Source organism: Stegostoma tigrinum, chromosome 25, assembly GCF_030684315.1.
Source record: "Stegostoma tigrinum isolate sSteTig4 chromosome 25, sSteTig4.hap1, whole genome shotgun sequence".
In the NCBI taxonomy this organism is placed as follows: domain Eukaryota; kingdom Metazoa; phylum Chordata; class Chondrichthyes; order Orectolobiformes; family Stegostomatidae; genus Stegostoma; species Stegostoma tigrinum.
Genome location: NC_081378.1, coordinates 9,416,949 through 9,489,037, shown reverse-complemented (window position 1 = coordinate 9,489,037; position 72,089 = coordinate 9,416,949).

Genomic DNA, 72,089 nt, shown 5'->3' with positions numbered 1-72,089 from the left:
CTTCAACAATCCTTCAGGGCAAATGGGGTTTGAATCCAGATGGCCTAGCTCAGAGGCAGGTACATGGCCACCTCACCACAAGAGCTCACAGTATATATTAGCTAAGGTAACCTGTTACTTAATTACTACCATGTAATAAATTACATCTTGTTAAGGTTAGGCAATCTTCTTATTGAGAATCATTAGTGGTTGTTTTTCTACTATTGGAAAGTAATTTAGCCTTTGATGCAGTCAAGCACAGAAAAATGGTGACAGAATCTACCTGCAAGTATCACAAGTTACATTTTTTTCTCCTGGTGATATTTATACAGATGACTTTACTTACTTGGTCTTTACAGGGGACAGTTCAAAGTCAACTTTCTTTCTGTAGGTCTGGAGTCACATGAGGCCAGACAAAGTAAAGATGACACATTTTCTTACCCCACCTGACTTTAGTCAGCCAGATGACGACAATCTGGTTGATTCATGCCAGTTTTTAAATTTCAGCTTTATTTAATTAAATTGAAACAAGTCTCACAATCGTTGTTGTGAGATTTGAACTTATAAGTCATTATTTATTAGTCCAGGCTTTCTGGATAACTAACATAAGCACAGTGCTATTATATACAACATTTAGGGCTCCTAAATGCTCAGCAAATTAGAACTTTAAGGTAAATCATTCACAACCAATGATAAACACGATAAGGACAACAGTGCAGCTATGAAAATGTTGTCTATGAAAGCTATCTTTTCAATATAGGGTGTTGGTCCTCTGGTGGAAATTGGATGAATGGAAATCACAGCATCTTCTTTCATTACCTGAATGTCTATTAAGATTTATTGCTCGCACCAAAGTACGCAACACATTCACGTAAATGCATAATTTTATGCAAATGATTTAGCAATGGGACTATGCATGAGATCTCCATTTTAATCAGACACAGAGCAGATACAGTTCCAATTAACTTAATTATTCATAATTGTTAGGACTTGGTGAGGAGGGGTGAATGACTCATCTTTGTTCATATCCTTCGTTTAGCCAAACAAAAATTACTGTTTCTTTTCAGTCTGTAGCTATGTCACACTTTTATTAAAACATAGACTCACTAGCTCAAAATCTACTTGGGAATAAATGCATTAGGAGCAAGAGTAAGCCATTCAGCTCTCCAGCCCAAGACAACAAAATGCGGGGCTGGATGAACACAGCAGGCCAAGCAGCATCCCAGGAGCACAAAAGCTGATGTTTCGGGCCTAGACCCTTCATCAGAGAGCTCCTGGGATGCTGCTTGGCCTGCTGTGTTCATCCAGCCCCGCATTTTGTTGTCTTGGAGTCTCCAGCATCTGCAGTTCCCATTATCTCAGCTCTCCAGCCCACTGTGTCATTCAAAAAGTTCTAATTACCTTCTCTCTTACCTCTGGGAACCTCTTTACTTAACAAGAACTGATCTACTTCTGCCTTAAACTTATTCAAGGGCTTTTTTTCCATCATTTTTATTACTCATCATTGTCTTTGGGGTGCTTGGAAGAAAACAAGGAAACAGAGAGAGAGAGAGAGAGAGAGAGAGAGAGAAAGAGAAGGAAAAAGAGAGAGGTTCTTCCAATTCTTCAGTACATATTCATTTTTTTCTCTTTCTGATGCTATGTTAAAGCCACTGCTCAAAATGCTGTTCACTTTATGACCTTATGTCTAGCTTCAATGTTTTTCTAAGCTAGATAATATTTTAGGCAACTTTTTAATCTCCCAATATGTGAAATTTACCAATAAATATGTAAAAAGACAAGGGACACAGATTTGAGTTTAAACAACTTTTCATCAAAATGTTGTAGTGTTGACTCAGACTGATTCTTGTATATTGATATTTTCTCAAAACTATCTCAACTTGTGATCAACTGATTGTTGTACTGTAATAAGTCAGTGCTCTTTTGTTTTCTAAACCTAGTGCAATCCATGGAGTTTCCAAATATTGAAGCCAGCTATTGGAAGTCAAAAATCGATTGTCTCTTTTTTTATTACAAGTGTAGCTCCTCTCTACCTAGAGAAAGGAATGTAAAATATGTTTTTCTTTTCATAATAGAATGCTCATCATAAACATGATTATTATGAAATAACAGTACAAAAAGTGAGAAGAAAATTGGCATATTCTATGTTCGCTCTCTTCGTCCTAACCTGGGCTGATAATCTGCTCCGGAAGCATCACTTGAACTTACTCCCTGAACTGTGCTACCTTCCCAGGTTTTAAACATTCAATGCCCAGCTCTATAATCCATGTTCCAGATTCAGGCACCTTTTTTTGCTATCGTTTTATACAAGGACATTGAGTGGTGATCCGACAGTCGCTTCCTGTGAGGAGTCTGGACATACATTCAGCACCTCGGTTGCATTAAGCAATTGGATTGTATGGGTTTGAAAGTTGCTTCTGATCACATGATCTTCCAGTGGGTAGCTCTGCTCTAACTTACTGGTAGGCACTTGGCAGTCTAATGAAGGGTTAGTTCCCCTCCATTTTCCATTCATTCTGAGAATAGGTTTTCCCTTACCTGCTCGACCTTCCCTGGAATATCATTGGCCTTCGGTTGATATTACACTTCTGCCTTATTCTCCAGTGGAACTTTTCCACCAATGGAGATTTGAGCTTCACTCTCTCCTTGCCTATCTGAATACTCTTCTGGTCCTGCTTTAAATTTATCACATATACATCTATTAACCGGGTCTCTGCTTCTGCCCTGTCATTTTTGCCATCATTCTTGGCCATCTTTTATGGCTATTGGTTAACTCTGGCCTCTTAGCTCCTTTGGGTCTGTTTTGACCCCTTCTGATGCTGCTGGCTAGACTTCAGCCCAGTTTCATTCAAGTGACCTTTCTTCAGCGACTCTAAAGCTTACAACTTCTAATAGCCACTGAAAAGATTCCAAGCCCTTTTTCAGTTACTGGCCTTCACCAGCTTGTTGATCATTTACAATGTAGAGGTAACACCCACTGGGTCAGTTCGGTTTCCACACTAGCTGAGGTGCCCATAAGTGACTGATCTTCCCAATCTTCCTCCTGACCTGAGTGTGGTAACCCTCAGGTTAAACTGTTGTCTCTCTCTAATGAGAGGGTGGGACTATGTTGACTTTACCTGATTCTGCCATCCATTCCTTGGCCTTTTCAGTCACCTTGGAGTTTCCTTTTCCACCAAATCATCTCCCAAGGCCATGTCTAGAGGCTTCGATCTATCTCACCACCCCTCCAACCCCATTATCAGGCCAGTAATATTCATTCTTTAAGTCTACTTTAACCAGCAGCACCTCTATACTAAAAAAAACTGAACTTTGGATGCTGGGAATCAGAAAGAAAAACAGAAATTGCTGGGAAAACTCAGCAGGTCTGGCAGCAACTGTGGAGAGAGAGTAGAATTAATGTTTTGGGTTCAGTGACCCTTGTTAGCGCCTCTGTACTGTTTCCCATGGGCCATTTTATCAGCACATTGCAACTTGACTTGTCTCCAGATGGAAAATCTTCTACTTTTCCTCACAGCAATGCCCGATGTCAAACCGATGTCTCAGAAAATGTTCATTTCTCCCTCTGGCTATTTAGCCAGTCCATGGTAATAAACCCCTAAGAGTGATCCTGGCCAATAGTCAAGTTGGAGCTGAAACTGACCACATTTACTTGGCATACAGCCTGAGCTTCTATGGGACAACAGCACCAACAATTTTCCTTTACAAGTGCTGGTTTGCTTCAATGGAAACACTTGGGGCAGTTTCTCACCATTTCCCATCTGAATGCTTTCTTTAATGTTTGTCCTATTTTTCTCTTTTGAAATAACATTGTTCATAACTTTACATAAAATGACATAAACTCTGCAACCCAGAAGTAGGCTGATCAAGTTATTTTAATCCTTACGCTCCCCCTTGATCCTTGTTGTGCCTTGCTCCTCAAACTCAAGCAGCAGAATGCTTCAATAAAGGTAAAATATTATGGTTGCTGGAGAAAGTCAGTAAGTCTCTGAGCACAAAACAGACATAACATATCAAGATAGTAGGAACTGCCGATGCTGGAGAATCTGAGATAACAAGGTGTTGAGCTGGATGAACACAGCAGGCCAGGCAGCATCAGAGGTGGAGGAAGGCTGATGTTTCAGGTTTGGATAGATATCTGCAGAAGGGTCCAGACCCGAAATATCAGCTTTCCTGCTCCTCTAATGCTGCCTGGCCTGCTGTGTTCATCCAGCTCTACACCTTGTTATCTCATTTAACATAGCTAGTCTGGTTGACTCTTCTTCAAATTCAGACTCTCCGGTTGTGAAAAGTCATATCAGACTTGAATCGTTAACTCTATTTCTTTCTCCATAAGAGTGGCTGAGTTTCTCCAGTTTTCTTTGCATTCTCTTTATTGCCACTGAATCCTTTATTCTCTTTCTCCCTCGTACACCCGTTAAAATGCATCTATACAACTCACTTCACCCAGGCCCTGTGCTAACAAGCTCCACTTTCTCAACCCTCCCTGGGTGGTTGGGGCGATGGGGGAGAAACTGGTTTTCCAGCAAGCTAATTCACAATGCTTTCAGCAGCACTGTCTTATAAACAGGCACGTGTGAACGGTAGCAGCGCAGCAGAGGCAGGAAGTCTGGGTTTAAGAATGGAGCAGCTGGAAGAAGAGGTTTGACTCTTGCAGGAATGTTCCTGGAAGCTATCAGCAGTGAGAGGCGTGACAGCATTAGTTATGGAGGATCTCATATCGAGTAACGCTATCAGTGTAATCTCTTTAAACAATGACTGTGGTGTTTGGTTACTTATCAGTGAATGTGCACTCCCTGTGTCTATCTGCCCTTTTACAATGTTTAGGTTAGAGATTAAAGATCTTATCTTAATTAATACATTTCCAAATATGTCATCCCGCATCCCCTTCCACCTACCTACGTTCACAATCAAGAAACACGACCCTGTCTCCTAATCTAACTCACTACTTGCATAATTTCAGAATTCTTTAAAAAATATTTCAGTTGTCCTCCAAGTTCCTGCAATCATTATCCTTGGCCTTTCTCACACTGGAATAATTTGGGGCTAAGTATCCCCATGGCGACCAATTTCTTCTGGAAAATTCCAGGAACCTTGTGGTTTATTTCCTCTTTGGACTTGATTCTTCGGATTTATACAAGAACTAAATTCATCAATGTTTTGTTTGTTCCTCTAATTATTGGCAGAATAAACACAAGATAATATTAAATATTAGGCTCTAGCCCCTGGATGATTGCTTCTCCCAGCTCTTGAGACAGACCCGGATTAGGCAGTCACTCTCATTAGTGAAATAAAATGTCACCACTTAACATTTATTTTAAATCTTTTTTGGACAATTAAACTGACTCAAACTGTCTTATGATGTGATTTATTATCTTACAATGACAAACACTAATTAAATAAAGTGACAATTGGACTGTACACAATTTATACATTGCAATCTATTAATTTAAAGAATTGAAAATATTGTTAACTCTTTCTTCTCTTGTATTCTATGTGGAAGATGCTGACATTGTCTGGAGTTCAGTTTGAGGAGACACACACACAACCCTCCTGGAAAACTGAGATCAGGAGTACAGTAGCTATTTGATTGTGGTGAACCTCACGGTCAAATGAGATGCAATTCTCACTTGGTCTGAATTGAATTAGCTTTATTGTCACATGATAGATACGGCTCACTTTACAACAGACAGTAATCAGGCAGAAAGAAGAAGGAGATGGATTTTTTTCACTGCTGGGATCAGGTCCGAACAGAAAATTGGTATTATTCCATGCGTGATGACTGTCTGTGTTCCCCATCCAGCTCTGATTATTGTGAGGACAGGAGGAGAACAGGGCGACAGTGAAGTTGCTTGTGTTACTAATACACCTTCTCAAAATCGTCTTGGCAATGTGTGGCCATTGGGTGCTGTGTAAACACTGTGTAATAGAAATTGGGGGAGAAACTCAGTGGGCATGACAGAATCTGCGGAGAAATGAAAGCAGAGTTAAGGCTTCAAGTTTTTCTTCAGAACTTAAACTCTCCACAGATGCCGCCAGACCTGCATCTGGCTGAATTTCTCTGGTGATTTCTGTTTTTGTGTGTGTCAGATCTCCAGCCTCCGCAGTTTTTGTTTTACTTCTAATCGCTGTGCAAAACCGGACACCTCCAGCCTCTGAGGAACAGCATCAACATTGAGAAAGTTTTATTTGTTTGAAAGCAGAAGTTTCAAAGAAACTCTGTTCCACAGCAACTAAATTTCAGAAACAGTTCTCTCCTAGTTGACATCTCCCTTCCTTGCCTTGTGCTCCAACTTTCCCTCTGTGATGGTGAACTGAAAGATTCAGATGCTTTCAAATTTTTTTACAATGAGGTACAGAGAGTAGCCACAACAATGGCTGCTGCAATAGTCCAGATGCTTCCTCAGATGCCCTGTCATCATTCCTGCTAATCCTTGCCACTTATTGGCATGGCTCCTGACCCTTTAACAATTAAACTCTTGCTTCTGTGAGGATCTGAAGCTTTGGGTGGTACTTAATTGAGGCAATGAGGTTCTTAGAATCATAGAGTCCCTACAGTGTGGAAGTAGGTCATTTGTCCCATTCTGATCCTCTGAAGAACATCCCACCCAGATCGAACACCGCTCCCCCCACCACCCAAATAACCCTGAATTTCCCACGGCCAATCCACCTTACAGAACATTACAGCACAGTACAGGCCCTTTGGCCCTCGATGTTGTGCTGACCTGTCATACTGATCTGAAGCCCATCTAACCTACACTATTCCATGTATGTCCAAAAATCTGCACATTGTTCGACTGTGGGGGGAAGTGCGCGCAGACACGGAGAGAATGTACAAATTCCATGCAGACAGTTGCCTGAGGGTGGAATTGAACCCGTGTCACTGACACTGACAGGCAGCAGTGCTAACCAGTGAGCCACCTTGCCACCCAGGTTCATGCTTGCCGACTCATTTAGTGCGAATGTAATGAGCCGACGCGGGCAGGATGGGTTGATTGGCATCCCTCCATGATGTAACAGTTCTGTGCTTCCGGCCCACAGACCCACTAGAAGAGTCAGAGGCCACTTCTTTGAGGAAAAGCCTGCCACACTCAGCACCACTCAGACATTTAACTGGGGACGGTTGGGGGTTGGGGGGGAGGGTGGGAGAGGGTGGGGGTGTAGGTTATTCTGACGACTTGCCAAGGGTCCACTGATTGACAGAAGCACTGGGGAGGTGGCAACTGCTGTGATTACCACATTGGCATGAAACTGCTGGATAACAAGCCACAGGATAGTGAGGCCATGTGGGGGTGTGGTGTCCAGCAGCAAGGGCAGGTGGGAGGGACTGGCTGGGAATCCTCACTTCCTTTTAAGCCTGGGTCCCTCGAGCAGGCACCCGGTGACTTTGAATGGCAGAAACCTCCATCAGTCCAAAGGAACCCTCCAAAGGTTTGCTGGTCATTCTTTCTGCTCCGCAAGACCCTTGTCTGTAATGTATTAATATCAGTGACAGTGGGACAATACCCTTAAGTGTTCATTAACTGGTTGATGTCAGATTTTGTTTGATAACATTCTTGTGATATTCATCAGCAAGTTGTACAGTGTCAAACGTGTGTTTTATGTTTTTTATTAGTGTGATGTGGGTTTCATTGGCAAAGCCAGCAATTGTTGCCCATCCCCAATTGCCCAACATTTCTGTAATGGTTTGATCCAACTGAGCAAACCATTTCAAAAGGAGGTTAAGTTTGCAAGGGGGTCTGGAGTCCAGTGTACCATGTTGCTGTACACACCACCATCTCAGGTACAAAGGTACCGAGGAACAAAATAAACAAAGGTAGAAAGTCGTAAAAGAAGAAAAATTAAAAAGTTAAGCATTTCCATCATTTAATAAGCAGAAAAATAAAAGAATAGGGTAATAGTTAATATTAAAGTCCTTCTGAACATAAACTAGAAAAATAAAGGAATAACTTAAAATTTCAGCAGTCTTTGCTTAGCTTGCTTTTCAGGAGTGCTCAGCTGCCTGTGTAGGATCAGTTAGGCTTTTTGGGTTATTGGTAATGGTCTCCTAGTCATCATAACTGAAACTGGGTTTCCAATAGAGATTAATTAATTAATTAATTAATCCAAATTATGAATTAAGTTTAAAGCTACTATAGTGAGAATTGAGTTCCCCAGAATATTATTCTACAGCTCTGTTTACGGATCCAGTGACATTATCAATATGCCAATATTCCGCAACTATAAGCATTAATGGATGGTTTACTCCTCAGTCGGAGACACGAGGCCTCACTGTTATTCTGTTTAATATTTACAAGCTTCTTGTTTTTTTCCTGATATAGAAGATTGCTCCCATAATCAAGACAATATGATATGCATGTATTTGAATCAGCTGTTCCAATAGCTCATCTCTTTTGCTTTTGATCCCAAGGTGTGCACAGAAGGAACTAACTAATCTCTTTATAAAGCATCCCAGATGTCCTGAAGCACTTCTTATTTACTGAACTACTCTGGATGACTGTTGCCATGTGGATAAATACAGCAAGTGTTTTGTACACAGCGAGCTTATACAAAATAAATTGAAGTATTGGAAATCTTGAAATACTGGTGATATATTCTACTTTTTATTTATATTCACGTTATCAGGCTTTCAAACATTGCATCATTCTATATTCTTTACCTCAAATGTCAACAGGCCTCTCTAGGGGAGCCTTTCTATTTTCCCTAATTGCTTGATATTACTTCTCAATCTTTCTATCTCACAATATTACTTTGATTATGGCACTTCACCAATCTGTCTTTATCTCTCATTTTCATTTGTACTTCTTTTCCTATGTTACTGCTCCCAGCGATTAAGTTAATTCTCATTTTAATATGAAATCCTGGGACTTTAGGACACCAGTTCAAGAAATTTCACTGACTGCAGTAAAAAGGCCCAATGTAATGTTCTGGACACAAGTGTTCAATTCCCACTATTTGGGTCTTATTTGTTTTTATTCATTGATGGAATGTGATTGTTGCCGTCAAGAACATCATTTATTGACTATCCCCAGGTGCCAGGAGAGCAATTAAGGGTCAACCACGTTGTTGTGGGTCTGTAATCACATGTTAATTAGACCAGGTAAATATGGTAGATTTCCTTCCCGATAGATCCTGATGGGATTTGTAACAGTTGACAAACACATTATACTCTTTATCCCAGACTTTCATTGAAATGTGCCATGGTAGGCTTTGAATCCAGGGTCTCAGAACATTGGTCTGAGGTTCTGAAGTTTTTAACCCTGTGACATTACCTCTACTGTAGTCTCCATCCTCGAATTGAATGCTAACCTCAATGATAGTGACTGTTACAGTATCATAATAACCCAGCTGGTTTGCTAATATGTTGTAGAGAAGGAAATCAGCTATGATACCCTATCTGGCCTGCACGTGACTCCAGACTCACAGCAATATGGTTGACTCTTAACTATCCAGTGAAATAGTCTAGCAAGCCAATGAGTGGCACAAAACCACTGCTGAAGAGTCTGGCATTTAAGGATGGCAAACAAATGTTGCTTTTGCAATGGTTTGAAGGTGCCGCAAAATAACTTTTTGAAGATCTTTCATGTAAAAATTTTTAAGATGTTTCACAGGAATGTTATCAAATAAAAGAAGATCGTTAAAGCTGGTCATGGTCTAAGGATAAACTGTACTTCAAAACTTACAGTGTTAAGTATACACATGGGCTGGCGATTGTCCAATGTTGCATCCAGATGAAAGTCAACAATGACAACTTGTATTTGTGAGGCTTCTTGAACATCCCAAGGTGCTTCACAAGAGCATTGTCAAACAAACATTAACATTTGCTGCATAAGGGGACTTTTGGAAAGAGGTAGGCTTTAATGAGTGTGTTAAAAGAGTAAAGAGTGGGAGTAAGTTAGAGATGGCTCCAAAGGAAATTCCAGAGCTTAGGGCCTAGATAGCCAACACCATGGCCACCAATGGGGGAGGGATGATAACTAGAGATAAGCAAGTGTCCAGAATTAGAGGGACACAGAGGTATCAAAGTGTTACGAGGCTGTGGGAAGCGAGACACCTTGGAACAAAGCTATGAAGGAATTTGAAAACAATGGCGAAAATTTCAAAATTATAGATCTCACAATTATCCATGCCAAAATTTTTTAAGAGCACTCACATTTACAGATAGTGGAAGTTAGCCACTTCAAGAGAGTATTAACATTTTCTAGTCTGGAGATAACAGGTTTCAGCAGGGGAGGCGTTAGCCTAGTGGTATTATCAGTGGACTGTTAATCTAGAGACCCAAATAGTGTTCTGGGGACTTGGATTCAAATCCTGCCATGGCACATGGTGGAAATTGAATTGGCAGCACGGTGGCTCAGTGGTTAGCACTGCAGCCTCACAGCACCAGGGACCTGGGTTCAATTCCCGCCTCGGGCGACTGTCTGTGTGGAGTTTGCACATTCTCCCCGTGTCTGTGTGGGTTTCCTTCGGGTGCTCTGGTTTCCTCCCACAGTCCAAAGATGTGCAGGTTAGGTGAATTGGCCATGCTAAATTGCCCATAGTGTTCAGGGGTGTGTGGGTTATAGGGGGATGGGTCTGGGTGGGATGCTTCAAGGGGCAGTGTGGACTTGTTGGGCCGAAGGGCCTGTTTCCACACTGTAGGGAATCTAATCTAATCTGCAATTAAGAATTTAGTGATGACCATGAATTCATTGTCGATTGTCAGGGGAAAAGCCCACCTAGTTCAACAATGCCCTTTGAGGAAGAAAAGTGCCATCCTACCTGATCTGGCTGACATGTGACTTCAGGCGCACAGCAATGGAATTGACTGTTAATTGTCCTCTGGGCAATAAATACTGGCCTAGCCAGAGATGCTCTCATCTTGTGAATGAATAAAGAATTAAAGCAACAACAGATGTGCAGAGGCATTGTTACTGGAAGATAAGAGGAGGTGGTATCATTGAGGGAATAAATGCAAGGTTGAAAGCACAGCTTAACTTCAAATAAGATGCTCAGTTGTGAACGGTCTGTTTCACCTTAAGCCAGTGACCAGTGAGAGGGATGAAATTAACAAGTGGAGAAAAGATTTTTTATCCTGTTATATGTCAATATCTGATAGCTGTTCAGCTATTAGTGAGTTGAAGGGAGGCCATGAGGGACAAAGTAGGGAGGATGGACTTGAGGAAGAGAATCTCTGTTCAGTCTAATTATCACCTTGCTCTCTGTCCATTTTGCAGGCCCCATCTCCAGTGGAGGTATTTGAGTAGTAGTGAGGAGAGGGAACCGTGAGTGATTATATTCCACCTTCAACCTCCAGGGGCTTCGGCTTATCCATAAAAACATAGGAAATAGGAATGGGATTGGACCATTCAGCCCTTTGAGCCTGATCTGCCATTCATTATGATCATGGTCTGATCATCCAACTTATTAGCCTGTTCCTGTTTTTCTGCCATATCCTTTGTTCCCTTTAGCCCCAAGTGCTGTATCCAACTCTTTATTGAAATTATTCAATGTTTGGCCTTGACTGCTTTCTGTGGTAATGAATTCCAAAGGCTCACCACTCTTTGGCTTATCTCAGTGTGAAATAGTTTAGCCCATATCCGCAGACTGTGACACTGATTCTGGGCTGTTTGCCGTTGGGAATATCCTTCCAAATTTACCCTGTCTACTGATATTGGAATTTTAGATGTTCCAATGAAATCCTCCCCCATTCTTCTGAATTCCAGCAAACATAAATTTAACCAATTCAATGTGTCCTCATCGGTCAGTCCTGTTGTCTCAGGGATCAGCCTGTAAACCTTCACTGTACTCCCTCTACAGCAAGAACATCATCCCTCAGGTAAGGAGACCAAAATGTGCACAATATTCAAAACGTGGTCTGACTAAGGCCTGGCAAAATTGTAGCAAGACTTCCTGCTCCTGTACTCAAATCCTCTCACTATGAAGACCAACATATCTTTTGTCCTCTTGACTGACTATTGCTTATTTTCAGGGACTGGTATACAAGAAAACAGCCCTCATTGCACATTCCCCTGTCCCAATCTATCACCACATTCAGGTAAAAATCTGCCTTCCTGATTCTCTGCCAAGGTGGACAATCTCACATTTATTGATTTTATACTTCACCTGCCATGCATTTGTCAACACACTCAACTTGCTCAAATCACACTGACGCACCTCTGTATTATCCTCACATTTACCCTCCCAATCGGATTTGTGTCATCTGTAGATTTTCAAATATTACATTTAGTTCCCTCATCTAAATCATTGATATATATTGTTAAGAGCTAGGGTCCTAGCACTGATACACATGTTACCCCCATTTGTCATTGCCTGCCATTCGGAAAAAGACCCCTTTATTCCTACACTTTGTTTCCTATCAACTAGTTTTCCATCTGTTTCATAAACTACCCTCAATCCCATGTGCTTTAATCTTGTACCCTAATATCTTAGTATCTTCAAATATCTTTGAAAGCTTTCTAAAAGTCTAAATAAACCTCCCCTTTGTCAACTGTTTAAGTTACAGCCTGAAAGACATGAAAAGCATAACTTCTCTTCTTTTAAAACAACGCTAGCTCTGTCCAATCCTGCCACTGCTTTCCAATTTTTCATGACAGACTATAAAAATTTTCTTTACCATCAATGTCAGGCTAACTAGCCCATAATAGCCAACTTTATCTTTGCTTTTTTTTAAAATAGAAGAGCTGCATTAGCTACCCTCCATTCTGTAGAGTCTATTTCAGAGTCCATAAAATCTTTGAAGATAGCTGTTAATTAATTACTATCATAGGGTAACTTCCTTAATTGGGATTTGACATACACTGGGATGTAGACTGTCAGACCCTGGTGGTTATCTGCCTTGAATTCTGTTATTTCTCCGAACACCATTTCCCTACTTATACTGATTTCCTGTAGTTCATTCATCTCCTTAAACCCTGTGTTCCCCACATTTCAGGTATGTTATTTGTAAACACAGAACCAAAGTATGCATTTGCTCCCCATTACAAGTTGCCCCGTTTCGAACTGTATTTTTGTCTTCACCAATCTTTTTTACCCTTCACACATTCACAGAAACTTTTAGAGTAAGTTTTTATGATTCTTGTAAGCTTACCCTTGCACTCCATTTTCTTTTCCTTAATCAATATTTTTGTTCTTATTTGCTGAATTCTAATTTGCTTCCACACCTCAGGTTTTTTATATCTGAACAATTTGTACGTCTCTTTCGAGATCTAACAATGTCTCTAATTTTCCTGGTCAGCCTTAATTTGGCCACCTTTCCCATTTTACTTCACCACCAGACAGTTTGAATGTTTGCCACTGCTTTTACATGATCATCGTTTTAATAACATTCCCCAGTCTTTCGTGGCCAACTCACACCTCGTACCATCGTAGTCTCCTCTATGTAGATTCCAGACCCTAGCTGCAGCTCCACCTTGATGAGGAATTCTATCACATTATCGTCACTCCTTCTCAAGAGCCAGCAAATGATTAGATTGACAATTATTCCTTTCTGATTACACAATATTCAGTCCAGGATAGCCTGCTTTCAAGTTCGTTCTTCAAAGTATTGACCCAGAAAACCATCTTGTGTACATGCCAGGAATTCCTCCTCTATTGCATTGTTACTACTTTGATTTGGCTAAGCTATAGGCAGATCAAAGCCATAATTACAGATGTTTCTTTTTTAGCACGCATCTCTAATTTCTGATTTAATGTCATTCCCAACACCACCTCCCATACAACCTCCTGTCATATTTTTGTTCGATCCATACAGATTCCACACCATTGAAGCTAATACCCTTTGATTATGCTAATTGCCCCTGTAACCATGAATGCTACTCCACCACCTTTTCCTTTTTGCCTGTCCTTCCTAAATACTGAATACCCTTAGACCTGTTCTGAGGAAGGGTCACCCGACCTGAAATGTTAACTCTGATTTCTCCCCATAGATGCTTCCAGGCCTGCCCAGCTTTTCCAGCAACTTCTATTTTTGTTACACCTGGATCCATCCCTGGTCATCCTGCAGCCACGTCTCTGTAATTCCAGCTGTATCATTGAAACCCTGTTTTCATCCATTTGCATGATAAATAAATCCACTTGATTTGAATGCTCTATGTATTAAGGTGGAAAGCCTTAAGGCTTTACTTTTTAGCATTACTTGCCCTGGTTTCCTTCATTTTTCCTTGTTTGATCCTGGCCCTTGATATCTCTGCCCATCACTTTTCTTATTCCCCTTCCTATCTTTTGTTCTTATCCTTGATTCCCTTTAGTCTGACTCCTTGCATGGGTTCCATCCCGGTGCCAATTTATTTTAAACCTCTCCATCTACTCTGGAAAATCCTACCCCTTCAGACTTCAACCTGGTCCTGCTTAGGTGTAACACATCCAATTTGGACTATTCTAACCTCCCTGAGAGTGGCTGCCAATTATCCAGGAATCAGAAACTCTTCCCTTGCACCACTTCATCAGCCAAATATTTACCTGATACATCCTGCTACTTCATCTGTGACAGGCACATGGCACTACCTTTGAGGTCCTAATTTTTAACTTACTTCCTAGGTCCCTACATTCTTCTTTTTAGAACCTCAACCCTTTCTTTCATATTTGTGTCATCTGTACCAATGTGCATCGCGACAACTAGCTGTTCACCCTCCCACTCCAGAACAGCCTGTAGCTGTTCTGACGCATCCTTGATCCTAGCCCCAAGGAGGCAATATGCGATCCTGGAGTCTTGTTTGTGGCCACAGAAATGCCTGTCTATTCTGCTTTCAGTTAACTCCCTGTAACCATTGCATTTCCACCCTTTGTACCTCTTCCCCTATGCAGTAGAACCAATCATAGAGCAACAAATTTGGATGTTGCTGCTTTCCCCTGCGTTGCCATTCCCATCAATAGTATCTAAAGTAGTACATTTGTTTTGCAAGAGAATTGCCACAGGGAGTTCCTGAACTTCCTAACTGGTCCTCCTGTTTTACCTGGTAGTCACACGTTGCTTTCACGCTTGTGGAGTCCCAGTGCCTCTCTATCTGTAATACTCTGTGGCCCACACTTGCTGCATAGTAATCCCAGCCACTATTCCAGCTTGGAAACTGGTCTTCCAGATGCTGCCGCTAGAGTAAATAGCTTTACACATGCTGAACCAGACACTGGGAATGTACCCAGCTTCCCACATAGAGCAGTAAGAGCACACTACAGCATTAAGCTCTGCTGCATGACTTGCCACTATAAATTAATCTTTTGGAAGATGCTTAACATTAAATAAAAGAAATTACTCAAGGGCCCTTATTCTCTGGTCCTCATTACTTTAGAATATAGTCCTTATAAACTATTAGCAACAAATAAAGCAAAAAGCAACAAATAAACCCCTTGTTCCCTTTGTACCAAATTCCCATTGTGCTCAAAATTCCCTTAAATACAAACTCACTCTGGCTGTGTCTTACTCAGGCTGTGTCTTGTTCCCAACTGCTCATGCAGAGTTTATTGAACCGATGTCACTGTTCGATGCAGTGTGGAGCTGGAGGAACACGGCAGATCACGCATAATCAGAGGAGTAGGGAGTTGACGATACACACTGTATCATCCCAACTCCAGCATCTGCAGTTCTTGCTATTTCCCAATGTCAATATTTATATTCTTGCCTTCTTAAAGACCTGTATATTTACTGTTCCAGGAACACAATCCTTTATTCGCACTCCCTGTCCCTCTGAATAAATTACATACTTTTTAGCCTCACCTTCAGATGATTACACAGTTTTAATGGGCTGAATGGCCTGCCAATTCATATGCACATCCATCTGCTTTATTGTCCGTTTTTTAAGATTGTACAGGGCGTTGATAAGGCTTCTTTTGGAGTATTGTGACCATTTCTGGTCCCACTAAAATGGGAAGGATATTATTAAACTGGAGACGGTTCAGAAGAGATTTACCACAATGTCTACGGGAATAAAAGGTTTGCATCATGAAAACAGGCTGGATAGGTTGGCACTTCTTTCATTGGAGCATAGGAAGTTGAGAAGTGACCTTATTGAGGTTTCTAAAATAATAAGGAGTATAGATAAGGTGAATGGCAGATCACTTTTGCCCTAGGGTGGGGGATTTCAAGAACAGGGGGCGTTTTAAGGTGAGAGGAGAAAGATTTTTAAAAAGACATGAGGGCTTTTTTTATAAAGAGAATGTTTCATGTGTGGAATGAACTTCTAGGGGAAGTGATGGATGTGGATGCAGTTACAACATTTTAAAAAAGTTAGATAAGTAAATGAACAAGAAATGTTCGGAACGATATGGGCCAGGCATAGGCAGGTGGGGCTAGTTTTGTTTGGGCTTATGGTCGACGTGGCCAAAGGGTCTGTTTCCATGCTGTATGACTCTATGACTCTGTGACATCTCCTAGCTTTATGACCCTGTTTTCACACCCCGTTCCCTTAGAAATTAAACCTAACTGAAGTGCCAGAAGGGAAACTGATTGACTTGTGGATATGAGTTTACACAAGACAAAAGGGTTTTGAATATTACACTGGAGACCTCAAAATGAATGATCACATATCTTTGCCACCTCGCTGCCATCCTCTGGAATTTTCTTTGCCTTTTCTTTCCTTCCACCATGCTTTGAAAAACCACAAAATGACTTTTCTTTCTGATTGCTTTCTCATCTCTGTCTCTGAAATTTACTCTTACTGCTGTTCCCACTCATTGCCAATTCTCATTTGTCAAACACAACAATGATAACAACAACCTGCATTTAGTCTTGAGCTTTGAGTAGCAGGAACAAGCACATCAACACTAAATAGAAAACTAATTAGAAATGATTTGTTCATGCTGCTTCAGCAAATAATACACTCCAAAAAACTAATATTTCAACCTGCATTTCCCATCATTACATTTTGAAAGGAGATACTTTGGCCTGTCTCGTATTTACATGTACAATGATTGGATCTGAATGTACAGATGTTAATAACATAGAACGCACAGGCTGAATTATTATATGCAGTTACAGCTTTTCTGTGGTTTCTGTCACCAATGGTCCCAGGAACTGTCACATCCTATTGTCCCATCTTCATCGCATCAGATTGGTATTCATCATCTATTGTAGATGATTAAATTAGACCACAGGGGATTTATTCCCCACTTGCAAATCATGCAAACAGTCAATTTCTAACAAGCCTCTCCCTTTTCCTGGGGCAACAAAGAAAAGCACCTGCAAGCACATTAGACTCCACAAATGATGTTGTTTGTCAATCAAGGCACTGGGAAGTTTGTCATATTTTTCTTGCCATTTTCTTCAGAAGAGTGGACCTGACTGACACCCTCTCAAGCTAACATTATTTGGGGTCTATAAATAAAAATTACTATCCTTCTGTAATTGGCCAAATAATTAAATGCCCACAGCAAACTTTAGCTGAACAAACATTGATACAGATATTTAGTTGACAACTGAATACACTGTATGCATTTTCGGGCAATTAAATTGATTGTTAAGGATATGCCTTTTCTTTTGCAATGTCACGATTTCTTCTTAAAGTAGAGGCATACAATTATACATTCCCTAGAGCTATCCAATGGGGACGTAGACCTTTTTTGCAGATTGAAACCACATCTGTAAAACTGACCAGGTTGCAAAGGAAATAATGGAACAACTATGATCATAGTAAATAAAAACTGCATGCAAATATATGTTTCCATGTAGACTTCGATATATTGTTGGATCAACTTATCAAACAACATTTCCCATTAACCTCTTTTGGAAAGAAGGTTTGCATTCGTATAGCACGTTTCATAACTATTAGGTGCCACAAAACAGTTTACAGTCAGTGAAAAGCTCTTACGAAATGTGGTCAAAGTTGTAACGGTGACACAGTCACCAATTAACTGGGTGTTAATCTGCTACTGTCTGTCCTTGGCTTAGCTTAGTTGAATTGCAAAGCAGTATGATACTAACTTCGTGGGTTCAATCCCTATCACTGGCTGAGGATCCCATGCAGGACTCTCCTTCTCAGCCTCACCTGAGGAATGCTGGCTTTCAGGATAAATCATCACCAGATGTCTTGCTCTAATGAGAGAGCAGCTGTATGGTCTGGTAAGACTACGATGAGTCGAACTGTTTGTGAGCGTTTTCTAAGTGTAAATTGTCTATAGGTCCCATGGCTGCTCTTGGGAACAGAAACATACAAATGTATCAGCCAAATAGGATTTTGTGACACACCAAGTACAAAAATGAGGAATATCTCAACTCACCTGTCAAGTGGAAGTTCTCCTGAAATGTGAACAATCATAAAATATAAATATAATCTTTTTGAGATGAGAAAACTCAATTACCTTCGAATAAATTTTGGGATGTTGGAGGCCAATTAAATGTACCCATAATAATTGGCTAACTCAGCAAATTTTGAAATCGGAATGCCATTTGTTTCTGAAAGAAAGAGAGACGTACTGTTTGTGGCTTTCATACTCTAAGATTTTACAACAGCTTTAAAAGCAATTCAGAGGCCTTGAAGAGTAGTTATTCTCATAATCTGGGGACAAAGCAACTAATGCTGCATTCAGCTAGTCCCACAAACTGGTAGTAAGGAGATGATCTGTATTTTCTGGGTCAGAACAAAAACATTGCTGGAAAATCTCAGTTGGGCGGGCCACATGTGTGGGGAGAAATAGATATAACACTTCTGGCTGATGACATTTCATGGTTACAGCACTTTGTGTAGGACATTGCTATTTTTGATGCCATTGGGTTTGGGATGGATGGCTTAGTTCAGTTGGTTGTACCGTTGATTTGCGAATCAGTGTGATACCAACAGGGTGAGTTCGCTCCCTCTACCAGCTGAGGTTACCATGAAGGACTCTCCTTCTCAACCTCTCTCCTCACCTGAGTTATGGTGGCCCTCAGGTTAAATCATCTTTCTCTAATGAAGGAGCAGCCTGGTTGTCTGGTGAGACTATGGCAACTTGCCTCAAGTGGGTTTGAGCTCCAATTTCAGAGATCTTTCATCAGAATTGAAATGTTAACTCAACTTCTATCCACAGATCCTGGGCTTTTCCATCACTTTCTTTCTTAGATCACATTTCCAGCAATCTCAGAGTTTTACTCTTGTCTTTAAAGGTGCTGGCTGAACCATAAATAATGTTGCAAAAACCTGCAAGGAGATTCCCCATGTTTTTCCTTGATTAGTAGCATGTGATTTTCTAAATCCACCCAGGATGACAGCCAGGGGACACATCTGACTTACCTCTCCAACAACAAAGTGCAGGTTATATAAGCAGGTGACAACTTTACTAAACTTCTCCATTCTGGCCCAAAGAATAGCACAGACTTTCTTGCCACTTGCAAAAACACCATTTTGCTCTCATGCAAACATTTCTGTCCCATGTTTGCTTTGCAGTTTTCCTGCAAGCCTCAATGCAAGCTGGACGAAAAGCATCTCATTTTCTGTTTAGGCAGTTGACAGCCCTTTACAGACTCAACGGTGGATGCAACAACTTCAGGTCATGGGTCAGCCCTCTACCTTGACTCCTGCCCTCTCCTCTCCTCCTCTAGTGCCTTGGCTGCATGGGGTCACTCTAAGCAGAGCTGGCCTATTTTCTGCTATTCACACCTACCATTAACACCTTGCTGCATCCAAATCACTTCTCTACTATTGTTAGCAGTCCATTTGCATTTTGCTCTGGGGCACTTACACTGCTTGTTCCTCATTTGACAATTTTCCGGCCCCAAAAAAAGAGTCAAATTGGACTCAAACAGTTAAATCTACACTAATCCATTGGGTGGCATAATGACCTAATGGTTAGCACTGCCGCCTCATGTCACCAGGGATCCAAGTTCAATTCCAGCTAAAGGTGACTGTCTGCGTGGAGTTTGTACCTTCTCCCCGTCTTGTGTGGGTCTCCCCTGGGTGTTCCAATTTCCTCCAACAGTCTGAAAATATGCAGATCAGGTGGATTGGCCCTGCCAAGTTGCCCATAGTGTGGAATGAGCCATGGGAAATGTAGGGTTCCAGGGATGGGGTGGATCTGGATGGGATGCTCTTCAGGAAGTCAGTGTGGACTTGATGGGCTGAATGGCCTGCTTTCACACTATCAGTATTCCATGACCTGCTTTATCTCCACATGCTGCCAAACCTGCTGCATTTCTCTAGCAATTTCTGTTTTGATGGTATTCTCACTGCAAAGGGACTTAAACCTTCTACCTGAGGCCTCAAATAAGTCACAGCTATAGTACCTGACAGTACTTTCAAAATGATCCATCAACTAGCCAACAGATCATATAAATACTGGCAACCCCTCAACTTCAAACAAATGAGTAGAACTCAACAAGAAGCAAACAATGTCAGTCGGCAAAGTGTAGGAACTTTGAAGGAACTACTCAGTAAAGTACATCAGGAAGCACCTGCATTGGCAAGTCAGGTAATTCCATTCTGAAGAAGGTGTACGCCTGATACATCCATCATTTCATGGTCGCAAAATTGAAAAGTATAAGGTGGGGTCTCATTGAAACATTTACATTTTTAACAGGGCTGGACAGGGTAAACACAAGAAGCGTGTTCCTGATGATTGGGGAGTCCCAAACTGGGGATCACAATCTAAGAATATAGGATAGGCCATTCAGAGCTGAGATGAGAAGGAATTCTTTTACCCAGTGAGTAGTGAACCTACAGAATTCACTGCCATAGAAAGCAGTTGAGGGCAAAACAGAAAGTTTTCAAGAAGGGCCTGAGGAAGGGTCACTGGACCCGAAACGTTAACTCTGTTTTTTCCTTCACAGATTCTGCCAGACCTGCTGAGCTTTTCCAGCAACTTTGTTTTTGTTTTCAAGAAGGGGCTGGATATAGTTCATAAGGCTGAAAGGGATCAAAGGATATTAACCAAAAGCAGGAACAGGATCCTGGGTGGGAAGATAAGACACGATGAGCTCAAAGGGCCAAATGGTCAACTGAGAGGAAGAGAATGTTTTCTTCTGCAGAAGATACTGGCTGAAAGAGTGATGGCTGCAGATTCAGAAAGAAATAGAATAAAAATTGGACACGGAAATAAACCAAATCAGTTAGGGAAATGAGGAAAGAGCAAGAAGGGAGATTAATTGGTTAGCTCATTCAAAGAGCTGGCGCAGGCACAATAAGCCAAATGGCTTTATTGCATGATACTGTATGATGCAAGACATTCTGCAATTTTTAAATTTCACTTCAGGCTTCCAGCATCTGCAATGTTTTGTTTCTTTCACCCCGACAGTGCCACTGTACATGAAAGAGAAAAGTTCAAGCGAGATTTGCAACCCAGTTCTGAGCTTTATTACCTCTGAAGTATCGCAGTGCGAGAAAACATGGATTAAGCTTGTTTCAAACAAAAACAGTGTTGCTATTAAATGCAATCCTTTCCAGCATTTGCTGCATGTTTAAATAAAGAGCTGGTGGACAACTGCTAATTAAATTTCAGTAATTGTGTTTAGTTTTCATAATCTCACATCAATTGGCAACTTGGGAACAAGCCGCAGCAAAAGGCAGAAACGGGAAAAAGGGAAATAACGCTCCGAATGGCAGTCAGATTTCTTAATGGACTTCATTAAGCGATAGATGTGGTGTTCTTTAAAGTATCCTTACGGCAGTGTCATGGTGTCTTTCGTGTAATTCAAAGACTTCCACTGAATCAAAAACTGCCTGTACAGCGATCCAAAGCAATGTGTTTTCTTTTACCTCCAAACCAATGTTATCGTCAAAGACAAACACACAGGGTGTTTAATTCCGAATTCAAATCTCATCTCTGAATGATTCCATTGCTCTGTTTGTACAGTGATTCACAGAAATGAATAATCATTTAAATACTGCTTTCAAGACTGTGGTGATAAAAGGTATATATTGAATGCAGAAGAAAACAAAAAGTAAAGACTATGGATCTGAAATAAAAACAGAAAGTGCTGGGGCAGCTCAGCGGGTCTGGCAGCATCTTGTGGAGAAAGAAGCAGAGTTATTGTTTTGATTCCAATACACCTCTTCAGTGGTTAGCACTGCTGCCTCACATTGACAGGGACCTCGGCTCAATTCCACCATCGGGTGACTGTCTGTGTGGAGTCTGCGTGTTCTCTCTGTGTCTGAGATGGCAGGAACTGCCGATGCTGGAGAATCTGAGATAACAAGGTGAAGAGCACAATGAACACAGCAGGCCAAGCAGCATCAGAGGGGCAGGAAGGCTGATGTTTCGGGCCTAGACCCTTCTTCCGAGTCTGTGTGGGTTTCCTCTAGGAGCTCCAGTTTCCTCCCACACTCCAAAGATGTGCAGGTTAGGTGGATTGGCCATGCTAAATTGCCCATAGTGTTCAGTGATGTGTAGATTACATGGGTTATAGGGGGGACAGGTGTGGGTGGGATGCTCTCAGTGTCAATGTGGACTTTTTGGGCCGACTGGCCTGTTTCCACACTGTAGGGATTCTATGATTCCAATACAGTCAGTCAGACAACATGCAAACAGACCCTTCGGTCCAACTGGTCCATGCTGACCATTTTCCGAAACTAGTCTCACTTGTTTGCATTTGGCCCATATCCCTCCAAACCCTTCCCATTCATGTAATTACATCGAGTCATATTGGACTGGGAATTTTAACTTTGTTTCTCTCTGAGGGAAATGAGATGCCCATTCTACAACACCCCACCCATCTGTTCTGCTGTTTAGTAAGATCTTGCCACCCTTGGATCCATAACCTTTTATAACCCAAATAAGAAAGAACTTTGATCTTGGTTTTGAAGTTTTAAAGTGATTCCCAACACCAATGGCTTTTTAAAAAAATTTTGGAGCTGGCTGAGTTCCGGATTTGCACTGCCTGTAGGAAGTGTTTTCTTACATTTACCCATTATGGTTCATTGTAATTTTAGGGATCTGCCTATTTTCTGGACCCTGCATCGAGAGTAAATGGTATCTGTTTAATACATCAATTTCAATTCCATTAATCTGCTATAACAAAGGGAATACAAGTAGTATGTGTATAGAATGGGATGCGGTGTGAGGATAGGAAATGCTTGGCAGGGTTAGGAAGTGATTGTAACCTTGGATGTTGTTGAGCTTCAGTAAGCTTATGTGTATCACCACTGAGTGGGCATACCCACTGGATTGACACCTATCCCATTTCCGTTGCTCCTCCATCTGGTGTCTGAGAAATCTGAATCACAGAAACGGATATCTGTGTGTCATTTTCCAACAAGCATCATCCCCCACCCGACCCCAGACCCATTAAAAGTGACTTTCTTAATGGGAATTGCATATGTACTAAGTGTGATTTCTCTCTCTTGTGTTCAGGAGCAGTTTCAGAGACCTTGAGGAAAAATACACTTTTGTCAGCTTATATGCATAGAACAAAAAGACATTCAGCTAAGCTTTTGGTTTTTGCCTGTGCAGGGGGCATGATCATCAGAGTCTGTCTCCCAGTTATTGGTAACAATACCTGCCATCTTCATATCTTTCTTGCAGGTATCCTTAGAGCAGAAGAATGGATGTTCAGAAGATTATTCCCCAGTGGCCAGTTCACCATACTGAAGATCTTTGGGTTGTCTAGCCCATGAACAAGATTGATCCAGTTCACACGTCTTTGAAATAGTAATGAGTAAATGGTGATGGAATTAGCCTGCTTCGGGATTTTCAAGAGCTGAGCACACATCTGAAATAATGAAGCTGAAAAATGTTTGGTTTTTCTTCTCTCTAGTGCATGTTGCCCAGATGTCATGATTGTAATCATGCGTGCTGAAGGTACAGGCTTGATAGATTTACAGCTGGATACTATCAGTCAAGTTGTTGTTCCAGCCTTTCTGAGACAACCTGAAGTATGTGAAGTTATTGTTAACTTCCAACGTCATATTGTCTGCATTGATAAATGGTGAAATGGCAACATCCTGGACTGTAAAACTTGTCTTTCTGATGCTGATGGGTCAAACTAAACTCTTACGTGGTATGACATAGTCTGTCCATCTGTCACTGAAGGCGTTCCTCAGTCTCGGGGAATGCTTGTTCAACATCATCGGAGTAGAACAATGCTTTGATAAGAACATTATGTCGCTAGTCTTTGCATCTCAGGTGAATAAAAGTTTTCTGCCAGTTCTTGCAAATACACTGGCAGCATCCATAGTGGACCTGAAGCCATATGACAGTCACAAAGAGAAGAATATGTTAGAATCACAGTGCAGACCATAATGCAGTTTGACCCATTGAGGGTTTCAGAAGGATGTGACATTGCATCATGAAGTCTGATCTTGCCCATTGTGTTATCCTGGAATGAGGAGACCCCACAGAGCAGCCAATTTTCCCCACAGCTTAAGTGCAGTGTTGCTTCTCCCATTGTTGAATTGCCTTGATGAGATCAACGAAGGCGATATGTAGTAGATTACTTTGTTCACTATGTTATTCTTACAGTTGCTCAAGCATGTTAATTATGGATCTACCAGTTTTGAAACCACATTGGAATTCAGGGTAACTGTGCTTAGCCAGGACCAGCAGTCTGATAAGAAGACCACAGGCAAACACTTTATCCAGTGGTTCTGAATAGGATTTTGTCCCCAGTAATCGCTGCAGTTGTTTGCATCACCCTACATCTTGTACAGACTCGCAATCTTTGCATGACGTATCTTGGGTGGAGACAAAGACGCTCATGGGGATGCTCCAGGAGTTCCAGTTTCCTGCACTTTAGGCAGCATCGCGTCAGCATCTGGAGCTTTGCACTTGGTTAGTAAGACTGTTGCTTTGTCAATCTACAACAGCCCAGATTTGATGTCAGGCTCTGCCGTAACAGGTGTGCCTCCATGGCGACAGTTAATGCATAACTCAAAGGAGTGATCCACCCACTCACCAACTGTCCACTGCAGTGATCTATCCTGACTTTGTTTTCAACAGAGCCTGATGAACCAGTTGCTTTTTCGATCTCCTTACACATTCTTCCAGTGCTTCAGACTCTCTGTGTCAGAGAACCTCTGGATATTGTGGCCAAGATGTAACCAAATAGCGAAGTCCACAGGAATTGCACTAATGATGATGAGCAGCTCTTAGTTCATTCAGAGTTTTCTCATCAGGCCTGTCTTATAATTAATGAGAACAGACCATTTATCTTCAATGATTTGGTCGAGCACAGTGATTTTAGCCTCTTTCACTCTTGTTGAGAGGGCAGTATTATAGGTAAGGTTTCAAAGCATGTCCATTTTGCCTAGAGGTGCTGTTGGTTTTTATCTGAATAGACAGCAAGGCTGATATCACAAAGATGGCATTCCTGCTTTGAATTAAAAGTCTTTATCTGTTGCATTCTAATGCTGGTGCACACCAGGGAGTAGCCTGTTTCACAGTCTGTGCTGTCATAGCTGAAGGTGGTGCAAGTACCGTTCAGAAAATTACATCAGATGAGAAACAACTCCAGCTGGTGCTAATGCCCTGATCCTGGATGTCTCTCGAAATCTTTGTGGCAGCATTTGATCTGAATGAATGTGTTAGTTATAGGAAGTACATGTTAGCAGAAAATCTCAAGTAATCTTTGTCCTTTTGCAGTTGCATTTCCGAGGCCATATTATCCAAAGCAGAAGGACCCTGCCTCAGGGTCCATCCTCACACTCTCACATTGAAATCTCCCAGGAGCCAAAGATGCTCTGACTTGGGGAGTCTATTGTTCATTTCAAGCTGCCCACAGAACTGAACTTGCACCTCTGTCAAGGTGCACAGCTTTTAGAATTCAATTCACACTTTTGTTCTGATGGCCTCCCTCAGTCTCCGAGTCTCCCAAGAGGCAATCGGCCATTGTTGATATGGTTCATGAGCATCACAGAATATCAACATGCCAGTGAAAATGGCACACTGCCAAGCTTCTTCCTTGTTCTTCTCACGCTGAAGAGCCCCAGTTTCTGTGTGTCACAATGTGGAGGCTACATTTACTGTAGAATCATAGAGATCTACTGCACCAAGAAAGATGCTTTGGTCCATTGCATCCATGTCAGTCAAAAACAGCCACCTAACTATTCTAGATAATGGGAACTGCAGATGCTGGAGAATTGGAGATAACAAAGTGCGTAGCTGGATGAACTCAGCAGGCCAAGCAGCATCTTAGGAACACATTGGCTTCGCTACGGCTAGAGTATTGTGAGCAGTTCTGGAATCCATATTATAGGAGACATGTGGTTACACAGGAGAGGGTGCATTAGACCTGTTGGACACACATGTGCAAGGTATTAAGTACATACAGGACCATTCCTTCAGATGTTAAGGCTTTAATATCAACTGTTTATCATAGTGTGACTAAGCCTCACAGCCAGTTGTCATTGCTCAAAAGGGTAACAGCTTCTGGTCATTGTACTGGAACAGAAAAGGATTTGATATCAGCCAGCAGAATACTGGTTAATATATGTCTGCGATTAAAATAAATTGGCCTAGAACTGTGTTAGAATGCTGTACAAAGGAATATTACTCACATGAGTTGAGCTGCGAACATCAGAGGAAATGAAATCCCCTAAGGGTGTTGTTATGCTACAGGCGTTGGCTCAGACCGATAGCTGTATGTTGCTATGATCTGTGCTGTTTTTGATCAGAGACAAACAAACCTCTGTGTGCATATGCTTGCAGCTACACTAAGTGCCCAGATTCTTGACAGCCAAATAGCAATTCATTCTTGAAGTTACAGGAGAATGCCTGCTTAGCCATTAACATTAAATTGACTCGACATTAAAATGTAATATAGTCTTTTTTATTTTACACTGAGCAACAGTTACATTCAGACTGCAGTGGGTGTGAAGGACACAAAACACACCCGCGGAGATAGCCAGAGTTGGGCTGCCTAAATCTAGTTCGTAATCCAGCACACTTCTCCTTTTGAATTACAGATTGTGCTGTTAGTAGATTCCAAGCCTTACAATCATACAACACAGACAGAGACCAGTTTGTCTGTCATGCCAATGTCAGCTCCTTGAAAGAACTGTCAGATTAATGCCACTCTCCTGCTCTTAGCCCTGAATGTTTGTCCTTTTTAAATCAATTCTGTTTTGAAAGTTACTCCTGAATCTGCTTTCTTCACCCTTTCAGGCAACACTTTCAAGGATGTTGTCTAACAGAATTTCTCATCTCCTGTCTGATTTTTGCCAATTACTTTAAATCTGGTTAGCAACATTCCTGTTACAAGCAACAGCTCCCCTATAATCAAAGCCCCTCTTCATTTTTGAATATCTCAATTTCTTGTCGAGCTTCTGTACTTTAAAGAGAGCCTCCCAGTTGCCCTACCTAACTAAAGTTCTGTATCTTTGGTATAATTCTGGGAAATCTCCACACTACCCTCTTTGAAGCCTTGAGATCTGTCTTAAAGCAGGCACTCCAGGTTTCCTAACAAAATAAAAAGAAAATAATTGCCAATGCTGGAAATCAGAAACAAAACCGGAAATTGCTAGAAAGGCTCAACAGAGCTGGCAGCATTTGTGGAGCGAAATCACTGTTTTAACTTTCAGATCTAGTGACCCTTCCTCAGAACTGACGGTAGCTAGGAAAAGTTGGTTTTTATGCAGGAGATAGGGTGATGGGAGGAATAAGCAGTAAATGATGGGTGGAGGTAGAGCCCAAAGAGAAGAACAGTTGGACAGTCAAAGGAATAACAAAGGAATTATTGCAATAACAGAGCCATAATATGAGATGAGTTAACCCTCTGGTGGACCTGGAAAAACAATGTAATTCAAGTAGCAAAGGAAATGAATTTATTTGGAATTGTTTCCTGGAACAATATTTTCAATATTTTCTTGAACCAAGAACAGAATGGCCCATTTCAAACTTGATTAATGAGTAATGTGTTAATTACTTTTAAAAAGTCATAGGACTGGGGTACTGCTGGTTCAGACAGCATTTTTTGTCTATCTCTAATTGTCCAGATATAAGTTAATTGCATTGTTGTGGCTTGGAATCACATGTAGGCTAGTCCAGGAAAGGATGGCAGATTTCCTTCCCTAAAGAACATCAGTGAACCAGATGGTATTTTTTAAACAAAAGATGACAGTAGTTACATAACCATTGTTAAATCAGCTCTTTATTCCAGATCTTGTTGAAGCCGAACCATTTCCCATGTGGGATTTGAGCCCGAATGCCTGGAGATTAGCTAAATTACTAGCCCAGTAACATTAACACTAAATCACCACCTCGACATTGCTTGAATTAGTCAGTAATCCAATGGCAACAGAACAACTATCCAGAAGGGAATGAAGAACAGGAAAAGGCCACTTAACCCGCTCGACTCTTCTGCCATTCAAACAGATTACGGGTGATATTACTTCATTTACCATAATATGATTGAATCTATGAACACATTTGACAGCAAGAAGTCTGAGTCATGAGCCAATTTATTTAAAATGGACTTTGAAGGGAGGAGGCAGCAATTCACCTAATGACAGATGGTGTCCTAATCTCAGAAAACAGACTGCTTTGAATTGTAGGCAGAAGCTTCTCATAGAGTTAAAAATCTAAGTCACTATAGAAAACCAGCGTCCAACCCATCCGCTTCCATTCTGAGCAGAACTGGTTTGGGAAGCAAGTACAAGCAAGGGAGTTTGCAGTGTAGTTTCAGAACAGTGCTGGAGTGTATTAAGAATATAAGTGTGGAGTCAGATTTGTCAGTAGCTCTGTCTCAGTTATCAGACACAATATCCCAACCCCCAACATTGTTTAACAGTCCATTCTAAACTCCAGCCCTCAGCTCCCTCAACGACTCCACACCCACTCACTCAGCACCCATTCCAGCCATTCTCCATCATATCACCTGTCTCATTATGCTTACGTATTCTGCAGTATCCACATGAACAGTCCTCAAGCTCCATGACATATCAATGAAAGCTACTTTATAATCCTCTGGGGGGGGAAAAAAACTATCTAATAAAAGTCTCCATAAGAATGATTTGAGAAGAAAATCATTTGAAACTCAGCCAAGCATCTTCTTGAATAGAAAGAACAGAAGGATTTCACTTCAATTTGAAAGTAAGGTGCCTGTCAATAATTTAAGTTCCTTCATTATTTTAAAGTGTCAAAACCAGCTTTCTTTATTAGTCAGAGCAATCTAAATCACACTGGAAAGGTGACTGTATGGGCTTACAGAACAGATTGCAACATTTTGCCACTGCATTCTACTGCTCTCTCTATTGGAAAAACACTCTAATGCATGTGAATACACAGTGTGAAGGACTATGCAAAGTTCCTCTAATGACAGAGCCTCATGATGAATCACTGTCTTAGAAATGCATTTATGTTATTATACAATTCCTAATGGTGGCATTTGAAAGCTTGAAAACACTTTACACTCACGATTAAAAATGTACTGAACATCTCAGCTAACTTTTCATTATCTTCACAAACTCTAAACCCTTTTTTTTTAGTGGTCTTCCACCCTACTCTACAATTGGATGGAAATTGCAAGCAGGAGGGAAATGAAATGTTTATCCTCCATTTCAAACGCTGAATCAGCTCTCAGTGAAGTTGGTGAAAAATTTTACATGTTATCCATTTCTGATCCACAGAAAGGCAGAGGAAATTGATGTGGAATGTAGAGAAAAACTGGATTTTCTCTGAAAAAAGTAACTAAGTTTTGCCACCTACACAATAGGACCCATCTTCAAGTGATAAATTGACCCAATACTCAAATTGACAGTTGTGACGCATGCTTTCCCCAAAGAACCTGTACTGGAGTCACATCTTTTCATTATATTTATAAACGACTCGAATGAAGGAATAGAGAGCCATATGTTTGATTTTGTGGACAACAGTTAGATGTAGCAATAAATAAACCAAGTCAGAGCAGAATATTGAAAAGGGACATTGATAGGTTAAGTAAATAAACGATAGACTACAATGTGGGAATTGGGAAGCCATCCACAATAGATCAGAATAGTTTAAAAATGGCGAGAAACTGGTACTGCAGACAAGTTGAGAGATTCCACAGAATTGCAGAATTGAAATGGTGCTAAAGCTGACCATTCAGCCCATTGTGCCTCCACAGATTCTATGCCCCAGGGCCAACCTTCTGTCTTTCCACATATTCCTGCACACAATTTCTGTTCACATAATCATCCAACGCCCTCCTGAATGCCTCAGTTGAACCTTCCCCCACCATGTCTTCAGGCAGAGCGTTCCATGCACTTAATATTTGTTGTGGGAAGAAGATTTTTCTCGTATCGCTCTTCCTTCCTTTGCACATCGCTATCAATCTATGCCCTCTCATTCTTGTTCCTCTTATGAGAAGGACCAGTTTCTCCCTGTCTACTCTTTTCAACCCATTGATGATTTTGAAAATCTTCATTAAATATCAATCTAGCTTTGTTCCCTCCAAGGAGAATAGCCCCAACTTCTTTAATCTATCCTCATGGCTGAAGTTTCTCATTCCTGGAACCATATTCATTAATCAGTGCAACACTAACTCTGATACTGTTGCATCTTTCCTATAATGTTGCTCAACCAACAGTACACTATTCTGTAGCTGAGGCTAACAACTGTCTTGTACAAAAGTACAAGTACATAAAGTATGAAACGCTTGTTTACAGGTATAAAAATAATTAGTAAGGTGAAAGCTATACTGACTTTTATCTCAAGAGGGCTGTAAAAACAAAGATGTTGAAGCAATATTACATCTGTAGAGAGTTCTGTTACATCCCCATCTGTAATATGGTAGGTCAGTTCTTGGCATTGCTCTTCAGAATAGTGTTGCCTTGGAGAGATGAGAGATACTTGGAGGCATCTCAGAATTATACCAGGATGGATATTTTCTAATCAACCTCTTCATAAATAGAGGAGGCACGGCTTGAACCCGGGCCCCTTGGTTCAGATGTAGGGACACTAACACTACAGGAAAAGAATACAAAGTATATAAGAATAAGTTAATAGGCCATGTTACCGAGAAAATAATTGTAATAAAATAATAATGTGTCTGATTGAGGAACATAAAATGATTAAAGATTTGATATGATAGATAGAGAGAAACTTCTGCAGGGTGAGTCCAAGTCAGGGAACATAACCTTAAAATTGGAGTTAAGCCATCTAGAAGTGAGGCCACTTAATTTGGCCTCACAAAAATAGTAGAGGAAATAAGGAGATTGTAAGAACCACTGATGCTGGAGTCAGAGACAACACATTATGGAGCTGAGATAATAAAGTGTGAAGCTGGATGAACACAGTAGGCCAAGCAGCATCTCAGGAGCACAATTTCTGAAGAAGCGTCCCTACCGGAAACGTTAGCTTTTCTGCTCCTCTGATGTTGCCTGACCTGTTGTGTTCCTCCAGCGCCACAATGTGCTATCTTAGAGGAAATAAGGATCTCTCTTTTGACAAAGGTTGAAGGCCAGTTAAAGACTTTGAAGCTGAAATTGATAGATTTTTGTTCAAAACGGATTCCCAAAGTTGATAGAATTGAAACAGATGGTGAGAGTAAGGTATACCTGGATATTGAATAACAGAACACATTTGACAGACTGAATGGCCTGTCCTTTGAGTTGATGAGAGAAATTATATGAAAGCAATAATTGATTCAATAGAACAATATATATCAGAATAAATTGTGGGACTTTGAGCAGCTAGATCTCAACCACAGTGCCTCTGTTATTGTTCACATATTAGTTCATCCTCAGCATTAAACCTCGCTCTGTGTAAATTATCTGCAATGCATTACAATTTTTTAAAGTAATTTTCAGCTTGAATACCATACAGCATTTTTCAAAACATCTACTTCAAACACACAGAGTGACCAATTAAACCAATTGAAGGTGCTAAAAATGACCAAATACCCGAGAGAATTCCCTGCCTGACAAATTACTACATTAAATATAAAATAGGAGGAAAGAAAATGTTAACCCTGCAAGCTACCATTAAGATCCATTTCTGCAGTTCTTCTGACAGTTCTGTTGGCCAGCTCCATGTACAATTTAAACGACCGTAAGAGCTTACTATTTATGCAGCTCTCCTGAAGTATCAGTGTTTAAGGCGTGAAGGGAAGCAGAAAAGAAAGGCAGGAGGAGAGGGTAATGTGTTGCCCGTGATAATGGGGTTTGGAGAGATTTTTCTTGCATTTGGTACCATGACCATCACAAGGCCCTTCAGCAAGAATACGGGGGGGTGGGGGGGAACAGATGCTGCAACATAAGGGGAGACGTTGAGAACAGTGACCACACTCATGGTCAAAGAATTGGGAATCAATAGAGAGTGACAGGTGAAGGGGGTCAAGAACGGAAATTTTACAAACTGAGATCCCAGGTCCCCAAAGAGTGAATCTTTGGAGACTTTTCAGTTAGTCTACAAAATAAAGTGAACATGTTAAAGATAAGTGAATGCATTACATCCAGAGAAGTGTTTTGCTCACATCTGTTGATCCTGCTCTCGCTGTAGTCCTGCTTTCACCATAACTTTTTGTTCTTCCTATAATTTATTTCAAAAATGTACTTTAATCATAAATAATTTGTAAGTAAATGCAACAAGTCCAAAACAGGTCTGTACAGTCATTGTAGAAAATAGAGTGGAATTTTGACTTTCCACATTGGAGCTTCAATCTAGTTGCAACAAAAATGGTATTTTCTAAACATGAAAGAAAACTATTTACATTGCTATTAAGGCTACAAGGTTATCTTGAAATGTAACAGACCCACATTATATTTTGGTAGCAAGTCTTTAGATGGTGGTCTTTTTCCACTGCACCTTGGAGACAGCCGCCCCAAGCTTTAGTTTGCAACACTTGGTCGAGGTCAGCTCTTTACTCAACAGGTTTTAGGCAGACCAAAGACTGTCTTTCAATGAGTTGATATCCTCCAGGTGCGGTCAATGGTTTTCTTGGCGTGTGTTCCAGGGAACAGACCATAGAGCACAGGGTCCTGTGTCATGGAGCTGCTTGGGATAAAACTCAATGGATACCACTACAATGGGTCCTTCGCCTCCGCCGCAACTGCTTCCAGGATGAGGCATTCCACTCCCGCACATCCCAGATGTCCACGTTCTTCCAGGACTGCAACTTTCCCCCCACAGTGGTCGAGAACACCCTTGACCGCGTCTCCCGCATTTCCCGCAACACATCCCTCACACCCCTTCCCCGCCACAACCACCCCCAGAAGACCCCCCTCGTTCTCATACACCACCCCACCAACCTCTGGATACAAGTCATCATCCTCCGACACTTCCTCCATCTACAATCCAACCCCACCATCCAAGCCATTTTTCCATCCCCACCCTTGTCTGTCTTCCGGAGAGACCACTCTTTCCACGACTCCCTTGTCTGCTCTACACTCCCCTCCAACCCCACCACATCTGGCACTTTCCCCTGCAAGCGCAGGAAGTGCTACACTTGCCCCCACACCTCCTCCCTCACCCCTGGACCAGGCCCCAAGATGATTTTCCATATCAAGCAGATGTTCACCTGCACATCTGCCAATGTGGTATATTGTATCCATTGTACCTGGTGTGGCTTCCTCTACATTGGGGAAACCAAGCGGAGGCTTGGGGACCGCTTTGCAGAACACCTCCGTTCGGTTCGCAACAAACAACTGCACCTCCCAGTCGCGAACCATTTTAACTCCCCCTCCCATTCCTCAGATGACATGTCCATCATGGGCCTCCCGCAGTGCCACAATGATGCCACCCGAAGGTTGCAAGAACAGCAACTCATATTCTGCTTGGGAACCCTGCAGCCCAATGGCATCAATGTGGACTTCACAAGTTTCAAAATCTCCCCTACCCCACTGCATTCCAAAACCAGCCCAGCCTGTCTCTGCTTCCCTAACTTGTTCTTCCTCTCACCCATCCCTTCCTCCCACATCAAGCTGCACCTCCATTTCCTACCTACCACCTCATCCCGCCTCCTTGACCTGTCCGTCTTCCCTTGACTGACTTATCCCCTCCCTGCCTCCTCACCTATACTCTCCTCTCTACCTATCTTCTTTTCTCTCCATCTTCGGGCCGCCTCCCCCTTTCTCTATTTATTCCAGTTCCCTCTCCCCATCCCCCTCTCTGATGAAGGGTCTAGGCCCGAAACGTCAGCATTTGTGCTCCTGAGATGCTGCTTGGCCTGCTGTGTTCATCTATCTCCACACTTTGTTATCTTGGATACCACTGCATCTATCTCAAGACGCGCCTTAAAAAGGCTCATTCCAGATGTGTGGCAGTCTCTTCACTAGCACAGACGCATTAAAGGCAGCGTCTGGTGGCAGAGAGTGTGCATAAAAGAAATGAGTTAAGACCATAAGACATAGAAGTGGAAGTAAGGCCATTCGGCCCATCAAGTCCACTCCACCATTTAATCATGGCTGATGGCCATTTCAACTCCACTTCCCTGCACTCTCCCCATAGCCCTTGATTCCTTGTGAGATCAAGAATTTATTAATCTCACCCTGCTCACTGCCAGCCAGGCTACGTCTTAATTTGCGATGGAAATTTCTGATGATGAGTAATTCTGTCAAATGACTTTGACAGATTGCTCAAGACAACATAAGATGTAAGAGCAGAATGAGGCCATTTCGTCATTGAGTCTGTTCTACCATTCAATCATGACTGACGTTCTCAACCCCATTCTTCTGTCTTTTTCCTTTAACCCTTGGTCTTCTCACCAATAAAGAGTTTATCTCTCTGTCTTAAATATACTTGATGACTATTCCTCTACAGCCTTCTGCGGCAATGATTCCTACAGATTAACCACCTTCTGGCCGAAGAAATTCTTCCTCACCTCAGTTCAAAAGATTATCCCTTCACAATGAAATTGTGCCCTCCAGTCCTTGTCTCTCTGACCAGTGAAAAAATCTTCTCCACATCCACTCAATCCAGACTTCTCAGTGTTCTGTAAGTTTCAATCTGATTCCCCTCATACTTTGAAACTGCATCCACTACAGATCCAGAGTCATCAACTGTTTCTCATCTGACGAGACCTTATTCCCAGAATCATTCTTGTAAACATCCTCTCGATCCCCTCCAATGCCAGCACATCATTCCTTAGGTATGGGGCACAAAACCACTCACAATATTCCAAATGTGGCCTGACCAGACTTTATCTAGCCCAGCAGCACATCTCTGCTCTTGTACTTTAGCCCTCATGAAATGAGTGTTAACGTTGCATTTGTCCTCCAAACTTCCAAATGAACCTACAACTTGACCCTAAGAGAAATCTGAACTATTCTCCCAAGTCCCTTTTTACTTCAAATTTCTGAAGCTGTTCTTCATTTAGAAAATAGTCTACACCGCTAGTATTCCTACCCAAGTGCATATTGTTACACTTTCCACATTGTATTCTATCCATCACTTCTTTGCCCAATCTCCTAGCCTGTCCAAGTCCTTCTGCAGCTTCGCCACTTCCTAAATATTACCTCTCCCTCCAATTATGTTTGTATCATCTGCAAACTTAGCAACAATGCCCTCAGTTCTTTTTCCCTGAAAATTAATGTGCAATGTAAACAGTTGTGGACCCCTGTGGAACTCTACCAGTCACTGACTGCCATCCTGAAAAAGATCCCTCTATCTTTACTCTCTGCCATCTGCCTGTCAGCCATGCTAGTACCTTCCCTTTGATGCCATGGATTGTTACCTTATTTAACAGCCTCACGTGTGGCACCTTGTCAGTGGCCTTCTGGAAATCTCAAATAGATCACATCCACCGGCTCTCCTTTGTCCAATTTGTTTGTTACCTTCTGAAAGGATTCTAGCCACTCGATAGAATTGACCCTCTCCCTTCCCTGCGGGGCTTTGAAGACATTATGTGTTGACCACTCTCTGATGGACTTGTGGTCAAAGTTGTTTTCCTTTGTAAGTTTTTCTACAAGTGACATGAGATGTAGAATGATACAACTGCTCCGCAGCAACAAGGTGCCTACTCCTTCTGCTCTCCTCCTTTCTCTGTCCGTGTTATGCTTTCTCTAGGGTTCCAGTCTCTCTATAAGCATGCCAATGTTTAACTGTATAATGAAAAACAGGGATATCCACCTCACTGAAATCAGTAATCTGATGAAGGGTCTAGGCCCGAAACGTCAGCTTTTGTGCTCCTGAGATGCTGCTGGGCCTGCTGTGTTCATCCAGCCTCACATTTTATTATCTCAGTAAGCATACAGCCGGTTTCTCCAAAGCAACATCAAACACCCTTCACAAGTGGCAGTTCCATATTTTTGAGCATTACATAATGCTAAAATATGGAGAAGAGTCTGAGAAGCTGATTCACCTCAGCAGCTAACGTACAATGCACACTTCTGGACAATTATTGACTTTGTCTGATTGATATTCGAGCTGAGCTGAAAGCTGTATTTAACTGATTGGAACAGACGCAGTGTGTGTGGAATGGCCTCTTTCCATGCCACACTATTCCATTAAATACACATGGAACATGCTCATTCAAGCATCCTGCCAAAGAGTATCCCACAGCATTGAGATTCTGACAAAGAATGAATGAAGAAAAGTGCATTCAGAAAAGAAAAGTTGTTGCTTTTTTTACTGCAGTGTTACCCTAGTGAAAGGTAATTAAACAAAGTTAGGAAATCATTAAGGCACAAGTAAATGCAATATCCACAGCCTCTACTAAACCAATATTTATTGGTCAGCCACAAAAGTGACATATCGCAACAGTTTTAAATTAGACACATTTGTAGACGATCCTCCAGGTTTTCTAACCAATGTTTTATTGGTCAATAAATGCTAAGCTAATGTATTATGATAATACATTGTCAAAAGGAAATGTGAAAAGACAATATTGAACTCAGTTTAGCTTGTTGCATCCGATTTTTTCATATGTCGAACTGAGATAGCACCTTAAAACCATAAGACTTTGGAACAGAAATTAGGCTATTCAGCCCATCGAGTCTGGTCTGCCATTCAATCATGGCTGATAAATTTCCCAACCTCATTCTCCAGCTTTCTCCCTATAACCCTTGATCCCCTTGACAATCAAGAGCCTATCTATCTCTGTCTTAAATATACTCGATGAACTGGCCTCCGCAGCCTTCTGTGGCAATTAATTCCATAGGTTCACCACTGTCTGGCTGAAGTCATTTCTCCTCATCTCCAATCTCAATCACTAAGGGTGGGCCCTCGGGTCCTAACCTCTCCCACCAATGGAAACATCTTCCCTACATGTACTTTGTCTAGGCAGTTTGGTGTTCAGTAATTTTCAATTAGGTCCCCTCATCTTTCTAAACTCCATCGAGTATAGACCATCGAGTACTCAAATGTTCTTCATATGTTAAGCCTTTAATTCCTGGGATCTTTCTCATGAACCTCCTCTGGGCCTGTTCCACAGCCAGTACATCCTTTTTGGGGTTGGGGCCAAAATTGCTCACAATACTCTAAATGTGGTCTGACCAGAGTTTTATAAAGCCTCAGAAGTACAACCCTGCCTTTTTATTCTAGTCCTCTCAAAACAAATTACAACATTGTAATAAAATGTGAGGCTGGATGAACACAGCAGGCCAAGCAGCAATTCAGGAGCACAAAAGCTGACGTTTCGGGCCGGTGTGTTTCCCTTCTTAACTGTTGACTCAACCTGCAAGTTTACCTTCAGAGAATCCTGGATTAGGACTTCCAAGTTCCTTTGCACTTCAGACTTCTGAATTCTCTCCTCATTTAGAAAATAGTCCATGTCTCTATTCTTCCTATGAAAGTGCATGACCTCACACTTTCCTACTTAGTATTCGATCTGTCACATTTTTGCCCACTCTTCTAACCTGGCCAATTCCTTCTGCAGATTCCGCGCCTCCCCAGTTGTACCTGTCCCTCTGTCTATCTTTTGTATCATCTGCCAACTTTGCCAGGATGCCTTCGGCTCCTTCATCTGGATCATTAATGTATAAAGTGAAAAGTTGTAGTCCCAACACTGACCCTTCTGGAACACCATTAGTCACAGGCTGTCAACTTAAGAAAGACCCTTTTAACCTCACTCTCTGTTTTCTGCCAGACAGCCAATCTTCTATCCATGCTCGCATTTTCCCTCTAACACCATGGGCCCTTATCTTACTCAGCAGTCTTCTATGTGGCACCTTCTCAGAGGCCTTCCGAAAGTCCAGGAAAATAACATCTATTGGCTTTCCTTGTTCTAATCAACTCGTTACCCCCTCAAAGAATTCTAAGAGATCAGAGACCACAGAGTTGTCTTTGTCTCTCAGTCACTGCCATGCCTAACGGCTCTCCTTTCTGTTTGAGTGTCTGTGTGTGTGTGTGTGTGTGTGTGTGTGTGTGTGTGTGTGTGTGTGTGTGTGTGTGTGTGTGTGCGCGCATTTTTCTATACGTGTGTGTGTCTGTATGTATCTATTTCTGTGTGTGTGTGTATGGGAGGGTGTGTGTGTGTGTGTGTGTGTGTGTGTGTGTGTGTATGTGCTTGTGAGTGTGTGTATGGGAGGGTGTGTGTGTGGGTCTGTGTGTGCGTGTGTATACGTGAGGGTGTGTGTATCTGTTTGTGAGAGTATGTGTGTGTGCGCATGGACATGAGTCTTTGTGCATTTTGAAAGCCAGTGGGCTACAGCACCATCTTCATCCAAACCTTACTGATGATTCTCTGGCTGGAGACAGAGATGTGACCGAGGGCCAGCCGGAATTGGCAGAAGTTGAAGAAATACTTGAAAATGACAAGATAGCACTGGAATGAATTTAAGTTCAATATCGTCCTTTCAGAAAATGGTTGCAAACTTTACTGCTGTTTCTCAAGTGAGGTCTGTCACATTTCCTGTAAAAGCTTACATTTTGAGGGTACTTGTCTGTAAGGTTTCGAAGTGCAGACAAAAGGTGAACATTCAGCAGCGAGTTTGGGTTGGAATGAGAGCCAAAGCTAAGTCAATGTAAAACATTTTTGAAGAGGCTTTTATTATTATTTTACATCTATACAGATACACCTCCTATCTGCAATTATAATTTGTTCTTGCTCCCTTGATGTATGGGGAAGTTGTAATGCCAGGTGTTCTTTCCATCCCTTATTAGTCTTTTAATCCTTTAGTCGTCCTCCCTGTAGTATCTCTTTCTGCCGCAAAGTAGGACAGAGAGAGAGAGGCAGAAAATAACGAGCCTGAGCAAAAACAGAGAGAATGTGAGAAGGCAGCCATGTTAACCGTCTCCCTTTTGTTTGTATTGCCAGAAAACAACCTGCATTGTACCAGTACTCCCTGATTGAAGTGAGACATTGTAAATGTTTTCAAACTCAATCGGAATCAGTGAAGGGTCTGAGAAGAAGTAGAGTAGACAGTGCTGGAAACCACGTGGTACGGTAGCACAGTGGTTAGCACTGCTGCCTCACAGTGCCAGGGACCAGGTTTCAATTCCACCCTCAGGTGACTGTCTGTTTGGGTTTCCTCCAGGTGTTCCGGTTTCCTCCCACCGTCCAAAGATGCACAGGCTGGGTGATTTAGCCATGCTAAATCACCCATAGCGTATAGGGATATGTGAGTTAACCATGGGAAATGCTGGGGTTGGTCTGGCTGGGATGCTGTTTGGAGGGACACCTTGGGCCAAATGGCTTTCTCTCCAACTGTAAGGATTTTATTCTGTGGATTCTATGAATGTTCCAAAGTACAAGAACACAGCATCTGAGTGAATGGGTACCTTAGTTCAAGGATTGAAGCATTAGCAGTACAGAATCTGTTAACATAAGAAATGGAGTGGTAAAACACTCTAAAGCCTGATCACATTCAATACGGTTATAAGGGCTTTTATGGTGCTGTGGTTTTATCCCTACCTCTGGATTTAAAGTTCTGAAACCAAGTTGCACTCAGCTCTAGAGGTACAGGCTCATGCTCATGAACAGGCTGATGAAAAATCTTTTCAAGACAATCATGATTGGTCTTGGTTTTCAACACCCCTTCCTTGCTCTCTCCTCACAAATCTTAATTTCAGAGAGACCAAAATCCTGTCTATTCTACCCCTAAATATATTTAACAGTGGAGCAGCTGCAACCCCCTGGAAAAGAGAGTTTCAAAGATTCATAAGCCTTTGAGTGAAACATTAACCAGAAACAGAACCAGAAGTGGTACCAAATACCCCAACAAGCTAAGGCACATAAATAACAAAAGCGTCAGAACACCAACATCTCACTGGTGGCGCCTTGACTATGTTACCCAGCAGGGTGACAAAACATTGGCAACCGAACACACCAGCTCAGTGAACAAGTCTACAACCTTATCTACAACTTGCGCTACAAATATTCTTGAAATCCTTACAGAAGCTCATCTCAGAATAAAGCATTGCAGAAAATGTTCACACTTTTGAGGTATTTGCAGTTGAGAGGTGGAGAGTTGATGGAGTGACAGGCTTGCTGTCTTCTAAACATGCTTAATTTTTGCAGTAAGAGTGGCAAACTCCGATACCTGTCTCATAACTTGTTTAGTTTCAGCAGCTTCAGTTACTGAAGTTCAAAATAGTATGAAAGATTAGCAGGGGAAATCAATCTGTTGACTGAATTTGCTCATGTCAGAACTGCGATCTGTAACAGATAGAGACAACTGTAGAACTAACATTAATGCGGGGGAAGATAGTGTTGAGAACTGAAGCACATTATGATTTCGGTGTTCAGTGGTAGCATTATGCCATTCCCTAATTAGTGAAGCAATTTATCCCCGACTCCAACAATATGCCACCGTCCAAATTTTAGAAGAAGTCGGACTACAGCAGGATGATATATTTCTATTCTCCACACCAGTTTTTCCAGAAAACTTTCAAGAAGATTGTCAGTTCAGTACAATCAATACAATCTTTGTAATAAATTTCACTTAAAAACATTTAAAGATCACAGAGAAATCTCTTCTCAGAGACCACCTGAAGGAGCTGTAAATTTAAATGAAATGTAATGGATTGTAGAGAAAAAAAATTAAAGAACGACTAGGATTAAGAACATTCTGAATGCTTTTGCTGTTTCTCCCAAAGTGATTCAAGAAAAACATCCACATTCAAGCCTTTACCGTGCTGTATTGTATCATTTTCTATGTTCTATTTCAGATTCGTTGTCTTTGTTGGTATGATGTCTATCTTTAGATCTTCTGGTTCTTTCAACTTTATTTAGAAATAATCACATATTCAGATAATGAGTGTGGACTCAATGGGCTGAATGGCCTGCTTCCACATTGTTGAGATTCCATGATTCTATGATTAAAACTGTGATTAGACTGAGAAAAATATAAACTTATAGAATGTGTTTAATACAGATTGTAATGCTGGTGTGACTCCATCAACCTCTCCACCTCTCAGTTTCAAATACCTCAAAGTTGTGAAAATTTTCCTTGCTGCTTTATTTTGAGATTAGCTTCTCTTTACTGTGCTCATCCCAATAGCAAAACTCCCTTCTTTCCTCATCAAAATATCGCCAACTCTTTCCTCTACCATCGCAGAAATTTTAATCCATGCCTTCGACATGGCAGAATAGTTCTGAGTAATGGGCACTCGGTCTGTAACATTAACTCTGATTACTTTCCACAGATGCTGCCCGACCAGATGAGTTTTTCCAGCAATTTCTGTTTTGATTCCAAATCTACTGTCTTCAGCACAGCAATCAAATCCTTTATTTTAGTAAGCATTTCAGCAAGTTTCTGAAATCCCACAGACCTAATGTTTTGTATCTAGTTAAATTTAGTGTTTTTTTGTCCTGTCTTTTCTGATCGTTAGATCACAGGAATGCCAAATGTAAGGTTAGGTCCCAACAAACAAGCCAGCATGAACTCATTGCTGGCCTGTCATCTCATGGAGCATTTCACACACAAACTGATTACACCAACTGGGTCCAAACAAGCCAAATAGCTTTCCTGTGATTAAAATTCTTCTGTCTCTGCAGGACTATTTTTTTCCCTTACTCTTGAGTGATACTCAAATTCTATTATGCTCAGCAGAACAATTTTAGCTTTGGCTTTTGAACTATATGTGTTAGCGACTGAAATCTGGGAAAAATGGAGGACTTGGGGACTATATGGGGTGGTGGGAGGTGGCAAAGGAGAAAGGGGGTTTATTTTGAATCACATTGCTATGAACTGAACATCACAGTCTATATGACAAACGTAATTTTTAATGATAAATCCAGCTTTTAATGCTTTCCAGTTATCATTCTAACCAGTTTAGTAAGGCAGTAATCTCCATTGCATGCCTTTTAACAGATTCCAGCTGCTCAGGACAGTACAATAATCGTCAGCAACGAAGCTTTCCAAAACAAAAGAAAATCAGTGTGACAGCCGACAAAATTGCATAAATTCTTTGGTTTTATTTGAGTCCTTTGCATAGAATTTGTGCAGATAAAGTAACTTCGATTTTTTAAAATCCAACTTCTGGTTTTGATAATTCAAGCTATTCCTGAGAGAAGTATCCTAGCTGCTGGATCACCTTGGACCTATTTCTAAGCACAAACGCTACCCTCTGATGTCTGTTAAACACATGGCAACAGCACCCTCTGTCCTCACAGTGCAGCATTTCCATAGTCTACAACAAAACTCGGCACTGTGGATGCCAGCAACAATTATATTCAGTGTTAAATCATACCACCCCTTACACATCATTTCAGATGATTAACTAAAAGAATACTTCACCATACAAAACCCACAGGTAAACATGCAAATAGCACCAATCTGCCCGCCAATTCCTGATTTTTTTTCTCCGTAAGTTGTAAGTGGATTGCAATAATCATCCTCCCACTTACCGCATGCATTTTCCACAAGAGAGCTGACCTTGTATTCATGTTAAAAGCTCTCAGAAACATGCACAGAGTGCAGTCTGCATCTGGATAAACGTACGTTAAATTTGCCAAGAAATTAAATGCCTGAATCAATACATGCATGGAGTGGAACGTGGGAGTGAATGGGATTGGATTGTTGGAATTCTGTGCTTGAAATCGGATCCAATTCCACTTGAGTTAATGATTAGCAAACTAGTTTTGTTCTTTTGAGTACATTTTATCGGGAAAAAACAGTTTTCAATAAAAAGGCAAATAATAAAAAACAACTCAATAAACTGAGAATAAAAGGAATTATAATGATACTAAACAATTAGTACGATGGGTATATATGTTTTCTTTATGAATTCCTTGCACTTCAAGTAAATCTCCACAAATCACTCGCATCTGGGACTATTTTAAACAAAGCTTCCCTGGTCAATTAAAAATAATTACAATAAAAATCATTTAAAAAGCAGACTTCTACTTTAGTTTCTGGCGTCTCTGCTCTACTTTGTTACAAGTATGAAGATCGGGCTACGATTTCAACAGTGATACAATGCCTACCAGGGTGATGATATTATTCAATTCAGCTAATGCTTGATGCGCTAAAATGTTACAATGCAATGCACTGTTAGAGGAAGAATTGGTTTTTGATTAAGGACCACAGGGGCTTCTGGCAAATAAAGAACTGTATCTTAGCAAGGCTTTAAAAACTGAACATAGACTACAGGTGACAAAAATAATGAAATTACAAACAAACAGCAAACAAGACATTTCGGGCCTAGACCCTCTGATGAAAGGCCTAGGCCCGAAACGTCAGCTTTTGTGCTCCTGAGATGCTTCTCGGCCTGCTGTGTTCATCCAGCCTCACATGTTATTATCTTGGATTCTCCAGCATCTGCAGTTCCCATTATCTCTAAGACATTGGTGAGGCCACTTTTGGAAAACTGCATACAATTCTGGTCACCCAGCTATAGAAAGGGTGTTGTTAAACTAGAAAGGGTAGAGAAAAAAAATTACAATGATATTGCCATGACTGAAAAGCTTGAGTTATAAGGAAAAGCTGGATAGGCTAGCTGCCCAAGGCACATTTTATGTCTCTTTGCTTGCTTTTATTTCATGGAGTCTTGGAGGCTGAGGGATGACAGTATAGAGGTTTATAAAGTCATGAGGGACATAGATAAAGTGAGTAGCCAAGGTTTTTTCCCAAAAGTAAGCGAGTCTAAAACTACAGGGCATAGGTTTAAGGTGAGACGGGATGGATTAAAAAGGGACGTGAGGGGCTAAAGGATGTGGTAGAGGCTGGTACAATTACAACACATAAAAGACATTTGGACAGATACATGAGTAGGGAAGGTTTCGGGGGTTGGGGGCCAAATGCAAGCAAATGGGTCTAGTTCAGTGTATGATACCCTGTCGGCATGGACCAGTTGGAACGAAGAGTCTGTTTCTGTGCTATATGACTCTATTACTCTAAAAGTGGGCCATTCAGTCCTTTGAGTCTGCTCTACCATTCAACATTCCTGCATTTTCCCAATTATTTTTTATCTCATTTGTAATTAAGAACCTATCTACCTCTGGCTTAAACATATTTAAAGATCCTGCATTCACTGTTTATTAAGAAAGTCAATGCCAAGTGTAAAAGACCTAGACAAATTATACATATTGACCCATTTACTATAGAACCATGGGAACCATTAAGCAGAAGTGAGTCACAGGAACCTGACTGGACTAATCGATGGGGTGGAATTTTTCCACTCGTTTTCACGTTTTAATGACGAGAAAGATGGGAAATACAGCAGAACGGAAAAAAAAAACCTGATTGTTGAAGTTGAAAAAGACTACCTTGACTTTTCCTTCCTGAAGCAACCAGTAAATTCAAGGTCTCACCATTGAACAGTAAGGGGAGGTGATGGCCCAGAGGCATTATTGTTTGACTGTTAATCTAGAGACACGGTAATGTTTTGGGGACCTGGTTTGAATCGTGTCATGGCAGATAGCGGAATTTGAATTCAATAAAAATTTAGAATTAAAAATCTAATGGTGACCACTGTTAGGGGTAAAAGACTCAGTGCACTAAGGAAACTACTCTCGATTGTCAGAAGAGCCCACCTGGTTCAATAATGTACCTTAGGAAAGGAAACTGCGATCCTTACCTGGTCTGGTCTGTATGTGATTTCAGATCCACAGTAAAATGATTGACGCTTAGTGCCCTCTTAGGCAATTATGGATGGGCAATAGATGCTGGCCTAGCTAGTGATGCCCACATCCTGCAGAAGAGTAAAATAAAACCTACTTTATTAATGTCTCATTAAAACCCCAAATTACCTTTTTTATCAGTCACTTCCAACACTCTTCTACTTCACTGAGACACTGGACCATGCAAATTCCAAACAGAAAAATCAAGGGTGGGCACTTGTAACTGCAACTACTTTTGCATGATAACCTCTCTGCTCATTCCCTGGGCACCATCTTCCTCGATTCTGCATCACCATATGTTGGCATTGATAACCACTAGCCTCATTGCAGTGTGCCTGCTCTCTGGCTAGTTCTTCAGCCGCCATGGAAGACACTACTTCGACCTTCCAACACTTTGCGTTGGGATCTCAGAAGCATATATCAAGCCCTTTTCAGGATGAAGATGAGGAGAATTCTTTTCCCTCAGAGGGCTATACAACTTTCGAACTCTGCCCCTTAGGAAATGGATGGTAGAGGGGTGCTGGACATTTTTGTTAAAACAGAGGTGAATGGATTCTTGCCAGGCCAGGTAATCAAAGGTTCTTGGAGGAGGATGGGAATGCAGAATTCTAATTGCAAACAGACTGGCCACCAATTTACTGAATGGCAGAGCAGGACTTGGGGGCTTGAATGATCTATCTCAACTCCTATTTTGTACAAATTTCACCCAGGGACATTCAGGTATCTCAGGCAGCTACACAAGACACATCTTATGCTTCTTTGTTCGCTTTTATATTGCTCAGACATTTTGCACTTACTTGGAGACTGCCAGCTTTTGTCTATTTCACCTTGTTTTTTCAGCACACACTCACTGACTTCAGCATTGACTTACAGGCTGCCTGTTAGTGCACAGAGTCTGCAGTGCTCAGCTAGCCGGCCTTTTGGGTTTTGCATCACCTTTTTAGCACACAGGCAGGAGCAGGCAGTTTGCAAGAGTGGGGGAGAACTGAACAGTCAATGCACCAGTCGGTTAGGGGGTGAATCAGTCCAATGGGGGATCGAGGTTGTATGTGCTACCCTGTTATGTCACTCTAAAACCCATAGAATGTGCTTACGGTTTGCAGGGCAAATGAGTGACAACCAAAGGGAGCAGATGGTAGTGAGGTGAAGGATAGATTCATCAGCCGGAGTCACCATAGTCAGTCAAAGGGCTTATCCAATTTGCATAGAGAGGTTGGCCACAGTCACTCAGATACATGCTTCTGATTCTAGGGCTGTGTCCTTAGAGTCCAAGGATGGTCAGTGCTGTAAGCCTTCTGGGAATACAGGTCAGTGGAGATATCATTAAAGGGGTCAGATTCTTCTGTTTACACTAAAGGATTGAGAAAAGCTGGAACTGGATCTTATTGAATGGAGGAACAGGCTCAAGGGGCTGGATGGCCTGTTCCTATTCCTGCGCCGTTTGCCTTCTCCTCATGATAACTTGTATGGGTCTGCCATACTCTGGATAGTGCTCCTGGTGTATCTTGTAGTTAGCAGTGTTTATGCAAGTGGATTTCCACCTTCAAGCCTCAATTAAACTGGAGGATTGGATAGGGTAATGACTGATCTTGTTTTTGTCACATTGACAGGGCTCAAGCTGAGTTTTGGAGCAAATTAGAAGGGCTGAAATTTCCTACCTTGTGTTTTTCTGGAACATTATAAAGTTCATGAGTGATGGCTGTCCTGAAATGATGCTCCATCTTTGGTAATGAAACTAGTAACTCCAGAGTACCAATATGAGAGCTAGAACTAGTTGCCATGGGCTTGTTTCTCTGAATTTTCCATGAAGCTGCTTGAGTACAATCTAATCAGGAAGTTTCTGGCACCACACCCTAGCCCAAAACAAGAGAAATGAACCTCTTCTCCAAAAAAATCCAAGCTTACATATGAAAAACATCTTATTACATCTTTCAGAAATGTCCCCAGCTGCCTCATTGCATTCTGTAGTTTTATTCTGTTCTGGGAATTCATGGCATGTGTGTTGTCAAGGCCCTGAGAGAACACAAAACATGATTTATGAGAATGTTACCAGTTCTTTGGAGAGACTGAAGAAGTTGGACTATTTTCTTTACAAGTAAGGTAAAGGTAAAGGCATCATAGTCCCAGATGGTTGCTGTCTTGTGAGAGAGAGTCAACTGGTGGTGGCTTAACCTGAGGGTCACCACACACTAGGCAAGGGAAGAGGTTGAGAAAGAGATTCCTTTATGGCAAACACAGCTGGTACACAAAGCCAAACATCACACAACACCAGGTCATAGTCCAACAGGTTTATTTGAAATCACAAGAGAGTACCCAATGCACCTAATGAAGGGGCTGCATTCTGAAAACTTGTGATTTCAAATAAACCTGTTGACTGTCTTGACTATAACCTGGTGTTGTGTGATTTTTGACTTTGTTCAACTTAATCCAACACCAGCACCTCTGCCACTCAGCTGGTGCAGGAATTGAACCCACACCATTGTCAGGTCTCTATGCTGCAAATCAACGTTCCAGCAGTGAATGCTAAAATGAGATTTGATATGTCTGAATATATGAATTTAGGAGCAGGAGTAGACTATTCTGGCCCTTTTTGCCCAGTCTGTCATTCGATAAGACCATGACGGATTCGACTGCGGCCTCAACTCACTAATTTATTTAATGAAAATGAAATTTACCGGTAAACAAACTATTTTCCAATATTGCCTTAAATAAAACAACAGAAAGGTTAAAGATACGAATGCATGGAAATGGTTATAAGTTCGTACTGAAACACAATGTATTTTCAGTCTTTCTCTCTTTTGTTAAAAATTGCAACTGTGAGAGCTACCGATCCAATATTAGAAAAACTGGCTCTGTTTTATTTCTGGTTATTGCCCCATCTTTAGATCTGTGACATGTGTCTACACTGACAGAAACTGATGCTGCCTATCAGCTAAATGACCCAATGATCTTCTGCCACTAAGATCTTGAATTCTATTTTTCTATAATTTTGCCACCAGTAACTAAGTTGTGATTTTGTTTTTCCACTGATGAGGTATTTTACCTAATGTGACAATGCTTAGATTACCTCCAATAGCATTAGGAACTGGGAAAGGACAGGTATGTGGACATGAGGAGTGTCAGATCAGCTATGGCCCTATTGAAAGGTGGAGCAGGCTGGAGGGGCCAAACAGATTATTCCTCTTTCTATTTCTTAGAGTGTTGTGGTTTATGGAAGAGGATATTGTGGCACTGAACAGTACAACTGCCCTAACTATTTTTTTCAGATACTTAGTTTTCAGGCATCTAAGTATCTGAAAAAAATAATAAATGATTAGATTATTAGTAGGGTGTCATGCTTCAAGTGATCCCAGTGTAAGATGGAATATATGACATTATGGCCTTGAGTAACATGCTATAATACAGAGAAGATATTATGAGCATGTTACTCAAAGGTTTATTGATAAACTGACCATATGACATAATATATGCAAATCACTTTTTAAGAAACTTTCAACATAACACAGTCTCTATTGATCCACTCCTTAATTTCTGGTGCAGAAATCATTGTCATGGATCACCTGGTATGCATAAAACTTGATATTTTCATGCAAAATCTGTTCTTAATAGTTTTAGAGGTCCGTGAGCAGACTGAATAATTGAGTAGATTGTGATACAAAGACAACAAGCAGGCTATTTTTATCTGGAGTTTATGAAAATCATTGTCCATGTGTAAGATTTCGAAGAATGTGTGTGTGTGTGTGTGTGTGTGTGTGTGTGTGTGTGTGTGTGTGTGTGTGTGTGTATGCGTTCATGAAACTAAAACATAATTTAAGATTAATTTTCCTTTGTGAGAAATTCAAATATGAAGCTTCTGGTGTTTAATTTAAAGTTGTTTTTTCATATTTCTCTCATGCAATATGCTAAACATCACTGACTCTTACTGGGTAACCAGGGATTTTCTTAGTTATTTCAATCAAATGACAACAGCTTAGAATTTTTAAGGTTCTCTTGTGATTGTATGGGATTGACGAAGAGACAATGAGTGAGGTTGTGCATTTCAGAAAGTATTGTCATGAAAGGTTCAGTGGCTTTCTTTCAAACAAGGAATTGTTTCTGTGGAGTTTGACTGAGAATAATTAAGCACCAGTTTGACTAATAAAATATTTTTCAAAGACTATTCTTATGAGTTCAGATGAAGGGTCACCAGATTTGAAATGTTAACTCTGATTTCTCCCCACAGATTTTGCAAGACCTTTTGAGTTTCACCAGCAATTTTGGTGTTTGATTCAGATCTCCAGTACCCACAGTTCTTTGTTTTATATTAGTTTGTGCCAGGGCTTTGGATATTCAAGACTTGTCACCTACCAAATGCTAATCATTGATTTTAATTTTGAGATGGGCAAACCTGCTGTACAAATACTCTGGTGCGGCCACACTTGGAGTATTGCACACAGTTCTGGTCACCACATTATAAGGAGGATGTGGAAGCTTTGGAAAGGGTGCAGAGGAGATTTTTCAGGATGTTGCCGGGTATGGAGGGAAGGTCTTATGAGGAAAGGCTGAGGGACTTGAAACTGTTTTCATTAGAGAGAAGAAGGTTAAGAAGTGACCTAATAGAGGCATACAAGATGATCAGAGGATTAGATAGGGTGGACAGTGAGAGGCTTTTTCCTCGAATGGAGATGGCTAGCATGAGGGGACATAGCTTTAAATTGAGGGATGATAGATATAGGACAGATGTCAGAGGTAGGCTCTTTACTCAGAGAGTAGTAAGGGCGTGGAATGCCCTGCCTGCAACAGTAGTAGACTCACCAAGTTTAAGGGCGTTTAAATGGCCATTGGATAAACATATGGATAATAATGGAATGGTGTAGCTTAGAAGGGCTTCAGATTGGTTTCACGCTTGGCGCTGTGGTGTTCTATGTTCTTTGCAGGCTGATAAACCTTGGAAACAGAAAACCTCTTGGCACTTCAATCCAGATTTGCAACCCATCTTCAATGGCAGCCTCAAAAATATCTCAATTGCTGTTTTGCTCCAATCCAAATGAATGATCAGAAAAGTATCATTTTCCTGCACCCAGCTTCATGTAATTTTGTCTCATTGGTCTTCCTCTTCATCCATCTGCAAGGTGCTTTTAGTAGCGATGGACACACTGCAGACCCCAATAGGGCTTCCTACAATGTCTCCACACTGAAAGTGGTCTCCAGCAGCAAATCATCCCTCTACATTTCCTTCCAGGTCTGAGGCACAGTGTCTGCTCTGCACCAAACCACAATAACTTCAGTTAAAATAGAAGCTAACCAGCATTGGGATTAAAGATGTGCCTTTGGGCAGTCTGTAACCCCAAGCACAAGCACAGATTTCACTGTATTGATTTCCCCTCTGTTGGATTTTACTGGTCTACTACCTCGGAACTCATCATGGTCTCACAAAGTAATTATTTTAGAATGTTTGCCATTTTCTGTTTCACTAGGTTCTGTAAAGTAAGGAACGGCAGCAATGGAACATGGGGCCCTCCCATCTCAACTACACAGTGTTACCAGCCTTCATTCCCTGGATACAGGTAGCATGGGTAGGTCTCTTTATCATTACAGTAAAGTCTCTTTATCATTACAGTTGAGTATTTTACTACTTCAATTGGCTGCATCGAACAAATTAATAACTAAGGAGCAACTATCATAACCTCTCCAAATCTGAAATTGGCTTTAAACTAGTCCTGTCTTTAGAGCAACTTCCAAGAGAATGGAAATTTCTATCCATGTGTTTTTAAATAAATTTCAATGTTGAGAATTTCCTCTGTGTGTACTGATTGTTTTTCTCTGATTCCCAATCATAAATAATGAGATGAAGCTCATCATACAAAAATATTTCCATTATATAAATTTAATCATAACCACTAAGTGTGCCTTCACACCATCCTTAGAATCTGTCCCTCCTGTAGGACTTGGGCAATTTACATTCTCCCTACAGGTCACAAAATTGAAATACCCTTTTGCTACCAAAATATTAAAAGAGATTTTCATTCTGTGCAATCAAGTCTGTTGACACAGTCAAACAATCAAATTTATATAATGGAAATATTTTTGTATGATGAGCTTCATCTCATTATTTATGAATGGGAATCAGAGAAAAACAGTCAGTACACACAGAGGAAATTCTCAACATTGAAATTTATTTAAAAACACATGGATAGAAACTTCCATTTTCTTGGAAGTTGCTCTAAAGACAAGACTAGTTTAAAGCCAATTTCAGATTTGGAGACGTTATGATAGTTGCTCCTTAGCTATTAATTTGTTCGATGCAGCCATTTAAAGTAGTAAAATACTCAACTGTAATGATAAAGAGACTTTACTGTATTTATTCATCCATGGGATGTGGGCATCATTGGCAAGGCCAGCATTTGTAGCCTATCTCTACCTGCCTTTGAAGTGAGTGGTTTGCATTTCAGAGGGCAGTAAAGAGCCAATCAGATTATTGCGTATATAGAATCATACATAGGCCAGAACAGGCAAGGGTGTAAAACCCCTTCCCTGTTGGACATTAATGAATCAGAAGTCTCTTTGATGACAATTGATGATAGTTACCAAGCTCATCATCACTCAGACTGGACTTTATTAATTGGATTTAAATTCCATCAGTTGTTGTAACAAAACTTAAAGCAACATCACCAAAGCATTAGCCTCTGAATTACAAGTTTAGTGACTACCATCACCTCCTTAAACCGTATCCAACTGCTAAAGCAAGACCCCAGTCTTTGTAAACATGAATGACTCTTGAAGTGCAATTTCTGTTGCTATGGAAACAAATGCTGTGGTTCAGAAAGAAAAGACCAGAAAGTATATTGTGGTAAGGTACAGGTCTCTGGAGAACAGCAAGACTGAGGTGGTGAAAATCTTTGGGATGTTGGAAGTCAAATTGGGATGATGAGGGAGAGAATCTTGATTGTATCATAGTAAGGATGTGGGGAGGATGATTTTGGAGGATGGCAGTGTAGAGTTTGGAAGGATTGAAAAATTGAACAATTGATATAGCACAAACAGATAGGACAGTGAGAGAAAGATCTCTAATCAGATAACAGGTGTCTTGTTAGACTCTGTCCCTTTGCACATGAGTTCCATTATGGATTATTCAAGCGTAGTTTTACATTATAACGTAGCAAACAGGGTGCATAATATTTCTTTCAAGCTGCCTCTAGGAATTACAACTGTGTATTATTATGATGTCTGGTCATAGCAGGACCTACTAGACTGCTAGATTTAAAATGACAGAAAGATTGCCAGACACCACACATAAAGATTTCTTGATATTAATCCCCAAAGGCATATCTACAGAGATTGGTTGAAGTGCACATTGCCTGCTATTAACAAAATACGTGGACAAGCCAGTTTTACAGAAGATACACTTATTAAAGCAGTCAGTGAGGGCAGAGCACTCCTTTCATCTTTAGGCAAAGGACGAACTGGAGCTCTTCATATTTTATTGTATGAAATCATAAATCATCACATCCATCAGAACATCCATACCAATTTGTACTCAGGTTTCAAACTTGTTCATCATTATGCAATAGGAGTCTTCTGCATTACACTTCAAGAAGATCAAAACTTAGTTAAATATCCCATTTATATTAAATTGCAGCCATCCATCTGCTTCTATTCCTCAGACAATAACATGGGGCTTGGACAAAAGACGCTTAGAGAGATTACTGACAGATATCAGCTGTAGTAGAGGAGCATGTAAAATGGAATTTCAGAGAGGCTATGATTATGACTCAGGAAACCCAAAGGAGTCCAGGCTGTGAACAGAGCATTTTGTGCTTTATTTTTATAATAACCGGGCAGCACAGTGGCTGAGTGGTTAGTACTGCTGCCTCACAATGCCATGGATCTGGGTTCAAACCCAGCCTTGGATGACTGCGTGCAGTTTGCACATTTTTCCCGTGTCTGTGTGGGTTTCCTTGCATAGTCAAAATATGTGCAGGTTAGCTGGATTGGCCTTGCTAAATTGCCCATAGCATCCGGGGATAGGTGGGCTAGGCATGGTAAATGCAGCGCTACAGGAATTGAGTAGGGATGTAGGTCTGGGTGGGATGCTCTTCAGAGAAATGGTGTTGTCTTGGTAGGGCTGGAATAAAGAAAGGTGTGGGGACTGAATTGGATGATCAATCATGCACAAGCAGAATGACAGAGTAGGCTTGAAGGGCTGAATGGCCTGCTTCCACACTGTACGGGTTCTATAAATGATCCTATGTCAGAATGCTCCTGTTCCTGCTGACATAAGACTGAAGTTAAAGAAGTTCCCTTCGTGATTCCTCTGGAAAACATCATGTTAATGACAAAATGTTCAGTCAATGGTTGACTGGAAATCTTTGGGTGACTTTGCAAATGGCCATTCACAAGCGTCATGAGAGTTGGCACTGTTGGAGTTGGCAGCAACCTTTACACCTGTGAGTCTGAAGGTAATTGTCTAACACCAGACAGTGGAGAACAAAATCAAGGCTAACACTGCCAGTAAGGGAAAGCTTATTTTTCCTTTTGTTCATTCATGGGACAAGGGTATCGCTGGCCAGGTAGCGTCTATTGCCCATCCTTAATTGCCCAGAGGGCAGTTGAAAGTCTGCCATTGCTGTGCGTCTGGAGCTGCATGTAGGCCAGATCAGGTAAGGATGGCAGTTTCTTTCTCTGAAGGGCACTCATGAGCCAGATAGGTTTTTGCAACAAACAACAATGGATTCATGGTCATCATTAGATTGTTTACTCCAGATACTTTATAGAATCCAAATTCCACCATCTGCCAAGGTGGGATTTGAACCCAGGTCTCCAGAACATTATCTGGGTCAGCATTCCAACGATAATACCACTAGGCCATCACCTCCCAGTATCATCTGTAATATCAGAGATGCTGTTTCAGCCGAGATAGGAACCAAATCTCCATTAGCTCTTTCAGCTGGTGGTGAAGCATTTCCACGACAATATTGGAAGATGGATAAGGGTTCCATGGTCAACGCTTGTCCATCACTGATTAAAACAAAAATTAATCAGTCACTTCTTCATTGCCATTTGTGATCCTTGCTGTGTATGTATTGATTGTAACATGCTTTAGGACAACATAGGCTGGTGAAAGATCCTGTACCAATGTTATTCTTACTTCTTTTTTAAACACCCACTTGTTACTTGACAGGAGAAAGTAACACAGTGTCCTCACTTGAAATTCCACTTTTCAGCGAGGGGTCATTAAATGTTGTTCCAAACCAGAATCCCTGGCTGATTCTCCTGCCTTACAGCCTCCCGTTATCAAAAGGAGATCCCGAGAACAATAGTTGCTAATACACCATTGCCTTGCTGGTTTACTGTGTCCCTCTGTTTTGCATCTGGAGCAAGTAAGAAATGCATTAAGTATTTTAAATTGAGGAAGTACAGGGGCTATTCTTGTGGCAAATGCAGCAAAACTGACTATATTATGAACATATATAGAAACACAGAAAGTAGGAGCAGGTGTGGGCCATTCAGCCCTTCGAGCCTGTTCTGTCATTCAATATAATCATGGTTGATCATTCAACTCAGCCCCCTGCTCCTCTTTTCTCCCTATACCTTTCCTTATTCCCTACTTTGCTTCCATTACTTTTACCACTTTCACATAATAACCCTAGCTATTCAACTCACTGCTAAATATTTTCAAAAAGTTTAGAATTTTCAGATGATTCACTGCATTATCCACCTGATCAATGAAAGAACTGTCTCTAAACATCCTCAAACGTGTTGTCTATAAGAAGCTCAGCAACCACAGTTCTCTAAAAGCTCACTTCAATATTCTCATACTCTGACATGGTATAACCATTCCACCATTGTGCTACATTAAAGTAGGACATTTTTGGCAAAGTCATCACTCAAAAAGCAGCAAGTACACATTGCCTGCCTTCTTCTCTGACAAGGTATTTGGCTTTATTTAGCATTGTATTGTTGGACCAGAGACATGGTTGTTGGCATTTAGGGACAGCCCTTCCAATACATTGTTATGGGCAGGTTGCTGTCATTGGAGAGTGTGGAACTAGGAGTCATAATCTGAGGAGCAAGATGGGACATTTAGAAATAAGGAGGACAGAAATTTGCTAAGCTTTGGCATACCCTAATCCAAAGAGCTGTGGATGTTCAGTCTTAAAGTCATGGAGTCACGGAGCTGTACAGCACGAAAACACATATTTCATTCCAACTTGCCCATGCCAACCAGATATCCTAAATTAATCTAGTCCCATTTGCCAGCATTTGCCCATTTTCCTCTGAACCCTTCCTAATCGTATGCCCAAGCTGATGCTTTTTAAATGTCGTAATTGTACCCACCTCTGCCACTTCCTCTGGCAGCTCATTCCATACATGCACTACCCTCTGCATGAAAAAGTTGCCCCTTAAGGCCATTTTAAATCTTACCCCTTTCACCTTAAACCTATGCCTTCTCGTTTTGGACTCTTCCCACCTTGGGGGAAAAACCTCGCTACTCACCCTATCCATGCCCTTCATAATTTTAAAAACCTCTATCAGGACACCATTCATCATCTTATGCTCCAGGGAAAATAGCTCCAGCCTATTCAGCGTCTCCTATTTATGAGAAAAAATGATAGATTTTTGGCTACCAAGAAAGGGAATATGTTGAAAGATGGCATTTATGTAGATGATTCATCATCTTCTTTTTGATGTTAGAAAAGGTTTGAGGGACTGAAGGGACCACTGTCCTATTTCTTGAGTTCTCACATGCCACTTACATTAGCATATGTAAGTAATTTCTGCAGAACTGGATTTGAATTTACCTCCTTATTGAACTTACTGGGCTGATACCTTACACACCAGGCTATGTGATTTAAAGATGGTTATTCTACTGCCACAATCTGGGAGTGGCAATCAAAGGCTGAGTTTAAGACATCTTGCTTGTCAAAATAAAGGAAACTTGATGTTCCAGTTATCCACAGTATTTATTAGCTTGGGAATGTTTACCCAAAATAGGTATTATGCCCAAACGAGGAGCTGTGAATTGGTTTCCTTCTTTTTAATCATCTCAGTCAGCCACATCAAAATGCATTCAATTCCTTTTAGTATGCAGCTAATGCTCCCTCCACTTAAACTATGGCTCATGTTTCTTATATATCAGCAATAGGTTAACCATAAGGTTTTCTCAAGTCAAAGGAAGAGTAGTTTTATTACATGTTAATGCTGGGAGAAGTAATTATGATGCAAAATCAAATGGACGTACTTAAACACAGGTACAAAACTAGGTTTTAACCTGTGACCAGGATTGGTTATGGGTGTTTTAGGTCAGCAGCAACCACAGATATGACAGATATCATTGATCTATTAGTGTTTGGATGTTTGTTAAATTTCCTTTGGCAGTGGTTTGTAACCCTTTTGAGAGTGGGACAGAGAGAAAGATTGGACCTGGAGAAGGTTCTTTCACAAATCTATCAACCCAGTTCTTCCAAACTTGTTGTTTAAAATATATCTCATTTGTGCATTCTGGTGTCTGGTTGTATTGTTTCCAAGCTGAATAATTATAGGTGACCTTTTTTTAATCTCCATCATTTGAACTTCTCATAAAAGTGTAAGTCAAACATAGGATAAATTGTATGATTCCAGGCTGGTTTCAGTCTCTTCATAAAAATGTTCATTTCAGTTCATATTGCTTCTTGTTTATTGCTGATTTCTTGCATTCTGTTAGGGAAGGAATTCCAGGATTCTGACCCAGCTACAGTGAAGTTATGGAGACATATTTCCAAGTCAGGATGGTTAGTGACTTGAAGGGGAGTTTGCAGATGGTGATGTATCTGCTGTCATTATTTGGCTGAAGGTTGTTACAAATTCTTCAATCTTATCTTTTACAGTGATATGCTGGGATCTCCCATTGTTGAAGATGGGGATATTTATGGAATCCCCTCCTCCAGGTGTTCGATTGTGCACCACCATTCACGACTGGATGGGGCAAAGTTGCAGAGTTTAGGTCTGATCTATTGGCTGTGGGATTGCCTGGCTGTATCTATAATTTGCTGCTTTTGCTGTTTGGCTTGCAAATAATCTTGTTCCGTTGCTTCACTAAGTTGATGCTTCATTTTCAGTTATGCTTGATGCTGCTTCTGATATGCCTCCCTGCACTGTTCATTGATTATCTGGTTTGATTATAATGATAGCATGAGGGATACGCCAGACCATGAGTTTGCAGATTGTGTTGTTATGTAGAATCACTACTATATGGGAAAAGGCCATTCAGCCCAACAAGCTCACAAGAACCCTCTGAAGAGCATCTCAACCAGACCCATCACCTGACTGTACCCCTGCATTTCCCATGGCTAATGCGCCTAACCTACACATTCCTAAACACCATGGACAATTTCTCACGGCCAATCCATATAATTTTCACAACTTTGGACTGTGGGACGAAACTGAAGCACCCAGCAGAAACCCACACAGACAGTGGCCCAAGGGTGGGATTGAAGCTGGATCCCTGGTGCTGTGAGGCAGCAATGCTAACCCCTGAGCCGCAGTGATGCCCCTTGCCATATTGTGATATGATTCTACTGCTGCTAATGGTGCACGTTTCCTTATAGAAGCCTAGTCTTGCATTGTTAGATCTGTTTGAAGTCTGTCCCATTTAGCATGGCGCTAATGCCACACTGTACATAATATGCAATTGTGTCGAGTTTAAACCCTTTCACAGTTATTATGCAGTCCAGAATTTCAAACACCAAAACCCATATGAGGCCTGCCTTGTGAATCTTCATATTCCTGCCTTTCAGTCTCTTGGGAGTGAAGAACGTATTTTGTGAATGGACAAACTCTTAGCCAATACGCTCTCCATGATAATTCTGACTCTTCTGAAAGGGACAAAAACGAATTTGCTGCAAAAGCTCAGCAGGTCTGGCAGCATCTGTGAAGAAAAAAACAGAATTAACGTTTCGGGTCCGAAAGAACTGATCTTCTGACGGGCACTTGAGGGACACCTGTCCTTATGTGATGGATGACTTTTTGATGCAGTTGTATTTACAACAAGATACTTAATCACAGGGGTACACTGTTGATGAGCCCATTCTATTTTTAAAACAATTGGTTCAGTGAGTTCATGACACATATCTGGAGCAGGGGGTCTTGAATCTGGATCCCTAGGGTTATTGGTAAGAAAACTACTACTATGTCTCAAGGGTTGTAGATAAGCTCACTCTGTTTTGTTTTATTTAAACTGCTTTGTGGATGAACTTGGTCAGAGATTCTATTATGCACCTACGGAGCAGGGGAGGCTTGAACCCTGGCCTGCCAGTTCAGAGGAAGGGACACTATCACTGCACCTCCAGAGGGCCCTTCTGTTGATGAGCTCATGTGGATGAATTACTGATGGTCAGCTGACACAGATAAAACTGTGTGAACACAAAAACCAATAGCTTCCAAATCGAGAGGCTAACGCAGGAAGGAAGAAAGTGTATGTAAATCTCAGTGTGTAAATGATGCCTGGCTTGCTGTACAACCTCCACAGAGAGAGTGAGAGGAAAATGTGAGCAGGCTTCCGAAAAATGGGTCACCTTCATTCTGAGTGGCTGAAGTGGAAGTGAATCTACTGCCATCGTTGAGTGCTGGCACTCGTTCCTGACACAAAAAGCATTGCAAGTATTAGACCAAATACTGCTCTTCCCGTGGAAATGAAGCCAGTTCTTCAGAATGTCCCTCAATTAAGATTTCAGTGTCGAAGCCCGAAGGAAACACTGTAATTTTATGGGTCATCAAATAAATTTTACTCAGCATTAAACTGAAGATCCAAAATGTGAAAATACACCAAATTTATTTGGATAGTTGAGCTCAGTCTCCAGTTGAGCTTTTCTTAATGAAGCTGGTCACAAGAAAAAGAAAGGTCAATCCATCCCTCATGTCTGCTCCACCATTCAGTGAGATCACGGATGATCTGTACTTCACTCAATTTGAGTATCTTAACTCCACGTCTCTAATATTCATATCGCACAAAACAACACATGCAAAGTCACTCCAGAGACCTGTAAATGCTGGTGAGCAAGTATTGAGGTCAAAATTAATCATTATTCATACTGGATGGTGGGGAAGGTGCACTGAGCCATATGGTCAACTTTTGCTCATATTTCCCAATATTATTCTTATTAGAAGTCATTGGTTCATCAGAGAAGGGCAGCATCAAAGTTATGCTGAGGAATTCCTGCAGTAACAACTGTAGCGAATCACATCAGGCATTGTATGGTCACGCAATCCTTTTCAGGACTCATGTTTTAGGGACAAAATCAAACGAAGCCAATAATGCTTCAGAATAATGCTGGGAGAATCAAGGGATGATCATCATCCATTGGTAGCGCTCCTGCCTCTGGATCAGGAGGTTGCAGAGTAAGGCTAACAACAACATGAGCAGTAAATGTAAACTTACATTCAGAGACATTGCTCCTAAAAGTGGGGGTGCAGGCAAGCAGGATTTTGATTTAGTGTCTCTTTCAGTGGCAGCTCGAGTGTGTTGAATGCGTCAGGATTAAAAATCTCAGTGAATCCTGGCATAGAGGTTTCAGCTGTAACCTTCTAGTTCAGCAACTATTACTGAGAAGCTGATCAACAAGACACCAATTTACTTCTGGTTATGAGATCTTTCTGTGCATTTGTGTCTCCTGTGTATAGGTACAGTGCAAGTCCTTCTTTCTAGCATGACAGTTTCATGATGATTGGAAACACTTCATTTGCCCAGATTAATGGAGTTAAAACCATATCGTTATAAAGGTTTCCAGCTCAGGAAAAGCATCTGTTAGCCCATTGAGTCTGTGACAGTCAAAAACAGGAGCCTAACAATTCTGATCCCCTCGGCCAGCACTTGATTATAGCCCATCACAAATTTACATCTAAACACTTCCTAAATGTTATGAGAGTTTGTGCCTACCAACCTTATATGCAGATTCTCACTACCCTCTGGGTGATTAGGTTTTTCATCTGTTTTCCTCAATACTTCATGCTGTTTACTTTAAATCTATTCCCCCAGTCAAATACCACTCTACCAAAGGGAAAAGTTCTTCCCTGTTTGTATCTCCTGTCAATCTCTTCTGCTCCAGGGAAAACAACGACAGGTTGTCCAACCTCTCTTCATAACTAGAATGTTCCAGCCCAGGCAACATCCTGGTAAGTCTCATTTTCTTGCTCTAGGAGTGTTTTAGGTCAGGCACATGTTGTCCAGTTCGTCATTTAGGATGAGGTATGTATATCCTTTGCATAAATGCATCACCGGATCAGAACTAATTGTACAGTGAAAACAGAACACAAAGAATAAGAGACCTGATCTCTACAACTTGCAGTCTCTTTGTGGATCTTTTATTAGCATCTCTATAAAGAGAAACACACACTTTAACAATGATCCCAGCAGAATAAAATCCCTCACCAAAATAGTTTTTAACAGGTGAAATTCTTCACTGAAGTACAGCATGGCGTTCAGAGAATAATATGAATTATAAAATGCTGAGAGTTTGAAAACATTTTCCTAATTCTATTCCATAATACATTTCTGCATTAAAAATTCATTGGCTGTACGTATTTTTTGAATATTTTTTGTAACAGGTGACATGTACATTTTGAACACTGTAAAAGATACTCAGCTCTGAAGAGGGTTAAAGGACCACATTCATTAATATACAACAGAATTTCAACATCCTCCCAAAATGCTGCATTGCGTTTCAGAAAGTCACTTCACAATTAAACAATGCAAACAGTTGAGAGGTAGTTATTAGATGAGAAATTCAATTGCATCCAGAAATGGATGCTCCAGGGCAGGGGTGCTTATGACATTCTTTTATTCTCGTATGAAATGTGGAAAGGATGGCATTTGTTGCCCAGTTACCCTTTTACGGGCTGGCTTTCTGGTGCATTTCAGTGTCAGTGCCAAGCTGCAGGTATGGAGTCACATGTAAGCCGTATCAGATAAGGTCAACAGACTTTCATCTTTACAGGACCTTGGTGAGCCACATAGGTTTTATAATAATTGACAAACAGTTGTTGTTAATCAACTTTTTAATTCCAGATTTTTTTAAAATTGAACTGACCGTGTGGAGATTTGAGCCCACAGTCCCAGCACATCAGCATGGGTCTCTGGATTACTCACTCAGTGACCCTGCCGCTACTCCACTGCACCCCCAAAAACACATGCTGGCATTGTTCCTGAGCATCATGCAAGATATAGTCACGATAATTTATATATTGATGGGTTTGAATGTCTTTACATTGACACCCAGCCAGTTTGAACCAATGACAGTGGCAGTGGCACTCTGCAGTATGTGGAAGCCTGCAGTGAAGCTGAAATCTCATACTATCTCATCCTGCTTCACTCTGCCCCTAGGAAATGGGATGCAGAAGCTTCACCTCATGCAGAGAACCTTCCCTCCATTCCCTATATATTTTGGGCAGTAGACTAAGGGAGACCTTCAAGAGATTATGAAAAGTATTTATTAGAATGGCATCAGGGGTATGGGAATCCAGTTAAATTGGCAAGACTGGAAATATCTTGGATTGCTCTTCTTGAATATGGAGTAGAGTGATAGTCATAGAATTATAGTCATGCATCACAGAAACATGCAATAAACTATCCTGTTGACTAAGAACAGTGCTTCTTCTAGAAAGAATCTATGGTGGCTGGGTCCTCTACCACTGATCATTAGACAGGCCCAGGACAAAACATAAAAAAGGACTGGTCCAACCAGTGCATGCTGACCATAATCCAAACTATCTGCTTGCGATTGGCCCATGTCCATCCAGACCTTTTTTATTCATGCACTTATCCAAATGTCTTTTAAATGTTGTAACTGCACCCAAATCCATCACTTCCTCAGAAAGTTCACTCCACTCATGAACAATCCCCTGTGAAATCGTTGTCCCTCATGTCATTTTTAAATCGTCCTCCTCTCACCTTAAAACTATGTCCCTTAGCCCAGAACACTCCCCTCCACCATAGGGAAAAGACATCTCTTAGTCACCTTATCTATACTTCTCACGACTTTAAAAGCTTCTGTAAGGTCACCCCTCAATCTCCTCCATGCCAGTGAAAAACACTCTAGCCTATCCAGCCTCTCCTTATGACTCAAACCCTCCATTCCTGTCAAAATGCTGGTAAATCTTTTCCGAATCCTCTCCTGCTTGATGATATCCTTCCTATAACGGGGTGACCAGAACTAGACACAGTATTCCAGAAGACACCTCAACAGCGCCCTGTACAACGCCAACAAGATGTCTGAACTCCTATAGTCAAAGGTTTGAACAGTGAAGGCAAGTGTGTTAAATGCCGTCTTAACTATCCTGTAATTGAGAGGACAATCAATAAAGCTGGTTGCAACATTCTAAGTATTGATTAGAGTAAGCAAAACAATTGGATAACTGTACTATAAGGTGGTGTCTCTTAAAGAGTTAATGTAGAAATGGAATTAACTTCATCCATTTGTTTGATCTCTCTCACACACACACACACACACACACACACACACACACACACACACACACACACACACACACACACACACACACACACACAGAATTCTACACAAGTCTTTGGAAGGAGACAGATGCAAGTCTGTACGATTCCCAAGAGTCAGTGTAATTATTGGTAACATGGTTGTAACTTGCTATCATGCAATAAACTATCCTGTTGACTAAGAACAGTGCTTCTTCTGGAAAGAATCTATGGTGGTTGGGTCCTCTACCACTGATCATTAGACAGGCCCAAGACAAAACATAGATAAAGGAGGACTGGTGAACAGTGAACCACCTCAAGCAACCCTAACTCCGAACCACATAGCAGCAGAGGTGGTAGATGCCACGAGGTACCAGTTGTGGCAATCAGAGCAAGGGAAATGTAAAACGAGACGATATAGGTTTAAGGTGAGAGGGGAATGATTTCAAAAGGAGCAACTTTTTCATGCAGAGGATGGTGCGTGTATGGAATGAGCTGCCAGGGGAAGTAGTGGAGGCTGGTACAATTACAACATTTAAAAGGCGTCTGGATGGGTGTGTGAATGGAAAGGGTTTACTTGGATATGGATCAAATTCTGGAAAATTGAACTGGATTAGTTTAGGTTATCTGGTTGGCATGGACAAGGTGGACCAATGGGTCTGTTTCCACGCTAAACATCTCTATGAATAGCATCAGTAATAGGTTCAAACATGGGTCACAAAGTCCACAAACAGCTTGAAATAACCAAACAGCAACCAAATCAATGGGGATAACATTCAGAAAAGATAGTGTGGAAGTAGGCCATTTGGCATAGTGAGGCTGCACTGAACCTTCAAAAGGTATCCCGCCCTATCCCCACACCCCATCTTTACTGTGGCTAATCCACCTCACTATGGGGCATTGCAGCATGCCAATTTACCAAAGCTACACACCATCGGACTGTGGGAAGAAGCTAGAGCACCCAGCAGAAATGGGAAGAAGGTGCAAACTCTGTACAAACAATCATACAAGGCTGGAATCAAACCTGGGTCCCTGGTGCTGTGAGACCGCAGTGCTAATCGCTGATCTACTCTAACTACACAGAGCAAAGGGTCCCAGATCGGATTCCTGGTATGCATTGATCTGTTTAATCTAACCAAGGGTAAAGATTTGGGTGGTAGAAGTTATCAGAATGTTTTGAGGTTAGGAATGAGCGCAGGAAATGGGAGAATTACAAAATAAGCCAACTCCTGATGATTATTGTCTCACGACTGCTACTGGGTAGGAAATAATGAGCAAGGACCGGAGCAGTTATGCCCCCACTAATACATATTTACAAAGAATGGGCTAACTGAATGACATAGAATCATAGAGTCATACAGCACGGAAATAGGCCCTTCAGTCCAACTCATCCATGCCGACCGAGTTTCACAAACTAAACAAGCCCACTTGCCTGTGTTTGTTCCGTATCCCTCTTAATCTTTCCTATTCATGTCCATGTCCAAATATCTTTTGAATGTTGTATCTGCATTTATCAATTCCCCTGGCAGTTCATTCCAGATATGAACCATCTTCTGCGTGACAATGTTGCCTCAGTTCACTTCTAAATCTTTCTCCTCCCACCATGTTGGAGCTCAGTAGCATCTCTCAGTCCACAGTAAACAGTCTTGAGCAGTGAAAGGAAAGACTTACAGTTATATATCACTTGCCATGATCATCATGAAACTACAGTCAAAGAGCACTTTCAGAAGTGTAATAAAGGAAATGATTTCGGACTCAGCAAAATTCCACCAACAGCAATGTAGTAATGACCAGAGAATCTGTTATCTTTATAATAAGAACAGAAAATGCAGAAACTCAGCAGGTCTGGCAGCACCTGTGGAGACAGAAACATAGTTAACATTTCAAGTCCGACATATCTTCATAAGAACTCTAGAATCAATTCCAATTTGGTAGGAGTCGTATTGGAATGAAATGTTAACCATGCTTCCATCTCCACAGATGCTTCTGAGTCTCCCCATAATTTTATGTTTTTATTTTAGATTTTCAGCATCCATAGTATTTTGCGTTTGAGTGTTATTTTTGTGATATTGACTGAGATAAATACCAGTGCAGGCACCAGGGACAATTTACGTACTCTTCAAAATAATAATACAGGCTGATTTTCTTTAACCCTAGCTGTATCAGTCCTAATAACTCATTCAAAAGACCAGAGCTCCAACAGTGCAAGGCTCAAGAGCTGGGGTGGCACTTGATGGCAGAACTTTCCCAATTCAGAGGTAAATTTTTACTAACTAATCCACAACAGTGAAAGGCATTCTGATGTGAAAATAAAATGGTATTGATCAATTACTTCACCAATTAACTCAAGGTTTTCATGACATTACATACAGAAAAGAGAAAGAATAAAATATAGTGCAGAATGTCAAGCTCACATTCCATCTTGTGCGCAATCATATCTTGTAACTTGTAAGGTTTTTAATTTTGTCTGGACAAGGACAGAGGATGTTTTTATATCTCTGCAGCACCAAATCAGTCACACAAATGCAAGAGAGGGGGAGCTGCAGTCAAATCTGTAATTTCCATTAATTTTCAAGGTCTTGCTTGAGTGAGGAAATTAAACATTGAGACTGGAAATGTCACGAGATGTTCTATTTCTGTAAAATGAACACTTTCATTAGCACATTCCATTTCTCACACTTGGCGATTGTACCCAGCATGGTGCTGTTGTAGTATGGTGTCTCGTTTCCCAGAATATACAGCAAACTCAAAGCCCTTGAGCACCACTGATGTCAAGTTCGTAGAAAGTGAAGGAACATCTTGGCCAGTAACATAGCAGTGCTGTCACTTGAAGATTTGACAGAGGGACATGCTGCTAAAAAGCTCGCTTGTGTTTTCATTAGCTCTGCAGAGCTCAGCTTCGTACCTTATTCTGGCCATGTCGTAGCTGGAGCAGATTTTAAGGGGTTGTTCTGTTTGGCAGTAAAGGTAGCCATTCGGTGAATTCTACCTGTGCTAAACTCTCTGAAAATGTGAACCAATTAACACCATTCCCCTTTTTTGTTTCAAGAAGCCTGTTAATCATACTGCATTTTACAAATATTTGACAAATTATCCAGTTGAGAATTTTTTTTTAAATCTACTGCACTCCGCTTTCAAGTAGTTCTTTTTAGCCAGTGATGATTAGAACATAAATATCAGAAAGTCTGGCTGAAATTGCACAGGCCCTTGAGGAACCCCACCTAGAATACTGTGTGGAGGAACAAACTGGCTAACCTTCTGAATGCAAATCTTTGCTCGGTCAATTGTGACAAGGTTAATTTTGTTGCAAATTGAATCTATTCATGTTTTTAAAAAGGAACCAATTTAATTCGGTTTTCTTGAGTTTGACACACAAACACATACACGGAATGAGAAGTGAGTCCAAAAAGTAAAAGTCATAAAAATGGATATACAATGGTATCTCCATAGCAAATAATTTGTGAAATGTTGCTGCCATTGATGTGAGTGATTATAGTGTAACATTTACCTTGGCAGTTGACTGGCTGTTTGGAGACTTTTGGTTCTGTGATTAACTGAAAGGAGTTTTTGCAGATTTCTTCAACAGTGGCTTTACCTTTTTTGGCAATCATAGGAAGTCGATTTCTTTCCACCCACAATCACGGGGTATCTAGGGGAAGTTCTCAATTGTGCTCCTTTACAGCTCACATTAGCACAGTCAAACTTAAATGGCAACTCACCACATACAGACAAAGGATTGCAGCTGGTGTTTATCATAGATTATAGAAGTATCATAGAATCCCTACAGTGAGGAAACAGGCCATTTAGTCTACACATCCCTGAGCACTATGGACAACTTAGCATGGAACTTAACAGTTCCCTGCACATCTTTGGGAGGAAACTGGAGCACCCAGAAGAAACCCACGCAGGCACAAGGAGAATGAGCAAACTCCACCTAGACAGTTGCCCAAGGGTGGAATTGAATCCGGATCCCTGGAGCTGTGAGGCAGCTGTGCTAACCACTGAGCCAGCGTGTGTTTAACCCTCTTTCCTCTGGGAAGGGTAATATAAAAATACATGTTTCACACTTTATGTCTGGAATCTAGGACACAACCCTTTGGAGATCAGAGTTCAATTTTGAATGACATCTCTCCCTTTGAAGTGTTACTCTCTGAAGTTCCTTTGACACTCCTCAGGTGTGAGATTCCATGCTACCTTTCTGAACTTGGGTAATTCCCACAGGGATTTTAGTTAGCCACTGAATTTACACTCTCAGCCACCTTTTGTTTTTTTCTTTCTTTATGTCTTCCTTTAAAATCAAAGAAGTGTCGTACTTAGAAGTTCAATATATCTGTAAGTAATTCAGTGTTATGCTCCATTTCCTTAACACATTTCAAAATAACTCCATCGAATCTCTTCATAACCTTTGCTCGAAAGAGAGCAAACCTCAGTTCTTCTGAAACTCACTGTGTAACTGGCCATTAGGATGGAAAACTTAATAAACACTGAGATCTGGGCAAGTCATGACAACTATTTACATTCCAAGATTAGTCCTCACTGGGAAACTTGTCAGTGGGGTGTGTGGAGCAGAGCGGAAACAGAGACTAACAAGAAAGGAAAATAAAAACTAAGGGTGAGAAGTGTGTGTGAAGGCAGTTGAAAGAAGTGTGGTATGGTGGCTCAATGGTTAGCAGTGCAGGCTCGTGGCACCAGGGACCTGGATTCAATTCTACCCTCAGCTGACTGTGTGAAGTTTGCAATTCTCCCTGTTTTTGCCGGGTGCCCTGGTTTCCTCCCACAGTCCAAAATATGTGCAAGTTAGCTGAAACAGCCACACTAAATTTCCCTTAGTAACCAGGGATGCGTGGGTTAGGTGGATTAGCCATGGGATATGTAGGGCTTTAGGCATGAAGTGTGTCTGGGTGGGACCTCTTCACAGGGCTGATGTAGATTTGATGGGCCTAAGGGCCTACTCCACATTGCATACGTTCGATGAATATAATTTCTAGTAAACTGCTTGAGAAGGCTGAAGAGACTTTCAAAGGACAAGGAGATAGTAGAATAAGTCGATACATATGAGGCAACATTATTCACAAGAGGGTCTTCTGTGATTCACACTTATACCACATGGATTACAATGATTCAAGAAGACGATATATCCCCTATTCCTCAAAGGAAATTAGGGATAGGCAAAAATGCTGATCTATTGATGCCAAATTCCATGAGCGAAGAGAAAAATTGTATTTAAGAGCTCTGTACTGTAACTCCAGTTATTTGCATTACTCTGTAACCATCAAAAGCAAAATTCCATTAAACCACAAAAAGAACATAGAACATAGAACATTACAGCACAGTACAGGCCCTTCGGCCCTCGATGTTGTGCCGACCTGTCATACCAATCGCAAGCCCATTTAACCTACACTACTCCATGTACGTCCATATGCTTATCCAATGACGACTTAAATGTACCTAAAGTTGGCGAATCTACTATCGTTGCAGGTAAAGCGTTCCATTCCCTTACTACTCTCTGAGTAAAGAAACTACCTCTGACATCTGTCCTATATCTTTCACCCCTCAATTTAAAGCTACGCCCCCTCGTGCTCGCCATCACCATCCTAGGAAAAAGGCTCTCCTTATCCCTATCCCTATCTAAACCTCTGATTATTTTATATGCTTCAATTAAGTCACCTCTCAACCTTCTTCTCTCTAATGAAAACAGCCTCAAGTCCCTCAGCCTTTCCTCGTAAGACCTTCCCTCCATACCAGGCAACATTCAAGTAAATCTCCTCTGCACCCGTTCCAAAGCTTCCACATCCTTCTCATAATGCGGTGACCAGAACTGTACGCAATACTCCAAATGCGGCCGCACCAGAGTTTTGTGCAGCTTCAGCATAACCTCTTGGTTCTGGGACTCGATCCCTCTATTAATAAAAGCTAATACACTGTATGCCTTTTTAACAGCCCTGTCAATCTGGGTGGCAACTTTCAAGGATCTGTGTACATGGACACCGAGATCTCTCTGCTCATCTACACTGCTAAGAATCTTACCATTAGCCCTGTACTTTGCCTTCCGGTTATTCCTACCGAAGTGCATCACCTCACACTTGTCCGCATTAAACTCCGTTTGCCACCTCTCAGCCCAGCTCTGCAGCTTATCTATGTCTCTCTGCAAACTACAGCATCCTTCGTCACTATCCACAACTCCACCGACCTTAGTGTCGTCTGCAAATTTACTAACCCGTCCTTCTACGTCCTCATCCAGGTCATTTATAAAAATGACAAACAGCAGTGGACCCAACACCGACCCTTGCAGTACACCACTAGTAACTAGTCTCCAGGATGAACATTTCCCATCAACTACCACCCTCTATCTTCTTTCAGCAAGCCAATTTCCGATCCAAACTGCTATATCTCCCACAATTCCATTCCTCCGCATTTTGTACAATAGCCTATTGTGGGGAACCTTATCGAACGCCTTGCTGAAATCCATAAACACCACATCAACCGGTGTTTGGTGTTTGGTCACCTTCTCAAAGAACTCAATAAGGTTTGTGAGGCACGACCGTCTCTTCACAAAACCGTGCTGACTATCCCTAATCAATTTATTCTTTACGAGATGATTATAAATCCTTTACCTTATAACCTTTTCCGACACTTTACCAACAACTGAGGTAAGGCTCCTGGTCTATAATTACCAGGGTTGTCTCTACTCCCCTTCTTGAACAGGGGAACCACATTTGCTATCCTCCAGTCATCTGGCACTATTCCTGTAGACAATGACGAGTTAAGGATCAATGCCAAAGGCTCGGCAACCTCCTCCCTAGCTTCCCAGAGGATCCTAGGATAAATCCCATTTGGCCCAGGGGACTTATCTATTTTCACCCTCCGTAGGACTTCCAATACCCCTTCCTTGTAAACCTCAATCCCACCTAGTCTAGTAGCCTGTATCTCAGTATTCTCCTCGACAACATTGTTGTGTTCTAGAGTGAATACTGTTGAAAAATATTCATTTAGTGCTTCCCCTATCTCCTCTGACTCCACACACAACTTACCACTACTATCCTTGATTGGCCCTAATCTTACTTTCGTCATTCTTTTATTCCTTAAATACCTATAAAAAGCCTTAGGGTTTACCCTGATCCTATCCGCCAACAACTTCTCATGTCTCCTTCTGGCTCTTCTGAGCTCTCTCTTTAGGTCTTTTCTGGCTACCTCGTAGCCCTCAAGTGCCCTAACTGAGCCTCCACATCTCATCCTAACATAAGCTTCTTCTTCCCCTTGACCAGAGATTCCACCTCCTTCGTAAACCACGGCTCCTGCGCTCTACAGCTTCCTCCCTGCCTGACAGGTACATACTTATCTAGGACACACAGGAGCTTTTCCTTGAATAAGCTCCACATTTCTAATGTGCCCATCCCCTGCAGTTTCCTTCCCCATCCTATGCTCCCTAAATCTTGCCTAATCTCATCGTAATTGCCTTTCCCCCAGCTATAACTCTTGCCCAGTGGTATACACCTATCCCTTTCCATCACTAAAGTAAACATAACAGAATTGTGATCGCTATCACCAAAGTGTTCACCTACTTCCAGATCTAACACCTGTCCAGGCTCATTACCCAGTACCAAATCTAATGTGGCTTTGCCCCTTGTTGGCCTATCTACATACTGTGCCAGGAAGCCCTCCTGCGCACACTGGACAAAAACTGACCCATTTATAGTACTCGAACTATAGTGTTCCCAGTCAATATTTGGAAAGTTGAAGTCCCCCATGACAACTACCCTGTCTCTCCCACTCCTATCGAGAATCATCTTTGCTATCCTTTCCTCTACATCTCTGGAACTATTCGGAGGCTTGTAGAAAACTCCCAACAAGATGACCTCTCCTTTCCTGTTTCTAACCTCAGCCCATACTACCTCAGTTGACGAGTCCCCAAACACCCTTTCTGCAACTGTAATACTGTCCTTGACCAACAATGCCACACCTCCCTCCTTTTACCATCTTCTCTGTTCTTACTGAATCATCTAAATCCCGGAACCTGCAATAACCATTCCTGTCCCTGCTTTATCCATGAAAATATATCAAATGCATCTTTGAAATTTTCAATGGCTGCCCACCTCAGTACTGCTTTCGGGGAGAAAATTCCAGGCTTCCACGATCCTCCAAGGGAAGACACATTTGTGCCTATGAATTTCTGAAGAATGGTCCTGACCCGAACAGTCAACTTCCCTGGTCCTCTGATGCTGCCTGGCCTGCTGTGTTCATCCAGCTCCACACTGCGTTATCGCTACTTCAGTTCCTATGAATTGCCTTGATTTTAAGGTCACTCCCGCCCTCAGCACCTCAGCTCATTGTCTATAGACAGCGAAGGACAAATGACAGAAGGGAAAGCCTGGGCAGTCACAAACAAAATCCTTGATATTTTATCCTTGAAATGCCATCCAGGTCTGCAATTAAATTCCATAGCCGCAATCAAACATGTGACATATGACAATTTCACATCTGCCATGATTGTAGCTAAGGTCCTGGATTGGTTGCCCACTGTTCTATCTATACATAAGCAGAATGGCACAACATTTGAAGCCTGGCTAATGGGCTCAATAGCCTTTACTCACTGCAGATTTCATGACTCTGCCATTCAGAAACACTGATGTCAGAGGAAACTCAATTGGGCCTTTTGAGTTTGCAAATATTGAATCACTGGAATTAAGTAAAAGCCAAGAGCTTTCAGTATCATTGTTCATCTATTTCATAATAACTGAGCTGCAGTTTGTGAGTTCGATAGCATCAAACATCAATTAATTAGTCTACATGAGACAAGACAGCTCTAATCATCACCAAATTATTTTATGTTTCTCAAAAAATAAGTATTCATTTAAGCCACTCAATAAATCAGAAACTTAAAGCCTTTGACACTTTATTCTGGTTTAATCTATTGACTTGCAATCAGCAGGAATATAATTCAGTGGTTACTAGACTGTTAAAATAAAAGATGTATCATGGGAGCATAATAATGTGTTCATTCAAGCTGTATTAGTCCCAAGTAAACTCTGTCATGGCAGCTGCTTGAGAAAACACAGTCATTTGGTTTCAAGAAACAAAAGAAAGAAATCTCTATTATCGTTAAAGAATCAATAAATAGTATTCCATCTGACCCATGTGAATTATTTCACTTCCTTCCCCTCACAATACTGGAATATACAAAGCCATGTTCCAGTGCACATATATTCGAATTCCACTCCTCTCATCTTACCGACTGAAGATGCTGCTTTCTCTTGAACTTGCTCTCACTCCATGGACAGAACTTTGTGCTATACTGTGTTCCCCGTGAGTAAAGGGCGATCAATAGAAAGGCAGCAGATACCACCACATTCTTCACTTGCGCCTATTAAGATGATGGCAGACAGTTTATGGACAGTCTTCACACCCTGCCCAAACCATCAGGACCCTTGGGAAGCCCGTTGAAGGACCTCATCCATATGTCCCTAGTATCAAGAGTCTTTGGGTAGTGGGGGGCGGGGGGGGGGGGGTGAGTGGTGGATGGGGTGGGGCGTGGGTACACTCAACATGTGGGGAGAATGCAAACCTGTGCAGATTTCAGTTGTTGGGGGAGTGTCACTTATTCAAAGGCATTCAGTGCTTGCCCAGATAGACCCAATATCCAGTGTGGTGGGGGATACTGTGTGCAGTTTTGGGTCCCACATCTAGTGAAGGAAGTGCTGGTGTTGGAGGGAGTCCAGAAGAGGTATACAAGAATGAACCCAGGAATGAAGGACTTACTGCATGAGAAGGGGTTGAGAACTCTGCGTCTATACTCGATGGAGTTCAGAAAGGGGAGGGGGAAATCTGATTAAAACTTACAGTATAGTGAGACTTCTGGAAACAGTGGATATGGGAGAAGATGTTTCCACTAATAGGAGAGACAAGGATCCAAGGGCA